At 51.8% G+C, this 72,089-nt stretch overlaps 3 protein-coding genes across 3 annotated transcripts; 2 read left to right on the forward strand and 1 right to left on the reverse strand.

Moving 5' to 3' along the window:
• Window positions 1-17,915: 17,915 nt before the first annotated feature.
• On the forward strand, window positions 17,916-21,719 carry LOC123765306 (golgin subfamily A member 6-like protein 22). Its single transcript, XM_069335413.1, has 2 exons — window positions 17,916-17,931; window positions 20,008-21,719. Exons 1-2 carry the CDS (start codon window positions 17,916-17,918, stop codon window positions 21,717-21,719), a joined length of 1,728 nt encoding a protein of 575 aa, XP_069191514.1.
• Window positions 21,720-28,321: 6,602 nt separating this feature from the next.
• Window positions 28,322-28,738, reverse strand: LOC123750705 (sperm acrosomal protein FSA-ACR.1-like). Its single transcript, XM_045732809.2, has one exon. It carries the CDS (start codon window positions 28,736-28,738, stop codon window positions 28,322-28,324), a length of 417 nt encoding a protein of 138 aa, XP_045588765.2.
• A 41,769-nt stretch (window positions 28,739-70,507) lies between these two features.
• On the forward strand, window positions 70,508-71,617 carry LOC123765305 (keratin-associated protein 16-1-like). The gene has a single exon (XM_045753856.2). It carries the CDS (start codon window positions 70,508-70,510, stop codon window positions 71,615-71,617), a length of 1,110 nt encoding a protein of 369 aa, XP_045609812.2.
• The last annotated feature ends 472 nt before the right edge of the window (window positions 71,618-72,089 follow it).

Here is a 72,089-nt window from a genome sequence, read left to right on the forward strand (position 1 = left end):
CAGATGCCACTACCCCGCCAGACGCCACAACCCCGCCAGACGCCACAACCCCGCCAGACGCCACAACCCCGCCAGACCTAAAAACCCCTCTAGACGCCCCAACCTCGCCAGAAGCCCCAACCTCGCCAGACACCACAACCCCGCCAGACACCACAACCCCGCCAGACGCCATAAACCCGCAAGACACCACAACCCCGCCAGACCCCACAACCCCGCCAGACGCCACAACCCCGCTCGACCCCACAACCCCGCCAGACGCCACAACCCTGTCAGACGCCACAACCCCGCCAGTCACCACAACCCCGCCAGACACCACAACCTTGCCAGACACCACAACCCCGCCAGACACCACAATCTCGCCAGACACCACAACCTTGCCAGACACCACAACCCCGCCAGACACCACAACCCTGTCAGACACCACAACCTTGCCAGACACCACAACCCCGCCAGACACCACAACCCTGTCAGACACCACAATCTCGCCAGACACCACAACCTTGCCAGACACCACAACCCCGCCAGACACCACAACCCCGCCAGACGCCACAACCCCGCCAGACGCCACAACCCTGTCAGACGCCACAACCTTGCCAGTCACCACAACCCCGCCAGACACCACAACCTTGCCAGTCACCACAACCCCGCCAGACACCACAACCTTGCCAGACACCACAACCCCGCCAGACACCACAACCCCGCCAGACACCACAACCCCGCCAGACGCCACAACCCTGTCAGACGCCACAACCCCGCCAGACATCACAACCCCGCCAGACCCCACAACCCCGCCAGACACCTCAACCCCGCCAGACACCTCAACCTAGTCAGACACCACAACCCCGCCAGACACCACAACCACGCCAGACGCCACAACCCTGTCAGACGCCACAACCTCGCTAGACGCCACAACCCCGCCAGACACCACAACCCCGCCAGACGCCCCAACCCCGCCAGACACCACAACCCCGCCAGACGCCACAACCCCGCCAGACGGCGCAACCTCGTCAGACGCCACAACCCCGTCAGACGCCACAACCCCGTCAGACGCCACAACCCCGCCACACGCCAAAACCCCGCCACACGCCAAAACCCCGCCAGACGCCGCAACCCCACCACGCGCCACAACCCCGCCAGACGCTACAACCCCGCCAGACGCCAGAACCCCGCCAGACCCCAAAACCCCGCTAGACGTCCCAAGCCCGCCAGACGCCTATACCCCGCCAGACGCCACAATCCTGCCAGACACCACAACCCCGCTAGGCGCCACAACCCCGACAGTCGCCACAACCCCGCCAGACACCACTACTCCACCAGACGCCACAACCCAGCCAGAGCTCCAACCCCGCCAGACGCCCAAACACCGCCAGACACCACAACCCCGCTAGACGCCTCAACCCCGCCAGACCCCAGAACCCTGCCAGACGTCCCAACCCTTCCAGACGCCACAACCCCGCCAGACGCAACAACCCTGCCAGATCCCACAACTCGGCAGACGCCACAACCCTGCCAGATGCCCCAACCCCGCCAGACGCCACAACCCCGCCAGATGCCACAACCTCGCCAGACACCACAACCCCGCCAGACGCCACAACCCCGCTAGACGCCCCAACCCCGCTAGACGCCACAACCCCGCTAAACGCCACAACCCCGCCAGACGCCATAACCCTGTCAGACGCCATAACCCCGCCAGACACCACAACCCTGCCAGACACCACAACCCCGCCAGACACCACAACCCCGCTAGACCTTACAACCCCGCCAGACGCCACAACCCTGTCAGACGCCACAACCCCGCCAGACACCACAACCCCGCCAGACACCACAACTCCGCCAGACACCACAACCCCGCCAGACGCCACAACCCTGTCAGACGCCACAACCTCGCTAGACGCCACAACCCCGCCAGACACCACAACCCCGCCAGACACCACAACCCCGCCAGACACCACAACCCCGCCAGACACCACAACTCCGCCAGACACCACAACCTCGCCAGACACCACAACTCCGCCAGACACCACAACCCCGCCAGACACCACAACCCCGCCAGACACCACAACTCCGCCAGACACCACAACCCCGCCAGACACCACAACCCCGCCAGACACCACAACCCCGCCAGACACCACAACCCCGCCAGACACCACAACCCCGCCAGACACCACAACCCCGCTAGACACCACAACCCCGCGAGGCACCACAACCCCGCAAGACACCACAACCCCGCCAGAGACCACAACCCCGCCAGACCCCACAACCCCGCCAGACGCCACAACCCCGCCAGGCGCCACAACCTTGCCAGACGCCCCAACCCCGCCAGACGCCCCAACCCCGCCAGACGCCACAACCCCGCCAGACGCCACAACCCCGCCAGATGCCACTACCCCGTCAGATGCCACAACCCCGCCAGACGCCACAACCCCGCCAGACGCCACAACCCCGCCAGACCTAAAAACCCCTCTAGACGCCCCAACCTCGCCAGAAGCCCCAACCCCGCCAGACGCCCCAACCCCGTAAGACCTCACAACCCCGCCAGACACCACAACCTCGCCAGACTCCACAACCCCGCCAGACCCCACAACCCCGCCAGACGCCACAACCCTGTCAGTCGCCACAACCCCGCCAGACACCACAACCCCGCCAGACCCCACAACCCCGCCAGACCCCACAACCCCGCCAGACGCCACAACCCTGCCAGACAACACAACCCGCAAGACACCACAACCCCGCCAGACCCCACAACCCCGCCAGACGCCACAACCCCGCTCGACCCCACAACCCCGCCAGACGCCACAACCCTGTCAGACGCCACAACCCCGCCAGTCACCACAACCCCGCCAGACACCACAACCTTGCCAGACACCACAACCCCGCCAGACACCACAATCTCGCCAGACACCACAACCCCGCCAGACGCCACAACCCTGTCAGACGCCACAACCCCGCCAGACACCACAACCCCGCCAGACGCCACAACCCTGTCAGACGCCACAACCCCGCCAGACATCACAACCCCGCCAGACCCCACAACCCCGCCAGACACCTCAACCCCGCCAGACACCTCAACCTAGTCAGACACCACAACCCCGCCAGACACCACAACCCTGCCAGACACCACAACCCCGCCAGACACCACAACCCCGCCAGACACCATAATCTCGCCAGACACCACAACCCCGCCAGACGCCACAACCTCGCTAGACGCCACAACCCCGCCAGACACCACAACCCCGCCAGACGCCCCAACCCCGCCAGACACCACAACCCCGCCAGACGCCACAACCCCGCCAGACGGCGCAACCTCGTCAGACGCCACAACCCCGTCAGACGCCACAACCCCGTCAGACGCCACAACCCCGCCACACGCCAAAACCCCGCCACACGCCAAAACCCCGCCAGACGCCGCAACCCCACCACGCGCCACAACCCCGCCAGACGCTACAACCCCGCCAGACGCCAGAACCCCGCCAGACCCCAAAACCCCGCTAGACGTCCCAAGCCCGCCAGACGCCAATACCCCGCCAGACGCCACAATCCTGCCAGACACCACAACCCCGCTAGGCGCCACAACCCCGACAGTCGCCACAACCCCGCCAGACACCACTACTCCACCAGACGCCACAACCCAGCCAGAGCTCCAACCCCGCCAGACGCCCAAACACCGCCAGACACCACAACCCCGCTAGACGCCTCAACCCCGCCAGACCCCAGAACCCTGCCAGACGTCCCAACCCTTCCAGACGCCACAACCCCGCCAGACGCAACAACCCTGCCAGATCCCACAACTCGGCAGACGCCACAACCCTGCCAGATGCCCCAACCCCGCCAGACGCCACAACCCCGCCAGATGCCACAACCTCGCCAGACACCACAACCCCGCCAGACGCCACAACCCCGCTAGACGCCCCAACCCCGCTAGACGCCACAACCCCGCTAAACGCCACAACCCCGCCAGACGCCACAATCCCGCTAGACGCCATAACTTCGCCAGAGGCCACAACCTCGCCAGACGCCATAACCCCACCAGATGCCACAACCCCGCCAGAAACCCCAACCCCGCCAGACGCCTCAACCACGCGACACCACAACCGCGTCAGACGCCACAACCTAGCCAGACATCACAACCCCACCAGACGCTACAACCCTCCAGACGCCCCAACCCCGCCAGACGCCACAACCCCCCCAGACGCCACAACCCCTCCAGACCCCACAACCTTGCCAGACACCACAACCCCGCCAGACGCCACAACCTAGCCAGACGCCATAACCCCGCCAGACACCACAACCCCGCCAGACGCCACTACCTCGATAGACACCACAACCTCGCCAGACACCACTACCCCGCCAGTCGCCACAACCCCGCCAGTCGCCACAACCCCACCCGGACGTCAAAACCCCGCCAGACGCCACAACCCCGCCAGACGCCACAACCCCCCAGACGCCACAACCCCTCCAGACCCCACAACCTCGCCAGACTCCACAACCCCGCCAGACGCCACAACCCCGCCAGACACCACAACCCCGCCAGACACCACAACCCCGCCAGACGCCACTACCTCGCCAGACCCCACAACCTCGCCAGACACCACAACCCCGCCCGTCGCCACAACCCCGCCAGTCGCTACAACCCCGCCAGACGCCACAACCCCGCCAGACGCCACAACCCCGCTAGACGCCCCAACCCCGCTAGACGCCACAACCCCCGCTAGAAGCCACATCCCCGCCAGACGCCACAACCCCGCTAGACGTCACAACTTCGACAGAGTCCCTAACTCCGCCAGACGCCTCAACCTCGCCAGGCGCCACAACCCCGCCAGACGTCCCAACCCCGCCAGACGCCACAACCCCGCCAGACGCCACAACCTCGCCAGACGCCACAACCCCGCCAGATGCCACAACCCCGCCAGATGCCACAAACCCGCCAGACACCACAACCCCGCCAGAAGCCACAACCCCGACAGACGCCACAAACCCGCCAGACGCCACAAACCCGCCAGACACCACAACCCCGCCAGACGCCACAACCTCGCCAGGCGCCACAACCCCGCCAGACACCACAACTCCGCCAGACGCCACAACCGCGCTAGACGCCACAACCCCGCCAGACACCACAACCCCGCCAGACACCACAACCCTGCCAGACACCACAACCCCGCCAGACGCCACAACCCTGTCAGACGCCACAACCCCGCTAGACGCCACAACCCCGCCAGACACCACAACCCCGCCAGACACCACAACCCCGCCAGACACCACAACCCCGCCAGTCACCACAACCCTGCCAGACACCACAACCCCACCAGACACCACAACCCCGCCAGACACCACAACCCTGCCAGACACCACAACCCCGCCAGACGCCACAACCCTGTCGGACGCCACAACCCCGCTAGACGCCACAACCCCGCCAGACACCACAACCCCGCCAGACACCACAACCCCGCCAGACACCACAACCCCGCCAGACACCACAACCCTGCCAGACACCACAACCCCGCCAGACGCCACAACCCTGTCAGACGCCACAACCTCGCTAGACGCCACAACCCCGCCAGACACCACAACCCCGCCAGACACCACAACCACGCCAGACACCACAACCCCGCCAGACACCACAACCCCGCCAGACACCACAACCCCGCCAGACACCACAACCCCGCCAGACACCACAACCCCGCCAGACACCACAACCCCGCCAGACACCACAACCCCGCCAGATGCCACAACCCTGTCAGACGCCACAACCTCGCTAGACACCACAACCCCGCCAGACACCACAACCCCGCCAGACGCCACAACCCCGCCAGACGCCACAACCCCGCCAGACGCCACAACCCCGCCAGACACCACAACCCCGCCAGACGCCACAACCCCGCCAGACGCCACAACCCCGCCAGACGCCACAACCCCGCCAGACGCCACAACCCCGCCAGACACCACAACCCCGCCAGACACCACAACCCCGCCAGACACCACAACCCCGCCAGACACCACAACCCCGCCAGACACCACAACCCCGCCAGACACCACAACCCCGCCAGACACCACAACCCCGCCAGACGCCACAACCCCGCCAGACACCAAAACCCTGCCAGACACCACAACCCCACCAGACACCACAACCCCGCCAGACACCACAACCCTGCCAGACACCACAACCCCGCCAGACGCCACAAACCTGTCGGACGCCACAACCCCGCTAGACGCCACAACCCCGCCAGACACCACAACCCCGCCAGACACCACAACCCCGCCAGACACCACAACCCCGCCAGACACCACAACCCTGCCAGACACCACAACCCCGCCAGACGCCACAACCCTGTCAGACGCCACAACCTCGCTAGACGCCACAACCCCGCCAGACACCACAACCCCGCCAGACACCACAACCACGCCAGACACCACAACCCCGCCAGACACCACAACCCCGCCAGACACCACAACCCCGCCAGACACCACAACCCCGCCAGACACCACAACCCCGCCAGACACCACAACCCCGCTAGACACCACAACCCCGCCAGACACCACAACCCCGCCAGATGCCACAACCCTGTCAGACGCCACAACCTCGCTAGACACCACAACCCCGCCAGACACCACAACCCCGCCAGACGCCACAACCCCGCCAGACGCCACAACCCCGCCAGACGCCACAACCCCGCCAGACACCACAACCCCGCCAGACGCCACAACCCCGCCAGACGCCACAACCCCGCCAGACGCCACAACCCCGCCAGACGCCACAACCCCGCCAGACACCACAACCCCGCCAGACACCACAACCCCGCCAGACACCACAACCCCGCCAGACACCACAACCCCGCCAGACACCACAACCCCGCCAGACACCACAACCCCGCCAGACGCCACAACCCCGCCAGACACCACAACCCCGCCAGACGCCACAACCCCGCCAGACGCCACAACCCCGCCAGACGCCACAACCCCGCCAGACACCACAACCCCGCCAGACGCCACAACCCCGCTAGACGCCACAACCCCGCCAGACACCACAACCCCGCCAGACACCACAACCCCGCCAGACACCACAACCCCGCTAGACACCACAACCCCGCGAGGCACCACAACCCCGCAAGACACCACAACCCCGCCAGAGACCACAACCCCGCCAGACCCCACAACCCCGCCAGACGCCACAACCCCGCCAGGCGCCACAACCTTGCCAGACGCCCCAACCCCGCCAGACGCCCCAACCCCGCCAGACGCCACAACCCCGCCAGACGCCACAACCCCGCCAGATGCCACTACCCCGTCAGATGCCACAACCCCGCCAGACGCCACAACCCCGCCAGACGCCACAACCCCGCCAGACCTAAAAACCCCTCTAGACGCCCCAACCTCGCCAGAAGCCCCAACCCCGCCAGACGCCCCAACCCCGTAAGACCTCACAACCCCGCCAGACACCACAACCTCGCCAGACTCCACAACCCCGCCAGACCCCACAACCCCGCCAGACGCCACAACCCTGTCAGTCGCCACAACCCCGCCAGACACCACAACCCCGCCAGACCCCACAACCCCGCCAGACCCCACAACCCCGCCAGACGCCACAACCCTGCCAGACAACACAACCCGCAAGACACCACAACCCCGCCAGACCCCACAACCCCGCCAGACGCCACAACCCCGCTCGACCCCACAACCCCGCCAGACGCCACAACCCTGTCAGACGCCACAACCCCGCCAGTCACCACAACCCCGCCAGACACCACAACCTTGCCAGACACCACAACCCCGCCAGACACCACAATCTCGCCAGACACCACAACCCCGCCAGACGCCACAACCCTGTCAGACGCCACAACCCCGCCAGACACCACAACCCCGCCAGACGCCACAACCCTGTCAGACGCCACAACCCCGCCAGACATCACAACCCCGCCAGACCCCACAACCCCGCCAGACACCTCAACCCCGCCAGACACCTCAACCTAGTCAGACACCACAACCCCGCCAGACACCACAACCCTGCCAGACACCACAACCCCGCCAGACACCACAACCCCGCCAGACACCATAATCTCGCCAGACACCACAACCCCGCCAGACGCCACAACCTCGCTAGACGCCACAACCCCGCCAGACACCACAACCCCGCCAGACGCCCCAACCCCGCCAGACACCACAACCCCGCCAGACGCCACAACCCCGCCAGACGGCGCAACCTCGTCAGACGCCACAACCCCGTCAGACGCCACAACCCCGTCAGACGCCACAACCCCGCCACACGCCAAAACCCCGCCACACGCCAAAACCCCGCCAGACGCCGCAACCCCACCACGCGCCACAACCCCGCCAGACGCTACAACCCCGCCAGACGCCAGAACCCCGCCAGACCCCAAAACCCCGCTAGACGTCCCAAGCCCGCCAGACGCCAATACCCCGCCAGACGCCACAATCCTGCCAGACACCACAACCCCGCTAGGCGCCACAACCCCGACAGTCGCCACAACCCCGCCAGACACCACTACTCCACCAGACGCCACAACCCAGCCAGAGCTCCAACCCCGCCGGACGCCCAAACACCGCCAGACACCACAACCCCGCTAGACGCCTCAACCCCGCCAGACCCCAGAACCCTGCCAGACGTCCCAACCCTTCCAGACGCCACAACCCCGCCAGACGCAACAACCCTGCCAGATCCCACAACTCGGCAGACGCCACAACCCTGCCAGATGCCCCAACCCCGCCAGACGCCACAACCCCGCCAGATGCCACAACCTCGCCAGACACCACAACCCCGCCAGACGCCACAACCCCGCTAGACGCCCCAACCCCGCTAGACGCCACAACCCCGCTAAACGCCACAACCCCGCCAGACGCCACAATCCCGCTAGACGCCATAACTTCGCCAGAGGCCACAACCTCGCCAGACGCCATAACCCCACCAGATGCCACAACCCCGCCAGAAACCCCAACCCCGCCAGACGCCTCAACCACGCGACACCACAACCGCGTCAGACGCCACAACCTAGCCAGACATCACAACCCCACCAGACGCTACAACCCTCCAGACGCCCCAACCCCGCCAGACGCCACAACCCCCCCAGACGCCACAACCCCTCCAGAACCCACAACCTTGCCAGACACCACAACCCCGCCAGACGCCACAACCTAGCCAGACGCCATAACCCCGCCAGACACCACAACCCCGCCAGACGCCACTACCTCGATAGACCCCACAACCTCGCCAGACACCACTACCCCGCCAGTCGCCACAACCCCGCCAGTCGCCACAACCCCACCCGGACGTCAAAACCCCGCCAGACGCCACAACCCCGCCAGACGCCACAACCCCCCAGACGCCACAACCCCTCCAGACCCCACAACCTCGCCAGACTCCACAACCCCGCCAGACGCCACAACCCCGCCAGACACCACAACCCCGCCAGACACCACAACCCCGCCAGACGCCACTACCTCGCCAGACCCCACAACCCCGCCAGACACCACAACCCCGCCCGTCGCCACAACCCCGCCAGTCGCTACAACCCCGCCAGACGCCACAACCCCGCCAGACGCCACAACCCCGCTAGACGCCCCAACCCCGCTAGACGCCACAACCCCCGCTAGAAGCCACATCCCCGCCAGACGCCACAACCCCGCTAGACGTCACAACTTCGACAGAGTCCCTAACTCCGCCAGACGCCTCATCCTCGCCAGGCGCCACAACCCCGCCAGACGTCCCAACCCCGCCAGACGCCACAACCCCGCCAGACGCCACAACCTCGCCAGACGCCACAACCCCGCCAGATGCCACAACCCCGCCAGATGCCACAAACCCGCCAGACACCACAACCCCGCCAGAAGCCACAACCCCGACAGACGCCACAAACCCGCCAGACGCCACAAACCCGCCAGACACCACAACCCCGCCAGACGCCACAACCTCGCCAGGCGCCACAACCCCGCCAGACACCACAACTCCGCCAGACGCCACAACCGCGCTAGACGCCACAACCCCGCCAGACACCACAACCCCGCCAGACACCACAACCCTGCCAGACACCACAACCCCGCCAGACGCCACAACCCTGTCAGACGCCACAACCCCGCTAGACGCCACAACCCCGCCAGACACCACAACCCCGCCAGACACCACAACCCCGCCAGACACCACAACCCCGCCAGTCACCACAACCCTGCCAGACACCACAACCCCACCAGACACCACAACCCCGCCAGACACCACAACCCTGCCAGACACCACAACCCCGCCAGACGCCACAACCCTGTCGGACGCCACAACCCCGCTAGACGCCACAACCCCGCCAGACACCACAACCCCGCCAGACACCACAACCCCGCCAGACACCACAACCCCGCCAGACACCACAACCCTGCCAGACACCACAACCCCGCCAGACGCCACAACCCTGTCAGACGCCACAACCTCGCTAGACGCCACAACCCCGCCAGACACCACAACCCCGCCAGACACCACAACCACGCCAGACACCACAACCCCGCCAGACACCACAACCCCGCCAGACACCACAACCCCGCCAGACACCACAACCCCGCCAGACACCACAACCCCGCCAGACACCACAACCCCGCCAGACACCACAACCCCGCCAGATGCCACAACCCTGTCAGACGCCACAACCTCGCTAGACACCACAACCCCGCCAGACACCACAACCCCGCCAGACGCCACAACCCCGCCAGACGCCACAACCCCGCCAGACGCCACAACCCCGCCAGACACCACAACCCCGCCAGACGCTACAACCCCGCCAGACGCCACAACCCCGCCAGACGCCACAACCCCGCCAGACGCCACAACCCCGCCAGACACCACAACCCCGCCAGACACCACAACCCCGCCAGACACCACAACCCCGCCAGACACCACAACCCCGCCAGACACCACAACCCCGCCAGACACCACAACCCCGCCAGACACCACAACCCCGCCAGACGCCACAACCCCGCCAGACACCACAACCCTGCCAGACACCACAACCCCACCAGACACCACAACCCCGCCAGACACCACAACCCTGCCAGACACCACAACCCCGCCAGACGCCACAACCCTGTCGGACGCCACAACCCCGCTAGACGCCACAACCCCGCCAGACACCACAACCCCGCCAGACACCACAACCCCGCCAGACACCACAACCCCGCCAGACACCACAACCCTGCCAGACACCACAACCCCGCCAGACGCCACAACCCTGTCAGACGCCACAACCTCGCTAGACGCCACAACCCCGCCAGACACCACAACCCCGCCAGACACCACAACCCCGCCAGACACCACAACCCCGCCAGACACCACAACCCCGCCAGACACCACAACCCCGCCAGACACCACAACCCCGCCAGACACCACAACCCCGCCAGACACCACAACCCCGCTAGACACCACAACCCCGCCAGACACCACAACCCCGCCAGATGCCACAACCCTGTCAGACGCCACAACCTCGCTAGACACCACAACCCCGCCAGACACCACAACCCCGCCAGACGCCACAACCCCGCCAGACGCCACAACCCCGCCAGACGCCACAACCCCGCCAGACACCACAACCCCGCCAGACGCCACAACCCCGCCAGACGCCACAACCCCGCCAGACGCCACAACCCCGCTAGACGCCACAACCCCGCCAGACACCACAACCCCGCCAGACACCACAACCCCGCCAGACACCACAACCCCGCCAGACACCACAACCCCGCCAGACACCACAACCCCGCCAGACACCACAACCCCGCCAGACGCCACAACCCCGCCAGACACCACAACCCCGCCAGACGCCACAACCCCGCCAGACGCCACAACCCCGCCAGACGCCACAACCCCGCCAGACACCACAACCCCGCCAGACGCCACAACCCCGCTAGACGCCACAACCCCGCCAGACACCACAACCCCGCCAGACGCCACAACCCCGCCAGACACCACAACCCCGCCAGACGCCACAACCCCGCCAGACACCACAACATACACAAACACAGTTAATAATATGGTACTGATATAAGAGGGGTTCTCCCCCACGCGGCCTTTCTTACCTTAGGAAGGTATTCATGGCCCCATTATGGGTAAGTGGAGCTGATTTACAACTCTCGGTTTTCATGTTTAATTTGGGGCTAAAAAATGTGGCATAGATTGGTTAACACAAGCCTAATGTATTATTTATACATGGAATACAATATATTTTGGGTATAAATATATACATAAACCGAGAGACTGTAAGCTCTGTAGTAAGCAGACATCAACGATGGTTCAGTCTCTCACATATCTAATTGTCCGCTTCACTAACTACCGTACACACTAAACAAGTCACAACCACGATTGTTGATTAGTCACAAACAAGTCACAACCATGATTGTTGATTAGTCACAAACAAGTCACAACCACGATTACACCAGTTGATTGACAGTTGAGAGGCGGGACGAAAGAGCCAAAGCTCAACCCCCGCAAGCACAAATAGGTGAGTACAACCACGAGGATAAACAACTGATGGTTCACTAATACAATGCACGAATATGGGAAGTAATGGAGGCAAGGGGTCACTTACCAGCACTGATCTAAGGGGAACTGTTCAGTACTGTCCAAGATAATAGTCAACACAAGCTCCTTGGACAATACTATGAGGGCAACACACACAAAATGGAACAGTATTTCCCAGATATGAAGATCAAAGAACTCCAATAATATTTGAATAACAAAAGTTCGATTCCCGGCTTGAACAAAAATGGTGGGGCGCATTTGCTATTTTCTAATGGGTCCTGCAAATTTACGTCTCCGTGGTGTAGTGGTAAGACACTCGCCTGGTGTTCCGCGAGCGCAATGTCATGGGTTCGTATCCTGGCCGGGGAGGATTTACTGGGCGCAAATCCTTAACTGTAGCCTCTGTTTAACGCAACAGTAAAATGTGTACTTGGATGTAACAACGATTCTTCGCGGCGGGGATCGTATTCCAGGGACCTGCCCGAAACGCTACGCGTACTAGTGGCTGTACAAGAATCTTGAGGTTATCTTGAGATGATTTCGGGGCTTTTAGTGTCCCCGCGGCCCTGTCCTCGACCAGGCCTCCACCCCCAGGAAGCAGCCCGTGACAGCTGACTAACACCCAGGTACCTATTTTACTGCTAGGTAACAGGGGCATAGGGTGACAGAAACTCTGCCCATTGTTTCTCGCCGGCGCCTGGGATCGAACCCAGGACCACAGGATCACAAGTCCAGCGTGCTGTCCGCTCGGCCGACCGGCTCCCTAATGTAACAACTCTTGTATATATCTAAAAAAAAATGCCTCTGTTCACCTAGCAGTAAATAGTGCAGCCAGGAGTTAGTGAGCAGGTGTGTTGCGTCCTGGGGACAGCAGCCAGGAGGTAGTCAGCAGGTGTGTTGCGTCCTGGGGACAGCAGCCAGGAGGTAGTGAGCAGGTGTGTTGCGTCCTGGGGACAGCAGCCAGGAGGTAGTCAGCAGGTTGTGTTGCGTCCTGGGGACAGCAGCCAGGAGTTAGTGAGCAGGTGTGTTGCGTCCTGGGGACAGCAGCCAGGAGGTAGTCAGCAGGTTGTGTTGCGTCCTGGGGACAGCAGCCAGGAGGTAGTCAGCAGGTTGTGTTGCGTCCTGGGGACAGCAGCCAGGAGGTAGTCAGCAGGTTGTGTTGCGTCCAGGGGACAGCTGCCAGGAGTTAGTGAGCAGGTTGTGTTGCGTCCTGGGGACAGCAGCCAGGAGGTAGTGAGCAGGCTGTGTTGCGTCCTGGGGACAGCAGCCAGGAGGTAGTGAGCAGGTTGTGTTGCGTCCTGGGGACAGCTGCCAGGAGGTAGTGAGCAGGTTGTGTTGCGTCCTGGGGACAGCTGCCAGGAGTTAGTGAGCAGGTTGTGTTGCGTCCTGGGGACAGCTGCCAGGAGGTAGTGAGCAGGTTGTGTTGCGTCCTGGGGACAGCAGCCAGGAGTCAGTGAGCAGGTTGTGTTGCGTCCTGGGGACAGCAGCCAGGAGTTAGTCAGCAGGTTGTGTTGCGTCCTGGGGACAGCAGCCAGGAGGTAGTCAGCAGGTTGTGTTGCGTCCTGGGGACAGCTGCCAGGAGGTAGTGAGCAGGTTGTGTTGCGTCCTGGGAACAGCAGCCAGGAGGTAGTGAGCAGGTTGTGTTGCGTCCTGGGGACAGCAGCCAGGAGTTAGTGAGCAGGTTGTGTTGCGTCCTGGGGACAGCAGCCAGGAGTTAGTGAGCACGTTGTGTTGCGTCCTGGGGACAGCTGCCAGGAGTTAGTGAGCAGGTTGTGTTGCGTCCTGGAGACAGCTGCCAGGAGGTAGTGAGCAGGTTGTGTTGCGTCCTGGGGACAGCAGCCAGGAGTTAGTGAGCAGGTTGTGTTGCGTCCTGGGGACAGCTGCCAGGAGGTAGTGAGCAGGTTGTGTTGCGTCCTGGGGACAGCAGCCAGGAGGTAGTGAGCAGGTTGTGTTGCGTCCTGGGGACAGCAGCCAGGAGTTAGTGAGCACGTTGTGTTGCGTCCTGGGGACAGCAGCCAGGAGTTAGTGAGCAGGTTGTGTTGCGTCCTGGGGACAGCAGCCAGGAGTTAGTGAGCAGGTTGTGTTGCGTCCTGGGGACAGCTGCCAGGAGGTAGTGAGCAGGTTGTGTTGCGTCCTGGGGACAGCAGCCAGGAGTTAGTCAGCAGGTTGTGTTGCGTCCTGGGGACAGCTGCCAGGAGTTAGTCAGCAGGTTGTGTTGCGTCCTGGGGACAGCAGCCAGGAGGTAGTCAGCAGGTTGTGTTGTGTCCAGGGGACAGCTGCCAGAAGTTAGTGAGCAGGTTGTGTTGCGTCCTGGGGACAGCTGCCAGGAGTTAGTCAGCAGGTTGTGTTGCGTCCTGGGGACAGCAGCCAGGAGGTAGTCAGCAGGTTGTGTTGCGTCCTGGGGACAGCAGCCAGGAGGTAGTGAGCAGGTTGTGTTGCGTCCAGGGGACAGCAGCCAGGAGGTAGTGAGCAGGTTGTGTTGCGTCCAGGGGTCAGCTGCCAGGAGTTAGTGAGCAGGTTGTGTTGCGTCCTGGGGACAGCAGCCAGGAGGTAGTGAGCAGGTTGTGTTGCGTCCTGGGGACAGCAGCCAGGAGGTAGTGAGCAGGTTGTGTTGCGTCCAGGGGTCAGCTGCCAGGAGGTAGTGAGCAGGTTGTGTTGCGTCCTGGGGACAGCAGCCAGGAGGTAGTGAGCAGGTTGTGTTGCGTCCAGGGGTCAGCTGCCAGGAGTTAGTGAGCAGGTTGTGTTGCGTCCTGGGGACAGCAGCCAGGAGGTAGTGAGCAGGTTGTGTTGCGTCCTGGGGACAGCTGCCAGGAGTTAGTGAGCAGGTTGTGTTGCGTCCTGGGGACAGCAGCCAGGAGGTAGTGAGCAGGTTGTGTTGCGTCCTGGGGACAGCAGCCAGGAGGTAGTGAGCAGGTTGTGTTGCGTCCTGGGGACAGCAGCCAGGAGGTAGTGAGCAGGTTGTGTTGCGTCCTGGGGACAGCTGCCAGGAGGTAGTGAGCAGGTTGTGTTGCGTCCTGGGGACAGCTGCCAGGAGGTAGTGAGCAGGTTGTGTTGCGTCCTGGGGACAGCTGCAACTCGCACCTGTGACAAAAAAGAAACACTTTTGGTTTACACGCTTCTGTAATCTTTCACATAAAAACTAAAATAAGGAATGAGGAAGATTCACCTTCGTGAATACCGGGAAAGTTGTTCTTAAAAAGTTGCATTTTTAATTCTGCCTCCTGGGGAAGGTCAGTACTTGAAGCTGACCTTGATATAGGCCTAACATCTACAGGCCAGGGAAAGTATGCCTTGCCCCCCCCCCCCGCCAAGTTTCTTGGAAAGTGCAGAATTGGCAACGCCGCATTTGTTGTTATGGTAGTAATGGGTTAAGTTATGAATGACGAGGCGCTTTGTAACGACGAGTCTCATTGGTCAGAACACCTCTCAATACTTTACATAACTCTCTGCCATTCACAGGAAAATATAATGTATATAAATTAATATATTTATATTTGTGACTAAGGGAGATGGCCCTACATAACTGAATTTACCTGAGGGCCACTAGTACTAGGGGCCTCGACGAAGACAGGAAGCCGGTGGCTTGTCAAAGGTCCTCCCCCATTATCCCTAAATGATCTTTTCCAGTTGAAATTTAAAATGAGCCCACAAGGTTCATTCTCAGATGTCTTTAGCCTCTTGGGATCATCCTTCAAGACGTTCTTTGTATCTCGGGTCCTTCCTACGGCGACTCGTCTAGCATTTTCTTTGTTCCAACTCTGCCTCCATGTTGGATATGTTCCAACTCTGTCTCCATGTTGGATATGTTCCAACTCTGTCTCCATGTTGGATATGTTCCAACTCTGCCTCCATGTTGGATATGTTCCAACTCTGTCTCCATGTTGGATATGTTCCAACTCTGCCTCCATGTTGGATATGTTCCAACTCTGCCTCCATGTTGGATATGATCCAACTCTGCCTCCATGTTGGATATGTTCCAACTCTGCCTCCATGTTGGATATGTTCCAACTCTGCCTTCATGTTGGATATGTTCCAACTCTGCCTCCATGTTGGATATGTTCCAACTCTGCCTCCATGTTGGATATGTTCCAACTCTGCCTCCATGTTGGATATGTTCCAACTCTGCCTCCATGTTGGATATGTTCCAACTCTGCCTCCATGTTGGATATGATCCAACTCTGCCTTCATGTTGGATATGTTCCAACTCTGCCTTCATGTTGGATATGTTCCAACTCTGCCTCCATGTTGGATATGTTCCAACTCTGTCTCCATGTTGGATATGTTCCAACTCTGCCTCCATGTTGGATATGTTCCAACTCTGCCTCCATGTTGGATATGTTCCAACTCTGCATCCATGTTGGATATGTTCCAACTCTGCCTCCATGTTGGATATGTTCCAACTCTGCCTCCATGTTGGATATGTTCCAACTCTGCCTCCATGTTGGATATGTTTTTTAACACACAAGAGTTTTTATATTCTTGTAAAGTTACTATCACGCTTATTGTTACTGGCAGGTCCTTAATCTTAATTTTTCCCGGAGTCCGACCCGCCAAATCGTTTAACAACCAGGTACCCATTAACTACTGGATGAACAGAGGCTATAGTTAAGGATTGGCGCCTAGTCAATCCTCCCCGGCCAGGATACGAACCCCGGCCAAATCGTTCGCGAAGCGCGGGGCAAATGTGTTACCACTGCGCCACAGGGACTGTTATATGTAGAAAATACATCAATACAGTGTTATTTTGGAGTTTGTTTTTTGCAATGTTTGTTGGATAATTCCTGCAGTAGTGATGATCAATAGTGATGGTCAGTAGTGATGATCAATAGTGATGGTCAGTAGTGATGATCAATAGTGATGGTCAGTAGTGATGGTCAATAGTGATGGTCAGTAGTGATGGTCAATAGTGATGGTCAGTAGTGATGATCAATAGTGATGGTCAGTAGTGATGATCAATAGTGATGGTCAGTAGTGATGATCAATAGTGATGGTCAGTAGTGATGGTCAATAGTGATGGTCAGTAGTGATGATCAATAGTGATGGTCAGTAGTGATGATCAATAGTGATGGTCAGTAGTGATGGTCAATAGTGATGGTCAGTAGTGATGATCAATAGTGATGGTCAGTAGTGATGGTCAGTAGTGATGGTCAGTAGTGATGGTCAGTAGTGATGATCAATAGTGATGGTCAGTAGTGATGATCAATAGTGATGGTCAGTAGTGATGGTCAGTAGTGATGGTCAATAGTGATGGTCAGTAGTGATGATCAATAGTGATGGTCAGTAGTGATGGTCAGTAGTGATGGTCAATAGTGATGGTCAGTAGTGATGGTCAGTAGTGATGGTCAGTAGTGATGGTCAGTAGTGATGGTCAGTAGTGATGGTCAGTAGTGATGGTCAGTAGTGATGGTCAATAGTGATGGTCAATAGTGATGGTCAGTAGTGATGGTCAGTAGTGATGGTCAATAGTGATGGTCAGTAGTGATGGTCAATAGTGATGGTCAATATGCTGGCTATTGTAGATTTGTGACAGCAGATTTAGTTCAGGGTCAATATCAAATATCATGTAGATGCAGTGGAGTCAAGATACAATAAAATAAGCGATTAAAAAACAGTAAAATACTAAATCTGGTGCAAATCTACTTGGAATAATTTTTACAAATTGCAGTATAATTTAGATCGATAATAAGTAATACTAAAAATAACAATTCTGCAACTGGAATAAAGGTAACAGCAAATAGCAGTACAGTGATACAATACAAATGATGAGACGAACAGTATAAAATAGTGGGAATAAAGAAGAAAACAAAATTAAAATTAAAAACGTTTTGAATGGAAAGGCAGAAGTATAGTAGACTTTGGTTGTTAGGTGACACTATGAGTTACACTCTGGGGCTGAGAGGTTGTGTGTTAGGGGAGACCCCAGGGATGAGAGGTTGTGTGTTAGGGGAGACCCCAGGGATGACACTATGAGTTACACTCTGGGGCTGAGAGGTTGTGTGTTAGGGGAGACCCCAGGGATGAGAGGTTGTGTGTTAGGGGAGACCCCAGGGATGAGAGGTTGTGTGTTAGGGGAGACCCCAGGGATGAGAGGTTGTGTGTTAGGGGACACCCCAGGGATGAGAGGTTGTGTGTTAGGGGAGACCCCAGGGATGAGAGGTTGTGTGTTAGGGGAGACCCCAGGGATGAGAGGTTGTGTGTTAGGGGAGACCCCAGGGATGAGAGGTTGTGTGTTAGGGGAGACCCCAGGGCTGAGAGGTTGTGTGTTAGGGGAGACCCCAGGGCTGAGAGGTTGTGTGTTAGGGGAGACCCCAGGGATGAGAGGTTGTGTGTTAGGGGAGACCCCAGGGATGAGAGGTTGTGTGTTAGGGGAGACCCCAGGGATGAGAGGTTGTGTGTTAGGGGAGACCCCAGGGCTGAGAGGTTGTGTGTTAGGGGAGACCCCAGGGATGAGAGGTTGTGTGTTAGGGGAGACCCCAGGGCTGAGAGGTTGTGTGTTAGGGGAGACCCCAGGGATGAGAGGTTGTGTGTTAGGGGACACCCCAGGGCTGAGAGGTTGTGTGTTAGGGGAGACCCCAGGGATGAGAGGTTGTGTGTTAGGGGAGACCCCAGGGATGAGAGGTTGTGTGTTAGGGGAGACCCCAGGGATGAGAGGTTGTGTGTTAGGGGAGACCCCAGGGATGAGAGGTTGTGTGTTAGGGGACACCCCAGGGATGAGAGGTTGTGTGTTAGGGGAGACCCCAGGGATGAGAGGTTGTGTGTTAGGGGAGACCCCAGGGCTGAGAGGTTGTGTGTTAGGGGAGACCCCAGGGATGAGAGGTTGTGTGTTAGGGGAGACCCCAGGGCTGAGAGGTTGTGTGTTAGGGGAGACCCCAGGGATGAGAGGTTGTGTGTTAGGGGAGACCCCAGGGATGAGAGGTTGTGTGTTAGGGGACACCCCAGGGCTGAGAGGTTGTGTGTTAGGGGAGACCCCAGGGATGAGAGGTTGTGTGTTAGGGGAGACCCCAGGGATGAGAGGTTGAGTGTTAGGGGAGACCCCAGGGATGAGAGGTTGTGTGTTAGGGGAGACCCCAGGGATGAGAGGTTGTGTGTTAGGGGACACCCCAGGGATGAGAGGTTGTGTGTTAGGGGAGACCCCAGGGATGAGAGGTTGTGTGTTAGGGGAGACCCCAGGGCTGAGAGGTTGTGTGTTAGGGGAGACCCCAGGGATGAGAGGTTGTGTGTTAGGGGAGACCCCAGGGCTGAGAGGTTGTGTGTTAGGGGAGACCCCAGGGATGAGAGGTTGTGTGTTAGGGGAGACCCCAGGGATGAGAGGTTGTGTGTTAGGGGAGACCCCAGGGATGAGAGGTTGTGTGTTAGGGGAGACCCCAGGGATGAGAGGTTGTGTGTTAGGGGAGACCCCAGGGATGAGAGGTTGTGTGTTAGGGGAGACCCCAGGGATGAGAGGTTGTGTGTTAGGGGAGACCCCAGGGATGGGCTTCACTTGGCATCTGGTGATATATAACCCACAGTCAGTGAGGAAAGATCTGAGGTGCATGAGGAAAGATCTGAGGTGCATGAGGATAGATCTGAGGTGCACGAGGAAAGATCTGAGGTGCATGAGGAAAGATCTGAGGTGCATGAGGAAAGATCTGAGGTGCATGAGGAAAGATCTGAGGTGCACGAGGATAGATCTGAGGTGCACGAGGATAGATCTGAGGTGCACGAGGATAGATCTGAGGTGCACGAGGATAGATCTGAGGTGCATGAGGAAAGATCTGAGGTGCACGAGGATAGATCTGAGGTGCATGAGGAAAGATCTGAGGTGCACGAGGAAAGATCTAAGGTGCATGAGGAAAGATCTGAGGTGCATGAGGAAAGATCTGAGGTGCATGAGGAAAGATCTGAGGTGCACGAGGATAGATCTGAGGTGCATGAGGAAAGATCTGAGGTGCACGAGGATAGATTTGAGGTGCATGAGGATAGATCTGAGGTGCATGAGGATAGATCTGAGGTGCATGAGGATAGATCTGAGGTGCATGAGGATAGATCTGAGGTGCATGAGGATAGATCTGAGGTGCATGAGGATAGATCTGAGGTGCATGAGGAAAGATCTGAGGTGCATGAGGAAAGATCTGAGGTGTATGAGGATAGATCTGAGGTGCATGAGGAAAGATCTGAGGTGCACGAGGATAGATCTGAGGTGCATGAGGAAAGATCTGAGGTGCATGAGGAAAGATCTGAGGTGTATGAGGATAGATCTGAGGTGCACGAGGATAGATCTGAGGTGCATGAGGAAAGATCTGAGGTGCATGAGGATAGATCTGAGGTGCATGAGGAAAGATCTGAGGTGCACGAGGATAGATCTGAGGTGCATGAGGAAAGATCTGAGGTGCACAAGGATAGATCTGAGGTGCATGAGGAAAGATCTGAGGTGCACGAGGATAGATCTGAGGTGCATGAGGAAAGATCTGAGGTGTATGAGGATAGATCTGAGGTGCACGAGGATAGATCTGAGGTGCATGAGGAAAGATCTGAGGTGCACGAGGATAGATCTGAGGTGCATGAGGAAAGATCTGAGGTGCATGAGGAAAGATCTGAGGTGCATGAGGAAAGATCTGAGGTGCAAGAGGAAAGATCTGAGGTGCATGAGGAAAGATCTGAGGTGCACGAGGAAAGATCTGAGGTGCACGAGGAAAGATCTGAGGTGCACGAGGAAAGATCTGAGGTGCATGAGGATAGATCTGAGGTGCACGAGGAAAGATCTGAGGTGCACGAGGAAAGATCTGAGGTGCACGAGGAAAGATCTGAGGTGCACGAGGAAAGATCTGAGGTGCATGAGGAAAGATCTGAGGTGCATGAGGAAAGATCTGAGGTGCATGAGGAAAGATCTGAGGTGCACGAGGAAAGATCTGAGGTGCACGAGGAAAGATCTGAGGTGCACGAGGAAAGATCTGAGGTGCATGAGGAAAGATCTGAGGTGCATGAGGATAGATCTGAGGTGCATGAGGAAAGATCTGAGGTGCATGAGGATAGATCTGAGGTGCATGAGGAAAGATCTGAGGTGCATGAGGAAAGATCTGAGGTGCACGAGGATAGATCTGAGGTGCATGAGGAAAGATCTGAGGTGCACGAGGAAAGATCTGAGGTGCACGAGGAAAGATCTGAGGTGCACGAGGAAAGATCTGAGGTGCGCCTCAGTGGTTACTTCATAGGTTTTCCTAGTGTCAGACTTCTTAGCTAGTATTTTACCACCTCGTTCAAAACAATGTTTAATTGTCCCATTGGAATTTTTACGGATTTGACGCAGTTTAAAGAAATTTTTTTGTCTGTTTCTGGTCAAACATTGATTCATATAAACAGAGTTTTAACAGACACTGCAACTCTAGTAAGGTCTGATTTGCGTGAATCTAGTTTCATACAAATTCTGTTATTTACTCGAGGTGATTTGGTACCCACTCTATATGCTGCTTTGATGTCACTTGCTTGGATTTCATACTTCATCTTATCACGCAATTCCCGGATCACGATGGTAGCACAGTCCTCTCCGCCAGTTTCTTGGGGGAAATTACGTGAGGAGATAATGACAGATTCAAGGACCTTTTGTTGGTCAAATTCGCCTTAAGTAACAATGTGTTGCTGCTGGAAGGTGTTGAAATGATTCTCAAACTTTTCCAACACTTCCTACAGTTTTCTAATGGTTTCTCCGGGTTGTAATTGTGTAACTGTGTCCTTAAGAGAGTTTACTTCCTGTTCAAGAAGGCCGACTATGGAAGACAGGTCTTAATTTTCCTTAAGTTTGGCTATAGCTTCGAGTTGCAGGCTCGTTATCAGGGTCAACTGCTCTTCGATTACCGTCACTTGGCCTTCAAGTATCTGGGCTAATAACCTGAACCATTGGTGTTCAGGGAAGTGCTTGAGGAGACAAGGGCCAGCAGCGTGTTTAAGGTGTTCCATGTGTTGATTATATTGTATCATGGCCCGAGTCGAACACGTCGATGATGCGTGCATCGTGATATAGATGCACATGTGTGTGTAACATCGTGATATAGATGCACATGTGTGTGTAACATCGTGATATAGATGCACATGTGCATGTAACATCGTGATATAGATGCACATGTGCATGTAACATCGTGATATAGATGCACATGTGCATGTAACATCGTGATATAGATGCACATGTGCATGTAACATCGTGATATAGATGCACATGTGCATGTAACATCGTGATATAGATGCACATGTGCATGTAACATCGTGATATAGATGCACATGTGCATGTAACATCGTGATATAGATGCACATGTGTATGTAACATCGTGATATAGATGCACATGTGTATGTAACATGAACAACTGTGTAACTAGCTTCAAACGATTGTACTCTGAGGGAGAACGCTATCAACATCAGAGCCCCGAGACCGTTCAACACTCTTCAACAAATATATATATATATATATATATATATATATATATATATATATATATATATATATATATATATATATATATATATATATATATATATACATCTTACGTTAACACAAAATAAGAGTGACACTGAAAATGTTTGCACTTAACACTACAACCTGCACACGAAGCATGAGGAGCCAAGCGTCGCGTCGAGGCTGCGCTGGAGAAGGTGCAACACAGGGCAACAAAAACAATTCCAGAGCTAAGTCACCTCTCGTATCAGGAACGGTTGAGGGCCACAGGTCTAACAACACTACATGACAGGGCGGATCTCATCGAAACCTTTAAAATAGTGAACAATTTGGACGATGTCGATCCGGACAATTTCTTGGAAAGTTCAGATGTAACACAAACAAGGAGCAACGGGTTCAAGCTCAACAAGCCACAATGGAGGATTGAGAACAGGAGAGGCTTTTTCACCCATAGGATTCTCCGTTAGTAGGGCAGTCATTGGTTCAGGAATATCCCTGCCCAATTCCGCCCCCCTCCCCCACCCCCACCCCAAAAAGAAAAATAACCCATGGAACAGCCTACCCGCCGAAGCCGTAAATCCCAAAACTCTGGTACCAATAAAGTACAGCTGGACAAGATCATCACGCCAAATGAGGGAACCTTCGACAAACCGCCGGCTTCCTGTCCTCGTCGAGGCCACTACTGTTAGTGGCTCTCAGGTAAACTATCACTTATGCAAGGATGCTTTCGGTAATTGGACGGACTCGATACATGTGCTATACCAGGTGTAGGACCCTGTCGGAAAATCCGACACCATTTAATATATCATACAGATAATAGCTGTGTTGTATAAACAAGTTACCCATAGAAAACGTAACTTGTAGTGGAATTACCGTTTAAAGAAAACGGGATATCATCACCACATACTATTATAATTCACCACCTATTATGGTGGGAATTATTCTTAAATACATTAGTCTTTGGACTTTACCATCATAAAACATCTCATATAAATTAACTTAATTATCAATATTAAAGTAGAGTAAATGTGACCCTTCTATCACTTTCTGAAATCTGGACAATGTAAGCCAGGCGTCAGTGAGGGAGGAAGGGGGTAGCCATTGTTGTGTCACATCCGAGACGCGTGGAGCAAATTCGGCTCCTATCATATCTGGACAATGTCGGCCAGGCGTCAATAGTATGGAGTGTTAGACGCAGCCATTGTTGAGACTAGACCAGAGGCTCACACGGGAGCAAATTCGGCTCCTGTTAATTTACTTGGACGTAGTGTTATGGAAACCAGAAGTGTACCATTATCAACACGCTGTCTACAAATCAAGTTAAGTGTTCTTTCCGAAACCCATTATCTATCATTAGTGGCCATTAATGTCATTATATAGGGTGATCCAGTTAGAGCACGACATAGCCTCAAACTAAAGGTAATTAAGCCAGGTCTTTATTGTTCCATGTATAGTGTTTTCTCTGATATAGCTTGTCATATATAGAACCTGGCTTCACAGTTAGCGCCCTTTTGACAGGTCAAGACGAGGAAGCAAGATTTTGTGCACCAGTTACTGGGTGATGGAAGCTACCTCAAAGAGGATAATTTGGTGTCTACACCCTAGTTATACCTGGTGTACTAACCTGCTGTACTATAAGATAAGGAACCTTTTCAATGTATGTAGTCTATTACTGTAGTTAGATTGGCTGCATATATATAAACTAATAAACCCCCCCTAATGTGTAGAGGATCGATTTGTGAGATTAAGAGATTATTGCAGAAATACAGTCCACTTATCATTATACAAATTGCTATCGAAGTATATAAATTAACGTAAATATAAATTCATATAAATTAAATAAATATAAATCTCACAGGTCGGTTCCCACAGACCCCACACATGTGCCATAACAGGTGTAGGACCCCACACATGTGCCATACCAGGTGTAGGACCCCACACATGTGCTATACAAGGTCTAGGACCCCACACATGTGCTATACAAGGGCTAGGACCCCACACATGTGCTATACAAGGTCTAGGACCCCACACATGTGTTATACCAGGTGTAGGACCCCACACATGTGCTACACCAGGTCTAGGACCCCACACATGTGCTATACCAGGTGTAGGACCCCATACATGTGCTATACCAGGTCTAGGACCCCACACATGTGTTATACCAGGTGTAGGACCCCACACATGTGCTATACCAGGTGTAGAACCCCACACATGTGCTATACCAGGTGTAGGACCCCACACATGTGCTATATCAGGTGTAGGACCCCACACATGTGCTATATCAGGTGTAGGACCCCACACATGTGCTACACCAGGTCTAGGACCCCACACATGTGCTATACCAGGTGTAGGACCCCATACATGTGCTATACCAGGTCTAGGACCCCACACATGTGTTATACCAGGTGTAGGACCCCACACATGTGCTATACCAGGTGTAGAACCCCACACATGTGCTATACCAGGTGTAGGACCCCACACATGTGCTATATCAGGTGTAGGACCCCACACATGTGCTATATCAGGTGTAGGACCCCACACATGTGCTATACCAGGTGTAGGACCCCACACATGTGCTATACCAGGTGTAGGACCCCACACATGTGCTATACCAGGTGTAGGACCCCACACATGTACTATACCAGGTCTAGGACCCCACACATGTGTTATACCAGGTGTAGGACCCCACACATGTGCTATACCAGGTGAAGGACCCCACACATGTGCTATACCAGGTCTAGAACCCCACACATGTGCTATACCAGGTCTAGAACCCCACACATGTGCTATACCAGGTGTAGGACCCCACACATGTGCTATACCAGGTCTAGAACCAAACACATGTGCTATATCAGGTCTAGGAATGCTTAAGGAATGAATGAATAATGAATAGGAATGAATAATTAAATTTTTATTTTTCCAAACTCAATCAAGCTAACAATACAAAAAGTAGTTTACATTTGGCCCATCACTACATACTAACATTTTGGACCACATAGTCACTCTAAGTACAGTGATTTAAAGAGGATGGGTTGAATAACATTTATGTGATCAAAAACGATTTATTAACTAAAGTAAATAACCTAATTTAACTTTAGTTTGATCCAGCGTCTGCAATATCAAGATTGGGTTAAAATCATTCAATTATGTATTTTATCACAAATTATCCGCAAATGGTGAAGTAACCTTGAATTATCTTCACCATTAATGTGAATTGCACAGAATTAAGGTCTTTTTGGCCACGAATTATTCTTATTGTTTTTATGACAAAATTTAATTATAACATTTCAAACTCAACCTTTGTGGGTCTCCCTTTGTGGGTCTCCCTTTGTGGGTCTCCCTTTGTGGGTCTCCCTTTGTGGGTCTCTCTTTGTGGGTCTCTCGTTGTGGGTCTCCCTTTGTGGGTCTCCCTTTGTGGGTCTCCCTTTGTGGGTCTCCCTTTGTGGGTCTCTCTTTGTGGGTCTCTCGTTGTGGGTCTCCCTTTGTGGGTCTCCCTTTGTGGGTCTCCCTTTGTGGGTCTCCCTTTGTGGGTCTCCCTTTGTGGGTCTCCCCTTGTGGGTCTCCCTTGTGGGTCTCTCTTGTGGGTCTCCCCTTGTGGGTCTCCCTTTGTGGGTCTCCCTTTGTGGGTCTCCCTTTGTGGGTCTCCCTTTGTGGGTCTCCCTTTGTGGGTCTCCCTTTGTGGGTCTCTCGTTGTGGGTCTCCCTTTGTGGGTCTCCCTTTGTGGGTCTCCCTTTGTGGGTCTCTCTTTGTGGGTCTCTCGTTGTGGGTCTCCCTTTGTGGGTCTCCCCTTGTGGGTCTCCCTTTGTGGGTCTCCCTTTGTGGGTCTCCCTTTGTGGGTCTCCCCTTGTGGGTCTCCCTTGTGGGTCTCTCTTGTGGGTCTCCCCTTGTGGGTCTCCCCTTGTGGGTCTCCCTTTGTGGGTCTCTCTTGTGGGTCTCCCTTTGTGGGTCTCCCTTTGTGGGTCTCCCTTTGTGGGTATCCCTTGTTGGTCTCCCTTTGTGGGTCTCCCTTTGTGGGTCTCCCTTTGTGGGTCTCCCTTTGTGGGTCTCCCTTTGTGGGTCTCTCTTGTGGGTCTCCCCTTGTGGGTCTCCCTTTGTGGGTCTCCCTTTGTGGGTCTCTCTTGTGGGTCTCTCTTGTGGGTCTCCCTTTGTGGGTCTCCCTTTGTGGGTCTCCCTTTGTGGGTCTCCCTTGTGAGTCTCCCTTTGTGGGTCTCCCTTTGTGGGCTTCCCTTTGTGGGCCTCCCTTTGTGGGTCTCCCTTTGTGGGTCTCTCTTTGTGGGTCTCTCGTTGTGGGTCTCCCTTTGTGGGTCTCCCCTTGTGGGTCTCCCTTTGTGGGTCTCCCTTTGTGGGTCTCCCCTTGTGGGTCTCCCTTGTGGGTCTCCCCTTGTGGGTCTCCCTTTGTGGGTCTCCCTTTGTGGGTCTCTCTTGTGGGTCTCCCTTTGTGGGTCTCCCTTTGTGGGTCTCCCTTTGTGGGTATCCCTTGTTGGTCTCCCTTTGTGGGTCTCCCTTTGTGGGTCTCCCTTTGTGGGTCTCTCTTGTGGGTCTCCCCTTGTGGGTCTCCCTTGTGGGTCTCCCTTTGTGGGTCTCCCATTGTGGGTCTCCCTTTGTGGGTCTCCCTTTGTGGGTCTCCCTTGTGAGTCTCCCTTTGTGGGTCTCCCTTTGTGGGCTTCCCTTTGTGGGCCTCCCTTTGTGGGTCTCCCTTTGTGGGTCTCCCTTTGTGGGCCTCCCTTTGTGGGTCTCCCTTTGTGGGCCTCCCTTTGTGGGTCTCCCTTTGTGGGTCTCTCTTGTGGGTCTCCCCTTGTGGGTCTCCCCTTGTGGGTCTCCCTTGTGGGTCTCCCTTTGTGGGCCTCCCTTTGTGGGTCTCCCTTTGTGGGTCTCCCTTTGTGGGTCTCCCTTGTGAGTCTCCCTTTGTGGGTCTCCCTTTGTGGGCTTCCCTTTGTGGGCCTCCCTTTGTGGGTCTCCCTTTGTGGGTCTCCCTTTGTGGGCCTCCCTTTGTGGGTCTCCCTTTGTGGGCCTCCCTTTGTGGGTCTCCCTTTGTGGGTCTCTCTTTGTGGGTCTCTCTTGTGGGTCTCCCTTGTGGGTCTCCCTTGTGGGTCTCCCTTTATGTTTCTGCCCTTGTGGTCCTGCCCTCGTGGTCCTGCCCCCATGGCTCAGAGTAGTGTGGGTAGCTTGGCCTCTCCCAATATCCTGGCTATTGGGTCAGGGTATTTGACAAGCGGTCGTGTATAACTTGGGTGTTCGTGTTGGTCATCATCACGGTGTGTTGGAGGCCAGGCTGGGGCACTACTGAAGAAGACGGGGGTTGGGGGGGTCTTTACACTGGTGTGGCAGCATGTTCCATTCATGTTCCCCGAGGGTAAGCTCCTTGTTGGCCCTCAAGCTCTTGCTGTGATGGCCACTGACTATCCCAAGCTCATCCTTCCAGTCCTCTCCCAGTCTCTTGTCACCTGTACGACAGTGGCGTCTACGATGGTGGCCGGGTTAGGACCTCTGCCTCTTTGTTTCTCACGTCGACACCATATGTTCTCCTCTCCGCTGGGGTCCTCCATGATGCCCCCCTCTCCGCTGGGGTCCACCATGATGCCCCCCTCTCCGCTGGGGTCCTCCATGATGCCCCCCTCTCCGCTGGGGTCCTCCATGATGCCCCCCTCTCCGCTGGGGTCCTCCATGATGCCCCCCTCTCCGCTGGGGTCCTCCATGATGCCCCCCTCTCCGCTGGGGTCCTCCATGATGCCCCCCTCTCCGCTGGGGTCCTCCATGATGCCCCCCTCTCCGCTGGAGTCCTCCATGATGCCCCCCTCTCCGCTGGGGTCCACCATGATGCTCCCCTCTCCGCTGGGGTCCACCATGATGCTCCCCCTCACCGCTGGGGTCCACCATGATGCTCCCCCTCACCGCTGGGGTCCTCCATGATGCTCTCCTCTCCGCTGGGGTCCACCATGATGCCCCCCTCTCCACTGGGGTCCACCATGATGCCCCCCTCTCCGCTGGGGTCCACCATGATGCTCCGCCTCTCCGCTGGGGTCCACCATAAAGTCTCGACGGCGGCATCGCTGCTACTCTCTCCCTCCATGACAAATCTAGTCGACAGACGTTGCTTAAATATTACGACCCTGAGAATGTTAACGGCCGGGAAGTTAGTGATGACCTCCACCTCCATCAGCACCCGGTGCGCCAGCCTTACTCTCGCGATATTCCAGGCCTCGCTCCTCTCCTCAGCGTGGGAGAGGTCCCAGTGTTGGAGGGGTCCCAGTGTTGGAGAGGTCCGAGTGATGGAGAGGTCGCAGTGTTGGACGGGTCGCAGTGTTGGAGGGGTCCCAGTGTTGGAGGGGTCCCAGTGTTGGAGAAGTCCCAGTGTTGGAGAGGTCCTAGTGTTGGAGAAGTCCCAGTGTTGGAGAGGTCCCAGTGTTGGAGAGGTCCCAGCGTTGGAGAGGTCCCAGTGTTGGAGAGGTCCCAGCGTTGGAGAGGTCCCAGTGTTGGAGAAGTCCCAGTGTTGGAGAGGTCCCAGTGCTGGAGAGGTCGCAGTGTTGGACGGGTCGCAGTGTTGGAGGGGTCCCAGTGTTGGAGGGGTCCCAGTGTTGGAGAGGTCCCAGTGTTGGAGGGGTCCCAATGTTGGAGAGGTCCCAGTGTTGGAGAGGTCCCAGTGTTGGAGAAGTCCCAGTGTTGGAGAGGTCCCAGTGTTGGAGAGGTCCCAGTGTTGGAGAGGTCCCAGTGTTGGAGGGGTCCCAGTGTTGGAGAGGTCCCAGTGTTGGAGAGGTCCCAGTGTTGGAGAGGTCGCAGCGTTGGAGAGGTCCCAGTGTTGGAGAGGTCCCAGTGTTGGAGAGGTCTCAGTGTTGGAGAGGTCTCAGTGTTGGAGAGGTCCCAGTGTTGGAGAGGTCCCAGTGTTGGAGAGGTCCCAGTGTTGGAGAGGTCCCAGTGTTGGAGAGGTCCCAGCGTTGGAGAGGTCCCAGCGTTGGAGAGGTCCCAGTGTTGGAGAGGTCATAGTGTTGGAGAGGTCCCAGTGTTGGAGAGGTCCCAGTGTTGGAGAGGTCCCAGTGTTGGAGAGGTCCCAGTGTTGGAGAGGTCCCAGTGTTGGAGAGGTCCCAGTGTTGGAGAGGTCCCAGTGTTGGAGAGGTCCCAGTGTTGGAGAGGTCCCAGTATTGGAGAGGTCCCAGTGTTGGAGAGGTCCCAATGTTGGAGAGGTCCCAGTGTTGGAGAGGTCCCAGTGTTGGAGAGGTCCCAGTGTTGGAGAGGTCCCAGTGTTGGAGAGGTCCCTGTGATGGAGAGGTCCCAGTGTTGGAGAGGTCCCAGTGTTGAAGAGGTCCCAGTGATGGAGAGGTCCCAGTGTTGAAGAGGTCCCAGTGATTGAGAGGTCCCAGTGTTGGAGAGGTCCCAGTGTTGAAGAGGTCCCAGTGATTGAGAGGTCCCAGTGTTGAAGAGGTCCCAGTGATTGAGAGGTCCCAGTGTTGAAGAGGTCCCAGTGATTGAGAGGTCCCAGTGCGGGTACAACAGAAGTTTGAATTGAATTGTAGTTTGGGATTATTGTTATTCCGTGGCACAGATTTCCATGATGATATTCGATATATTTTAGAGCGCAGGGACAGTCGTCCCTCTCATGGTAAACGCACTCGGCCTCTCTGAGTTATAAAGTTTACTTTGGGTTGTAAACTTGACTTTTGTGCTGCCTCCTCACATCCCTTAACAATGGTGTCGAATGTTCTGACCAAGAGTATAGTCCCGTCCCATACCAGTGTAATACTTGCTTAAACTTAGTGTATGGTGCTACAGTCTGTCACAGGGAGGTGGTGTTTTGCCTTCGTGTGGCGATTCTGGGCTACCTTGTGTAGGTTCCGGGGATCAACGGCCCCGCGGCCCGGTGTCCGACAAGGCCTCCCTGTTGGTCCTCTGGTCAACCAGGCTGTTGGACACGGCTTCTCGCAGTCTGACGTATGAATTACAGTCTGGTTGATTCATATTATTTGGAGTTGTTTGTCGAGTTTTTTCTGTGGTGATGCAATTTATCCGGCTGGAAATGGGGCTGTTAGAGTGCAACAATATTCCACTCCAGTGAGCACTAGTGTCTTGAAACGTATCATCATTGGTACAGCATCTCTTGTTTGGAAGGTTCTTGCTTTCGCTTTGATGTCCAAATGGCTTGGAAAGGATGGGGAAGGTAGAGGGATGGGGAGGTGAAATTTCTGGAAGAGGATGCGGGTATAGAGAGAGAAGAGGTTTGAAAGTTCCGTGGCCTGTTCACCATGGGTTGGGGTATGTGTGTGTCGTTTGTTTGGGTATGTTGTATGTTGGGTATGTCAGTACATTGGCTGGGTGGCTAGTGTTTGTGTCTAGCTGGTATCTGAGGGGCCCTTAGAGCCGCTGGAGCTGGCTGCAACAGATTAATCTTAGCAACATCAGGGTGGTTACTCTTCTGGTAGCACAGAAAAGGTTTGTTGTCGTTTATTTTTGTTTATTTATTTATTTTTTATTATATTTATTTATTTATTTTAGTTATTTATTTGTTTATCTTTTTTCAATTATTAGGTATAAATCGAGTCCGGGATGGGCCACTTATCTGGGTCGTCTGGCAGATCACTTAGGATTTGAGGTCTTAGGAAGGCCTGATCATGGATGTGTCTGATCACTAATTGTTGGAGAGTGATTCTTGTGGTTGTGTGTGATGGTTCATGGATCTCGTAGTCACTGGTGGTGTTTACTGCTTCGTGGGGTTCTTCGGGGTCTGGGATATACATGTGCTTCATGCTTCATGCGGTACAGCTACCTTCTGGCCAGGTAGCTGAGCCTGGTGTTCATTGGCATAATGTTGAGAGTCTCATGGATTTGGTCTATTCTTACCCTGTCCATCAGCGACAGGCCTGCCACGAAGCGAAGTGCTGTATTTTGGACCCGCAGGATCTTCAGCATGTTGGATTTGTTGGTAAGGTTCAGGGGGACGTAAGGGTACTCCAGGCTAGGCCTTATGATCATTCTGTAAAGATGGGGAGGAGAAGAGATTGATGTGGGATGGGGCCTGCCTGAATCGGAAGAGCCTCAACGGGGATCCCCTAGCCATCGTTGTCTTCTGGGAGACGTACTGGATGGAGTTGAAGTTGTATCCGAGCACTGTGTTGGAGTTTGAGATGGCTATAGGTTCACCCCTGATCCCTATCCCACCCTCATCTTAGATTGAGAAGGCCATACTTCTGGCCTTCATAGAAGGACATAAGACAGTGCTTATTTGGATCTTGTCTGGGTTAGTGGTGATTCTCCAATTTCTTTCCCAGTTAGCAGTCCTGGCTAGTTTTACTTTCGCCTTATGGATTACAGTCGCGTATATGGCTGTTTTGGTTAGATGTTATTACGTGTGTTACGTCGTCCGCAAATTGGACGATAATGGTGTCCTTGTACTCTGGTTGGGGCAGGTTATTTACGAAAATATTGAAGAGTACCGGGCTCAGGCACGACCCTTGGGGGACTCCAGCTGTTGGGGTAAAGGCTGCTGCCGCTTTCGCCTTGAAGCTGGGAGTAACTTTCCTGTTCTTTAGGAAATTTTTGATCAGCTTGAGGAGGGTCCAGTTTTGGGCTGGCAAGTCTGCTAATTTGTACACCAGGTCATTGTGCCATAGGCTGTCGAAGGCCTTGTGTACGTCTTTCGTCGCATTCAGGGCTACCTGTTTTTGCTGGTGAATTGAGCTTACAGCATCGTAGAGGATGTTTATTGCGTGCTGGGTTGACCGTTGTGCTCGAAAGCCAAACTGCTTTTCTGTGAAGAGGTTGTTGTACTCCATATAGTTGTTGAGACAGTTGGACATGATTTTTTCAAAGAACTTGCCTATTGTGTCTAAGAAGGAGATTGGACGGTAGTTGCCAGGCTGGTGGGGTCTTTCTTGGGTTTGGGAATGAATATCATCTTGGCCGATTTGAAAGCTACGGGAATGTGACCAGATGCCAGCATGGCATTGAATAAGTTGAGTAGGGACTGCGAAGATTGCCTGGAAGGAATTTGATCTGCTTTGGTCCCTGATGGTCCTGAAGCCTTATCTCGGATGCATTTAATGACTCCTTTCATCTCTACCATTGTTATGGGTCTTGTTAGAGGGTGGTCGTTTTGGAGGGTTGTCAGGTCTGTCAAGGGGGTGCTGAGTGGGGAGGCGGCGTTATCTGTGGTCCATTGGTTGACACGGTTGAAGTAAATGTTGTTGAAGGCTCTGCTGTTTGAAGCCGTGAGTGTCTTTTTCCATACTATGCCCATGAGGTCAGCCTGTTCTTGTGAGTCTTCTATTTTTGCTTGTTGTTCCTCGGCATCTTCGTCTAGGAATGTGTGTACGAGGTGGGTGAGGCTCGAGGTGGGTGAGGCTCGAGGTGGGTGAGGCTCGAGGTGGGTGAGGCTCGGGTTAACTGATCCCAAGAGCTGTCTGATCTTGTGCCAGAAGGTTCCTGGCTCCCGTTTGTATTGGTTGGCTTATCTCACAAGGGTTCCCCAAATGTGGCTCTTGTGAATCAGCGTTAGGTCTATAGTTTCCCTTCTGAGTGTTTGTAGCGCCAACGCTGGCGGCTGGTCTGTTTGGTAGTGGCTTTCGCAGGCTCGTTGATACTCATTAATTTTACCTCTGATTTCTTGGGTCGTTTAATATTAGTGGTAAGCCCTTGTGGTGGTTCTTTCACAGGAGGCCTCAGTTACGAGCTGGATGCGAGTGTGGATGGTGTTTACGGCTTGGTCAATTGCTTGGGTGGGGAGGTTGTCGAACTCACTGACGGGGTCGTCAGCGAGGAAGGTGTGATAAGCCCGGGCTCCCTTGATTTCCAGCCTGGGTCTGGGAGGTGCCACAAACCGGAAGGGGTTAGTTTGGAGGATGGTGATCACAGGGATGTGGTCCGACCCCACATTCTTGCCTGGGGTCACTCTGTAGTGGAACAGGTCACAATCTTTGTTTGTCAGCACTATGTCAGGGGTGCCCCTCACATTGCCAGCAAAGAATGTCTTGAAGTGGGGCCCTTGGAAGGAGAGGTCCCTGTTTTGCATTAGATTGAAGAGCTGTCTGCCTTTGAGGTCTGCTCTAGCAAGAGCGTTGAATAAGACCTGGTGGTGAGCGACCAGGTCTCCTACAATTATAGTTGGGAAGTTGCTGTCGAGCAGCCTGTTGAGTGGGATAGAAGGGAGGTAGGCGAGTTTAGGGGGTAGATAAGCAGTGCAGACGATTAGGGGGCCGTGTGAGGTGGCGAATTCTATCAAGGAAGTGGTCATCTTCTATGGGGATGGGTCTGTAGGAGAGCCCTCTTTTTACTAGGATTGCCACCCCACTGTACATCCTCCTGCTGATTTCCTTAATGGAAAATCCCCTAAGAGAGATGTCCTGGTCCTGTCTGGTTGCTGTTTCAATGAGAAGGATAATGTCTGGGTTAAATCTGGCTACCTCCAGGGTGAGGAGGCATCTGTTGTTGAAGTAATGTCTGATATTCACTTGAATGATTGTGATCCCCATTATTGGGTGCGTGCAGTATGTGTTTGTTTGGCTCGAGTGCCAGTGTTGTTAACTTCGGTTTGGCTTCTGATGTGTGTGAAGGTGAAGGAGAGGTCTTTTGGGCCAGGGATCACGTTTTCGGCTCCGTTAGAGGGTTGTTTGGGGATTTCCGCACGTTGCTGTGCAATTGGGGGGGTCTTCGTTGCTGCTACTGTCTTCTACGTTCACGTCTGTAGTGCTGAAGTCACTTCCAGATGGAGTATTATGGAGGTCACCTGCCTTTATCCTTTCCTCAGGGGAGGAGCTTCGGCTATGAGTGTTGGCCCTGCGCCTCTTGGAATTACGGTGTGTAAAGCGCTGCATGTGTCCAGAGTTTCTTATGGCAAGGTTGCGTGTGATGGCTCTGACTACCATATGGGGTAGGTCTACTGCAGAAATTCTGGATCTGGGTTATGCCAGGTTACCGGGGTAAAGGGGCCGAGGTGATTCTGGGAGTTTGGTGTCTCGTGGGCGCTGGCTGTGGCCTGGGGGCGGATAGAACTTAGGAGGGGGGTTGTTGGGTTGTGCTTGGGCCTGGTTGGCGGCTGTCGTGCTGTTAGTAGACAGATATGCGAGCGAGTCCTCGAACATGTGGACAGAGGACAGGCCATTGCCCTTCCTGAGTGAGTTCCAGAATCCCAGGAGCTTCACCGGGTTGTTTGGAAATATGATTTGGGCAAATGCTAAGAGTTCCGCTCCTAAGCTGGGCTTAGGATCGGGGTTTGTTGCGAGGGGGTTAGGTGTTGAGGCCTGTTGTGGTTGGCTCTGGGTTTGTCCTGGTATAAAGGTGGGGTCAGTCGTATGGTGGTTGCTTTGGTGTCCCCCATGGGCAGCCAACTGGGCCTGCAACCCTGGGAATTGGGGTTGCAGGCCCCAATTCCCAGGTTGTGACCCCAACCCTTGTTGTTGGTTGGGGTCACCCCAGGCGTGACATGCCTCACCTGTCACAGGAAAAAACATGTTTTTTTTTTTTAAACAGGGCTATCTGTTGGACATAGGAGAACACACGCTGTAATCTCCGACAGTTCTTATCCAATTGCTTTGAAATTTTAACACAACGTTATTTTTGAATACACACGTGTTTTTATATACCTACTATATAGATGCCACACCTGTGAGAGGTAAAAACATGTTTTTTTTTTAAATAGTGCCATCTGTTGCATGCAATAGGAACACACTCTATACTAAATATGTTACGATTCCATTTCATTGTTTCCAATTGCATTGATAAATCGAATTTTTCGTAGATTTCAATTTATTTGCATTTTGATTTAATTGTTTTGTGTGACACTCCGTTGGAATTGATCTGTGTTGTTTACCATACCGTTCTTTTCGTAAGTATAAGTATAGATGCCACCCCCTGTGACAGGTAAAAACATTCTTTTTTTAAGAAACAGCACATAAGAGCAACACACGCTATACTAAATATGTTACGATTCCATTTCAATGTTTCTGATAGCCTTGACATATTGAATTTTCATTGATTTTGATTTATTTTAATTTTGATTTAATTATTTTGTGTGACATTGCGTTGGAATTGAGCTGTGTTGTTTACCAAACCATTCATTTCGTGAGTATAGTTTATTTTTTTATTTAGTCATTTTTTTCATTTTGTTTTATTAACTGTTTTTCCTATATTTCAGTGATGAGAACATCAGATCATTGGATGTTCCCAATTTTCTGATGGGAACATCAATTCATTTGGGAATGCATCGGACGAGGGAGTGGGGAATGGTGGGGAGAACAAGGGGATGAGGGAGTCAGGGATGGTGGGGACGAGGGGACAGGGGAATGGAGAATGGTGAGGGGAACAAGGGGACAGGGGAGTGGGGAATGGTGGGGATTCTGAGGGGACGGGGGGGGGGAATGGTGGGGAGGACTGGGAGACTTGGGAAGGATGCTGTGGCTCAACAACGCGTGGCCGGGTACAGTTAGTATATATATATATATATATATATATATATATATATATATATATATATATATATATATATATATATATATATATATATATATATATATATATATATATATATATCCTGTCTCCCGACAAAACCAAGTATCGTAATATATGAACTGTGCTTCTGGACATCTGAGAGACCCGTTCTGGGGTCTGGAGATGGTAGACGGGTAGGATAAGGACACAGGAAACCTTGAACAAGAGTTGGGATACAAGGCCAGGACATGGTAGTACCAGGCACTGAGCCTATACCACATTGTCAGTGACTGTGAGAGTGTCACCTGAGCAGCCATGTACTCACCTAGTTGTGCTTGTGGGGGTTGAGCTCTGGCTCTTTGGTCCCGCCTCTATACCGTCACTCAACTGGTGTACAGATTCCTGAGCCTACTGGGCTCTATAATATCATTTGAAACTGTGTATGGAGTCAGCCTCCACCACATCACTGCCTAATGCATTCCACCTGTTAACTACTCTGACACTGAAAAAATTATATCTAATGTCTCTGTGGCTCATTTGGGTCCTCAGCTTCCACCTGTGTCCCCTTGCTGTGATGACGTGTTTTGGTGTGCAGGAAACCCTCTTGGAGGAGGTGTAGTCGGGACACACATGACTCTACACCTTGTCGACACTTCTCGTGTAACGCCAGCGTCTCCCGACACAACTGATATGTGCCTAAACACCAGGAAACATGTGCCTTAATACGATTATTAGTGTTCCGGAAGAACTATAGACCTGGCGGTGCTGGTCACCCGAGAGGTCACCGGAGGTCACCACCCTCCACCCGGCTCCTCGCCTCCATCCGGTTCCTCGCCCCCAGCCTGCTCCTCGCCCCCAGCCGGTCCACCAGCAGTAACGGGTAAGTGTTATCATAGTTTTCTTCCTGTATCACATGTGTCATGATGGCTGGGTGTTAGGAAAGTCGATGGTGTTACTCTCATTATAACACGTCACATCTAGCGACCTTCCTCCCATACCTGGTGGTCACAGCATCCAGGAGTGGCGTTAGTTCTACGTCGAATCAACGCCACATCAACGCTGATGACGTTGATGTGGCGTTGTTCATGGAGACTGTGGCCAGTGGGCAGCGCACTACATCAATGTTGACCAAACCACACACTAGAAAGTGAAGAGACGGACCAGGACGTTTCAGTCCGTTCTGGACCATTATCAAGTCGATAATGGTCCAGGACGGACCGAAACGTCGTCGTCCCTTCACTTTCTAGTGTGTGGTTCGCTCAACATTTTTCAGCCACGTTATTGTGACTCCTCGTCTGCACTACATCAATGACCTAGTTTGCCTGTGCTTCAGGTAACTTAACTAGTTGCTGCCACCACTCTGCTGGGGGGCTCAGGTAGGGCCAAGGTGAGCACACACACACCTGTGTATTGAGCCCTAGTTAGTTGTACATTATGTTGGACTAATCTGTCTAATTGAGCTCTTTTGATAATCACTGTAAATTACTTTTGAAAAGTTATTTTTAAATCTCCGGCTTTTGAGTAATTATTTTATCCTTTATTGCCTGTACTTAACAGTTAGAAGTAGAACTTCGACTATTTTGTTACGTAAACACTAATCCTAGCCGCTATATATCAATCCATGATTACTCATTCATGGATATGAAGGAGGATTAATGAGGTATTCTTTGGAGTAATTAATGATCACAGAAGATGTTCAGGGCTCTGGCTGTCTGGCCCAATAACATGGCCACTACAACTGATCCACTGATTCTCATAAATATTAAACAATAAATTTATTAAACGGATCTTATCCAAGTCTAGAAATCCATGAGGCAATGGTGGATAACACGTTCTAAGGTGTTGTAGGAGAGATGTGCAGCAAGGAACCTTACCGGGTTATTGTTGTGATCCACAGATGGTGGTGGCTGGTAATGTTGTGATCCACAGGTGGTGGCTGGTAATGTTGTGATCCACAGATGGTGGTGGTAATGTTGTGATCCACAGATGGTGGTGGTAATGTTGTGATCCACAGATGGTGGTGGTAATGTTGTGATCCACAGGTGGTGGCTGGTAATGTTGTGATCCACAGGTGGTGGCTGGTAATGGTGTGATCCACAGATGGTGGTGGTAATGGTGTGATCCACAGGTGGTGGTGGTAATGGTGTGATCCACAGAAGGTGGTGGTAATGGTGTGATCCACAGGTGGTGGTGGTAATGGTGTGATCCACAGATGGTGGTGGTAATGTTGTGATCCACAGGTGGTGGTGGTAATGGTGTGATCCACAGGTGGTGGCTGGTAATGTTGTGATCCACAGATGGTGGTGGTAATGTTGTGATCCACAGATGGTGGTGGTGGCAATGTTGTGATCCACAGATGGTGGTGGTAATGTTGTGATCCACAGATGGTGGTGGTAATGTTGTGATCCACAGGTGGTGGCTGGTAATGGTGTGATCCACAGGTGGTGGCTGGTAATGTTGTGATCCACAGATGGTGGTGGTAATGTTGTGATCCACAGGTGGTGGCTGGTAATGTTGTGATCCACAGATGGTGGTGGTAATGTTGTGATCCACAGATGGTGGTGGTAGGGTTGTGATCCACAGGTGGTGGTGGTAATGTTGTGATCCACAGGTGGTGGCTGGTAATGTTGTGATCCACAGGTGGTGGCTGGTAATGTTGTGATCCACAGATGGTGGTGGTAATGTTGTGATCCACAGATGGTGGTGGTAATGTTGTGATCCACAGGTGGTGGTGGTAATGTTGTGATCCACAGGTGGTGGTGGTAATGTTGTGATCCACAGATGGTGGTGGTAATGGTGTGATCCACAGATGGTGGTGGTAATGGTGTGATCCACAGGTGGTGGTGGTAATGGTGTGATCCACAGGTGGTGGTGGTAATGGTGTGATCCACAGAAGGTGGTGGTAATGGTGTGATCCACAGAAGGTGGTGGTAATGGTGTGATCCACAGGTGGTGGTGGTAATGGTGTGATCCACAGGTGGTGGTGGTAATGGTGTGATCCACAGGTGGTGGCTGGTAATGGTGTGATCCACAGATGGTGGTGGTAATGGTGTGATCCACAGGTGGTGGTGGTAATGGTGTGATCCACAGAAGGTGGTGGTAATGGTGTGATCCACAGGTGGTGGTGGTAATGGTGTGATCCACAGGTGGTGGTGGTAATGGTGTGATCCACAGGTGGTGGCTGGTAATGTTGTGATCCACAGATGGTGGTGGTAATGTTGTGATCCACAGATGGTGGTGGTGGCAATGTTGTGATCCACAGATGGTGGTGGTAATGTTGTGATCCACAGATGGTGGTGGTAATGGTGTGATCCACAGGTGGTGGCTGGTAATGTTGTGATCCACAGATGGTGGCTGGCAATGTTGTAATCCACAGATGGTGGTGGTAATGGTGTGATCCACAGGTGGTGGTGGTAATGGTGTGATCCACAGGTGGTGGTGGTAATGTTGTGATCCACAGATGGTGGCTGGCAATGTTGTAATCCACAGATGGTGGTGGTAATGGTGTGATCCACAGGTGGTGGTGGTAATGGTGTGATCCACAGATGGTGGTGGTAATGTTGTGATCCACAGATGGTGGCTGGTAATGTTGTGATCCACAGATGGTGGCTGGCAATGTTGTAATCCACAGATGGTGGTGGTAATGTTGTGATCCACAGGTGGTGGTGGCAATGTTGTGATCCACAGATGGTGGTGGTAATGTTGTGATCCACAGATGGTGGTGGTAATGTTGTGATCCACAGGTGGTGGTGGCAATGTTGTGATCCACAGGTGGTGGTGGCAATGTTGTGATCCACAGATGGTGGTGGTAATGTTGTGATCCACAGATGGTGGTGGCAATGTTGTGATCCACAGATGGTGGTGGTGGCAATGTTGTTATCCACAGATGGTGGTGGTAATGTTGTGATCCACAGATGGTGGTGGTGGCAATGTTGTGATCCACAGATGGTGGTGGTAATGGTGTGATCCACAGATGGTGGTGGTAATGTTGTGATCCACAGATGGTGGTGGTGGCAATGTTGTGATCCACAGATGGTGGTGGTAATGGTGTGATCCACAGGTGGTGGTGGTAATGTTGTGATCCACAGATGGTGGTGGTAATGTTGTGATCCACAGGTGGTGGTGGTATTGTTGTGATCCACGGATGGTGACCTAATAATGTTGTGATCCACAGATGGTGGTGGTAATGTTGTGATCCACAGGTGGTGGTTGTATTGTTGTGATCCACAGATGGTGACCTGATAATGTTGTGATCCACAGATGGTAATACACACAATAGTACCTGTACTCTGCCTATTCACACGTCTCCTCTTATTCATCTGTCTACCAGGGACGTGAGGTTTAGCTCCAGTAGTCATTCCTCGTAGCTCATACCTCTCTGTTCTGGCACTAGTCTTGTGGTATATCTCTAAATATTCACTACCTTTGTCTTGTGTTTAAGTAGATATGGACTTCTGGCTGGCGCTGCATACTCCAGGATTGGTCTGACATAAGTGGTATACAAGGTGCTGAATGATTCCTTACACAAGTTTCAGGAACTTATGTGGGTGTTTGCTTTTCTGTTTGTGAATGTATATTTGTATGTATGGGTGTGGGTTTATATGTTTGTGTGTCATGTATATGTATGTGTATATTTGAGTGTATGTGTTCGTGTGCATATATGTGTAGTTACCTATGTATAGTTACAGGATGAGAGCTACGCAAATCAAAGTCACTTTATTGCTGGGTCACTTTATTGCTGGGTCACTTTATTGCTGGGTCACTTTATTGCTGGGTCACTTTATTGCTGGGTCACTTTATTGCTGGGTCACTTTATTGTTGGGTCACTTTATTGCTGGGTCACTTTATTGCTGGGTCACTTTATTGCTGGGTCACTTTATTTATTGTCACTTTAGTCAAAGTCACAAAGTCACTTTATTTATCGTCACTTTATTATTTATGAATAATAATTCACTTTATTATTCCTAAATAAGGCGAGTGCAGTGTTTTCAACCCGAACTTACACTCACACAAAAGATTACTATGAGAGTGAAATATGAATACCGGGATACAGTCTTTTCAGATGTGACAGGAAACATAGACTTCAGGGTGGGGTCAGTCTGTACATCAAAGACACTCACCTGCACAGAGCTCCTGAACACCACAAACTTCAGGGTGGGGTCAGTCTGTACATCAAAGACACTCACCTGCACAGAGCTCCTGAACACCACAAACTTCAGGGTGGGGTCAGCCTGTACATCAAAGACACTCACCTGCACAGAGCTCCTGAACACCACAAACTTCAGGGTGGGGTCAGTCTGTACATCAAAGACACTCACCTGCACAGAGCTCCTGAACACCACAAACTTCAGGGTGGGGTCAGTCTGTACATCAAAGACACTCACCTGCACAGAGCTCCTGAACACCACAAACGATATGGAGGAAGTGGAAATTGAATTACTAAATGTGGTTATTGTCCTTGTATATAAGTCGTCAGAGACAAATCCTCAGCACTTTAAAGATCTACTAATGAAAATAGAACACTGCTTGGAAAACTTTACAAATCCAGCCACAGACATCAACTTGCGTGGGGGACTTCACCCTACGGCATCTGTAATAGAAGAACGTAGTTAATACATCAATACATCAACATCAAATCATCTATCAATGTGCGAGAGAATACCGGGAAGTAGCCTAAACGAGCAGCCACACATACATGACCCTCTACGGATGTGCGGCAGATGTGCACTAAACCAGAAAATAATAGACCCAACTAGAAAAGGTAACACACTAGACCTTGTTGACCAGACCACACACTAGAAATTGAAGAGACGACGACGTTTCGGTCCGTCCTGGACCATTCTCAAGTCGATTGTGACTTGATCACAATCGACTTGAGAATGGTCCAGGACGGACCGAAACGTCGTCGTCCCTTCAATTTCTAGTGTGTGGTCTGGTCAACATACTTCAGCCACGTTATTGTGACTCATCGCCTGCACACTAGACCTTATTTTCACAAATAGCGATGAACTGAACAGGAACATAATGATTACTAATACCTGTTACTCAGATCACAATTTAATTGAAGTTCAGACAAGCATGGGGCAGGAGACCGGCGCAGCCAGTCCCGAATTCTAGAGAAGGAGAATTCAGCAAATTTAATTGTAATAATAAACAGATTAACTGGGAACCAATTAACCAAGACCTCACAGATATAAGCTGGGAAGAAGGGCTAGACAATGTTGACATTAACATTAACATTAACTTTCTGCCTCGAGAAAGTAAACTCGCTGGCACTTGAAATATGCTCAACTCGCGCAACTCTATGAACAATAAAGAAGAGATGAAGACTACAGCGAGAACGACGTTCTCTCTATAGACGAAGAAAACGAATCGCGGAACAACTTGAACGCTCCGCCCTCTCTCAAGAACGACAAAGTAAGCTATGTCGAGAAATAGAAACAATTGAACTAAACACTAGAAAGTGAAGGGTCGACGACGTTTCGGTCCGTCCTGGACCATTCTCAAGTCGATTGAGAAAGTACAAGTCCAATTCACAATCGACATGAGAATGGTCCAGGACGGACCGAAACGTCGTCGTCCCCTCACCTTCTAGTGTGTGGTCTGGTCAACATACTTCAGCCCCGTTACTATGACTCATCGCCTCCAATTGAACTAAAGCTACAAGAATCATACAAAATCCAGGACTGGCAGAGAGAGAAAAAGGCCATAAGTGAAATAGATAGAACATTTTCACTAATAGATAGAACATTTTCGTGGACATTTTCAAGAGGAAACTAGATTTGTTCCTCCAAGGAGTGCCGGACCAACCGGGCTGTGGTGGGTATGTGGGCCTGCGGGCCGCTCCAAGCAACAGCCTGGTGGACCAAACTCTCACAAGTCGAGCCTGCCCTCGGGCCGGGCTTGGGGAGTAGAAGAACTCCCAGAACCCCATCAACCAGGTATCAACCAGGTATTGAGACCCTGCGGAAGGGAGATGGAACTTTCCCAGATGACAAAGGAATGAGCGAAATACTGAGGCAAGAGTACGACTCCGTTTTCAGTGAGCCACTAAACACACTGAGGATTGATAATCCAAACGAATGTGATACCAACATCAAATCATCTATCAGATGTCACCTTAACTCCACTTGATTTTGAAGTAGCCATAGGCAATATGCCTATGCATCAGGCCCTGATTCCTGAAACTCATCAAGAACTATAAAAAAAACGTTATCGCAGGCCCTAAACATGTTTTGGAGACAAAGCTTTGATTTTGGTGTCATCCCTGACACACTAAAAATAGCAGAAATAACACCACCCCATAAAGGAGGGAATAAAGCAGAGGCAACAAATTGATAGGCAGATAGCACTAACTTCACACATCATAGAAAAGAGTACTTATTACTTTGAAAGATTAATAAGAAGTCTGATCACAAAAGAAATGGAATCACAGCGTCTACATAACTCAGAAGAACATGGTTTCAGAACAGGGTGATCGTGAATATCACAATTGGCGGACCATTAGGACATGATGGCCTTAGATGCCATGAAAGACACAACAAAACGCTGACGTAATATTCACAGATATCGTAAAATCCTTCGATTAATGTGACCATGGTGTTATTGCGCACAAAAGGAATCACTGAAAAATTAGGAACATGTATGTACAGTTTCATAACTTAACAAAACCCAATGTGTAATAGTCAACAAAATAAAATCTGGACCATCAACCATTAAGACCTCAGTCCCTCAGGGTAATGTACCTGCTCCAGTACTCTTTCTCGTTCTCATATCGGACATAGACAAGGACACAATCTATAGTACTGTTTCATCCCTTGCAGATGACACTAGGATTTTTTATGAGAGTAGACAACATAGAGGACATAGCAAACCTCGAAACTGGTGTAAAATCAGGTCTTTTTATGGGCTACAGAAAGTAATATGGTATTTAATGAAGATAAGTTCCAGCTCCTGCGCTATGGAAAAGTGAAAATATGAAAACAGAAACCACGTACAAAACCCAGTCAAGTCATAACATAGAACGTAAAAGCAACTATAAAGGATTTGGGTGTAATCGTGACAGAAGACCTTACCTTCTAAGAAAACAAGGAAGTACCCGTTACAATTGCAAGAAAAATTACAAGTTGTATAACAAGAACTTTTTAAACAAGACATGCAGTACCAATGATGATACCTTGAAAGACGCTAGTGCTCTTTAGAGTGGAGTACTGCTGCACAATGACAGCACCTTTCAAAACTGGAGAAATTGCTGACCTGGAGAGCGTGCAGAGATCCTTTTTTGCTAGAATCCACTCAGTATTCCATCTAAATTACTTGGACCGACTAAAATGCCTAAATCTGTATTCTCTTAAGCGCAGGCGGGAGAAATACATAAAAATTTACACATGGAAAATATTAAATGGGCTGGTCCCAAACCTGCACACAGAAATAATACCACATGAGACCAGGAGGCATGGCAGGATGTGCAGAATACCCCCGTTGAAGAGCAGAGGTGCAATAGGTACTCTGAGTGAGAACTCCATCAACATCAGAGGCCCGAGACTGTTCAACACGCTTCCCCTACACATAACAGGCATAACTGACCGACCTCTCACATTGTTTAAGAGAGAACTCGATATACACCTCCAAAGAATCACTCAGGCTGTGACTCATATGCAAGGCTGTGAGCAGCCACGTCCAACAGTCTGGTTGAACAGATCGTCAACCAGGAGGCCTGGTCAGAGACCGGGCCGCGGGGACCTTGAACTCCGGAACCACCGCAGGTAAGGTATGTATGTGTATATATATGCGTATGTATGTATACTCATCTTGATGTGCTGGCAGGGTCGAGCAAGGTTCTTAGCTCCGCTTCCCGAACGTTCGTAGATTAATGCAATGAATCATTTCTCACGCGTTTATCATGTTTAAATTTAAAATTTTGAGTCGAATTTACTTCAACGACTTGTGCATCTAACCTTTTGCATTTACTGACAACTCTGACACTGAGAAAGTTCTTCCTGAGGTCTCTCTCACTCTTTTGCGTCTCCAGTTCCTATGTATGTCCCTTCCTTCTGGTGTCCCTAGCCTTGAGCAACGATGCTTTGTCTACTTTGTTATTTTCTCTTAGAATCTTAGATGTTGTTATCATGTCCCATATATCTGTCCTTTCCTCCAGTGTGGTAAGGTCCAGTTCTCTCAGTCTTTCCTCATAGCTCAAATCCCTCAACTCAGGAACGCGTCTCGTTGCACATCTTTGGACCTTTCTAATGTCTCCATGTGCTTTGTCAGGTAAGGGTTCCATGCTGGGGCTGCATATTCAAGAGTGGATCTCACCTTCGCTGTATATATGGCCAGGAAAGCTCCTTTGTTCAAGTTTCTGAAGGACACGCGGATGTTGGCCAGTATGTCATATGCCGCTGTTGTTATTCTGCTAATGTGGACTTCTGGCGTCAGATTTTGGGTTATGTCCACTCCCAGGTCTTTCTTCTTTTTGACTGAAGAATTTGTCTTCCCTTAATAATACACTGCTATACTGGTCTTCACACTCTTGTTCCAAACCTCATAACTTTGCATTTGGCTTGGTTAAATTCTAGCAGCCATTTTTCAGACCACTTCTGCAGTGTGTCTAAATCCTCTTGCAACGCCTCACAATCTGACCATGATCTGGCTCTTCTCATTAGTTTTGCATCATCTACAAACATTGATATGAAGGAGCCAAATTCCTCTGTCATGCCACTGACATATATTAGAAATAACCCTTGCTCTAGAAGCGACTCTTATGGTACTCCAGTTATAAATTCTCTCCACTCTGATATCTCTGCTCTCAGTGTGACCCTTTGTTTCCTTCCTGAGAGATGCTCTCTGACCCACCTTAGGGCTCTTCCAGATATGCCAGCCTGCTTTTCCAGTTTGAGTAGGAGTTTTTCATGCGGGACCAAATCAAATGCCTTCCGTCAGTCAAGGAATATGCAGTCTGCCCAGCCCTCTCTCTCTTTCTCTCTCTCTCTCGCTTAATTTCTGTCATCATGTTGGAGAACTCCAGCAAGTTTGTCAAGCAAGATTTTCCTTTACTAGAACCATACTGGCGCTTTGAGACAAAATTGATCTGTTCTAAATGTTCTAGCCTACTTCAGATCTGTCTCTCTAGCAACTTGTATGGAATACTTGTTATTGATACGGGTCTGTAATTTAACGGTTTTTGTCTCCCACTTCTAGCAGATTGGCGCCACATTAACCATTTTCCAGTTGTCAGGAAGTTCTCCCGTTTTTAGAGAGGAATTAAATATTAAGGCAAGTGGCCTGCACAATGCTTCAGCTGCCTCTTTTAGTATCCATGGGGATATTTTGTCTGGTCCCACGGCTTTTGTCACATCCAGTTCCTGCTGTTAGTTCTTTACTTCTTCTGTTGTTACTGTTATTTCAGTGAGGCTTTCCTGTGGAATTCCCCGTTCAATTTCGACTTTAAGCTCTACTGGCAAATCAGGTTCCAGCTTGAATACTTCTTGAAAGCTTTTGTTAAGTTCCTCACATACCTCCTCATCATTTTCTGTGTGTCCTCCATTTTGTCAAGACAGATCACGGGCTCGTTCACAGTCATCTCCCTCCTGATATGACTATAGAACAGTTGTGGCTGGGACTTAGCCTTGTATGCAATGTCATCCTCGTACTGCTTCTCTGTCACTCTCCTAGTTTCTATGTACTCATTTCTGGCAACTTTTGTATGGGTCGTGGTTTTCTTCTGTTCTGTTCTGTGTTCTCTATATTTCTTCCATTCTCTCTTCCTTCCAGACACTGGCTGTTGAACCATGGGGGTAATGCTAGTCTTGCTTCCCTTAACCCTTAGCGGTGGTATAAATCTTTCTTGAGCTTCTTTGAGTTCGTCTGTTACTTAGTCCATCATGTCCTGAGTTGTTCTCTTCCCCCATTCTATTCCGCTCCAGGAATTCTCTGACTTCCTGGTGTTCTCCTCACCTGTATGCCAGCCTGACATTCTCCTCTTGTTATATCTTATGTTCTTCAGTGTCACAATGTATTCCAAGATTAGAACACAGTGGTTACTGGCTCCTAATGGCATTTCATAGTCAATGTTTTCAATGTCTATCTCATTCTGTGTGGAGACCAGATCTTGCCTAGCAAGTTGGTCTCCACCCCTTCTTGTTTGTGTGGAGACCAGATCTTGCCTAGCTAGTTGGTCTCCACCCCTTCTTGTTTGTGTGGAGACCAGATCTTGCCTAGCTAGTTGGTCTCCACCCCTTCTTGTTACCTTCCTGACATGTTGTATCAGGAAATTCCTCTCTACTACTTCCACAAGTTTTGGTCTCCCTGTTTCATCTTCTCTTCTCTTGGGTACATTTTTTCTCATAGGATTTGGCCATGGTTGAAGTCTCCCATTACCAGGAGTTTTGCTTTCAGTCTATTGGCTGTGTCTGTAACTCCTTGGAGGTGATAGTGGGTGTGTGTTTGTACTTACCTAAGTGTAATTACATAATGAGAGCTACGCTCTTGGTGTCCAGTCTTCCCAGTACTCTTTGTCATATAACGTTTTGAAACTACTGACGGTTTTGGCCTCCAGCACCTTCTCACTTAGTTTGTTCCAGCCGTCTACCACTCTGTTTGCAAAAGAAAACTTTCAAATATTTTTTCGGTTCCTTTATTTCCTAAGCTTGAATCTGTATCCTCATGTTCGTGAAGTTGCTGGTTTCAGGAATTCCTCTTTGTCAACGTGGTCCATTCCTGTTAATATTTTGTAAGTGGTGATCATATCACCTCTTTTTCTTTTATCTTCTAGTTTTGGCATGTATAACGCCTCTAGTCTCTCATAACTCTTGCTTGTTAGTTCCGGGAGCCATTTTATTTTGTAGCATGCCTTTGCACCTTTTCTAGTTTTTCATGTGCTTCTTGAGATTTGGGAACCATACAATTGTTACATATTCCAATTGTTGTCTCACAAAAGTCATGAACAGTTTCTTTAGCATTTCACCATCCATATAATTAAAAGCAAGTCTGAAGTTGGAAAGCGACGCAAACGTTCCTCTCACAATGTTCTTTATGTGTTCCTCTGGCGACAGCTTACTGTCCAAAACCACTCCTAGGTCTCCTTCTTTATTAGAGTTCTGTAATTCCTTTCCACACAGTCTGTAAGTTTTGTGTGGTCTATTTTCTCCGATTCCACATTTCATAACATGGCATTTATTCACATTGAATTTCATTTGCCACTTGATGCTCAAAGCACTTATTTTATTTAGATAAATTTCAAGGGCTTTACAATCGTCTGCGTCTCCTATCTTCCCCAGTATCTTAGCATCATCCACAAACATGTTCATAGAATTCTGTATTCCTTCTGGTAGATCGTTTATGTAGACGATGAACATTACTGGTGCAAGAACTGAACCCTGTGGTTCAGTAAGTAACACTCCGCTAGTAACACTCCTCCAGTCAGATACATTGTGTCTGATTACTGCCCTCATCTGTCTGTTAGTTAGAAAATTGGTCACCCATGTCAGAAATCTCCCTGTCACCCCTCCAGCATGTTTCAGTTTCCAGAACAGCCTCTTGTGAGGGACTCTGCCAAAAGTCTTTTTTAGGTCCCGATAGACACAGTCAACCCAACCACATCTTTTCTGTAGTATCTCTGTGGCTCTATCATAAAAGTTAAGTAAGTTTGTTACACAGGATCTTCCTGTTCGAAAACCATACTGTTTGTCTGTTATTATGTCATTACTCTCTAGGTGTTCAATACATTTGGCGTTAACTATTGTTTCTAGTGTTTTGATTACCACGCTTGTTAATGATTCGGGTTTATACTTTAAAGGTTCCTCTCGACTACCATTTTTATAGACTGGTATTATGTTTGTCTTTTTCCATATATCTGCTAAGATTCCTGTACACAAGGATGTCTGGAATATTAATTGGAGTGGAATGCTCAGCTCAGTTGCACATTCCCGCAGCACCCACGGTGAAACTCCATCAGGCCCAACTGCTTTATTTCTTCCTAGACCCGTGAGAAATTTTCCCACTTCGTCTTGAGATACCTCTATGTATTCTATGGCGTGTTCTGGAAGTGGTATTTGGTCCAGCTCTCTGAAATCCTCATTTTGTACGAACACACTTTGGAACTGTTCATTTAGTGTTTCGAAAATTTCTTTTTCATTTTCAGTAGACCTGTTCCCCGTTCTCAATCTCTGGATTTTATCTTTTACATGCAGTTTGCTTTTAATGAATTTATAGAAAAGGTCTGGATCTGCTTTACATTTGTCCACTATACCTTTCTCAAAGTTCCTTTCTGCCTAACTTCTCAGTGTTATGTGATTGTTTCTTGCTTGCTTGTAATGGTGGTATGTTTGCGGGTTAGGCCTCTTCTGATATTGAACCCATTTTCTTGTCTTTTCCTCTCTGGCCCTCTCACAATTTTTGTTGAACAAATTCTGTTTTCTGGTCCCGAATCCCCGTTTTGGTGTGATTGTTTGTGTTCCTTCATCGTATATTCCACAAAATTTGGCATACATCTCATTTACTTTCTTGCTAGCATCAAGTTTGTGCAATTAAACTCATTAAAGAATTGTCTAAGTTCCCCATAGTGTCCTCTCTTGAAATTGAGTTTATCAACTGTTTCAATGTCCCCATTCTCTTCCAGATTATATGGCAAAGCATATTTAATGTCCAACAGGACAAGCTCACTCTATCCCAAGCGAGGAAGGTACTGGATGTCAAATAACTCTTCTACTTTCCTGGTGAATCCAGGACTGTATTGGACGATCCAGTACAGGCGGAACATCTCCTTCTCTCATTCTTGTGGCCTGCTTGACATGTTGATACACATATGTCTCCAAGATGAGGTTTACAAATCTGCCTGTCCAAATGTCCTCTGTTATCTGGCCTCGTAGGTCTCCCAGTCTATTGCCTTAACGTTCAAGTCCCTCAGTACCAACAATCGGGATTTATCTTTGTCAGCTCTTACCAAAATCTCTCTCTTGACTATTATAAGGACCTCTTGTTTGTCATCTAGTTTCTTAGTCCACTATGGGGGGTCACCATAGCCTGTGCTACTTGGAACCTTTTGTTCCAAGCAGCTGAATCAACAACAACAACAACAAGTAGTTGCTCCCGTGTCCTCGTGGTGCCTGCTGGTGGGCGGAAGCCATTTACCAACATCAATTTATTATCGTGAGTCCAGACCTGCAATGCCTATATGTCAACTTCTCGAGGGTTTTCGGTTATTAGATCTTTTACTTCTAGGTGTGACGGGTGAGGTTGGTGGGGTGTGCATAGTGAGGTGTGGTGGGTGTATAGTGGGGTGTAGTGGGTGTGGTGGGGGTACAGTGGGGTGTGGTGGGTGTGGTGGGGGTACAGTGGGGTGTGGTGGGTGTGGTGGAGGTACAGTGGGGTGTGGTGGGTGTGGTGGGGGTACAGTGGGGTGTGGTGGGTGGGGGGTGTGCAAAATGAGTTGTGACGGGGGAAGCCAGGTGTAGGAGGACGCCAACAGATGTCTGGTGTATAACACCTGTACTCAACCAAGAACACATGTTCCAGGTCTCTCCCACTCTACCACCCTCCCACTGCACCACCCTCCCACTCTAAAACCCTCCCACTCCACCACCCTCCCACTCTACCACCCTCCCACTCCACCACCCTCCCACTCTACCACCCTCCCACTCTACCACCCTCCCACTCTACCACCCTCCCACTCTACCACCCTCCCACTCTACCACCCTCCCACTCCACCACCCTCCCACTCCACCACCCTCCCACTCTACCACCCTCCCACTCCACCACCCTCCCACTCTACCACCCTCCCACTCTACCACCCTCCCACTCTACCACCCTCCCACTCTACCACCCTCCCACTCCACCACCCTCCCACTCCACCACCCTCCCACTCTACCACCCTCCCACTCTACCACCCTCCCACTCTACCACCCTCCCACTCTACCACCCTCCCACTCTACCACCCTCCCACTCTACCACCCTCCCACTCCACCACCCTCCCACTCCACCACCCTCCCACTCCACCACCCTCCCACTCCACCACCCTCCCACTCTACCACCCTCCCACTCTACCACCCTCCCACTCTACCACCCTCCCACTCTACCACCCTCCCACTCCACCACCCTCCCACTCTACCACCCTCCCACTCTACCACCCTCCCACTCTACCACCCTCCCACTCTACCACCCTCCCACTCCACCACCCTCCCACTCTACCACCCTCCCACTCTACCACCCTCCCACTCTACCACCCTCCCACTCTACCACCCTCCCACTCCACCACCCTCCCACTCACCACCCTCCCACTCTACCACCCTCCCACTCTACCACCCTCCCACTCTACCACCCTCCCACTCTACCACCCTCCCACTCCACCACCCTCCCACTCTACCACCCTCCCACTCTACCACCCTCCCACTCTACCACCCTCCCACTCTACCACCCTCCCACTCCACCACCCTCCCACTCTACCACCCTCCCACTCTACCACCCTCCCACTCCACCACCCTCCCACTCTACCACCCTCCCACTCTACCACCCTCCCACTCTACCACCCTCCCACTCTACCACCCTCCCACTCCACCATCTTCCCACTCTACCACCCTCTCACTCTACCACCCTCCCACTACACCTCACTTCCACTCTACCACCCTCCCATTCTACCACCCTCCCACTCTACCACCCTCCCACTCTACCACCCTTCCACTCTACCACCCTTCCATTCTACCACCCTCCCACTCTACCACCCTTCCACTCTACCACCTTCCCACTCTACCACCCTCCCACTCTACCACCCTCCCACTCTACCACCCTCCCACTCTACCACCCTCCCACTCTACCACCCTCCCACTCCACCACCCTCCCACTCCACCACCCTCCCACTGCACCTCCCTCCCACTCTACCACCCTCCCACTCTACCAACCTCCCACTCTACCAACCTCCCACTCTACCACCCTCCCACTCTACCACACTCCCACTCTACCACCCTCCCACTCTACCAACCTCCCACTCTACCACCCTCCCACTCTACCACCCTCCCACTCTACCACCCTCCCACTCTACCAACCTCCCACTCTACCACCCTCCCACTCCACCACCCTCCCACTCCACCACCCTCCCACTCCACCATCCTCCCACTGCACCTCCCTCCCACTCTACCACCCTCCCACTCTACCAACCTCCCACTCTACCAACCTCCCACTCTACCACCCTCCCACTCTACCACACTCCCACTCTACCACCCTCCCACTCCACCAACCTCCCACTCTACCACCCTCCCACTGCACCTCCCTCCCACTCCACCACCCTCCCACTCTACCACCCTCCCACTCTACCTCCCTCCCACTCTACCTCCCTCCCACTCTACCTCCCTCCCACTCTACCTCCCTCCCACTCTACCACCCTCCCACTCTACCACCCTCCCACTCCACCACCCTCCCACTCCACCATCCTCCCACTGCACCTCCCTCCCACTCTACCACCCTCCCACTCCACCAACCTCCCACTCTACCACCCTCCCACTCTACCACCCTCCCACTCTACCACACTCCCACTCTACCACCCTCCCACTCTACCAACCTCCCACTCTACCAACCTCCCACTGCACCTCCCTCCCACTCCACCACCCTCCCACTCTACCACCCTCCCACTCTACCTCCCTCCCACTCTACCTCCCTCCCACTCTACCTCCCTCCCACTCTACCTCCCTCCCACTCTACCACCCTCCCACTCTACCACCCTCCCACTCTCCCACTCTACCTCCCTCCCACTCTACCTCCCTCCCACTCTACCACCCTCCCACTCTACCTCCCTCCCACTCTACCTCCCTCCCACTCTACCACTCTACCACCCTCCCACTCTACCACCCTCCCACTCTACCACCCTCCCACTCTCCCACTCTACCTCCCTCCCACTCTACCTCCCTCCCACTCTACCACCCTCCCACTCTACCTCCCTCCCACTCTACCTCCCTCTCACTCTACCACTCTACCACCCTCCCACTCTACCACCCTCCCACTCTACCTCCCTCCCACTCTACCACTCTACCACCCTCCCACTCTACCACCCTCCCACTCTACCACCCTCCCACTCTACCACCCTCCCACTCTACCTCCCTCCCACTCTACCTCCCTCCCACTCTACCACCCTCCCACTCTACCTCCCTCCCACTCTACCTCCCTCTCACTCTACCACTCTACTACCCTCCCACTCTACCACCCTCCCACTCTACCACCCTCCCACTCTATCACCCTCCCACTCTACCACCCTCCCACTCTACCTCCCTCCCACTCTACCACTCTACCACCCTCCCACTCTACCACCCTCCCACTCAACCCTCCACCACTCCAGACTACCCTCCACCACCCCACTCTACCCTCCAAGGCTCGGGCAAGCGGGGGTGGACCCCAAGGATTTCATGAACTCTGTCATATAAGTTCGCTATATTCCGACGCATAAGTGTATATTAGTGTATATTACAGTGTTATGCGTCATTTGGCGTTGGGTAGGGTTTGGTGTTTAGGTTCTGTTGGCGAGTATATGTTGTTATAGTACGTGGGTGACGCATTTACAACTTTGTGGTTCGAACAAAAGTCGTTATTGAACTACCCGTCCTCGACTCAAGTCCATTACATTCAGCGGTCGACCCCACAGACGCATTCATAAATTTTAACATGCTGTTCATTCAAAACGGGAATTTTCTCAAGTATAAATTAATATTATAAGATATTAGCATATTGTGTATAAATAGGCATAGGTTAGGTTAGGTGTTTAGGTTCTGTTGGCGATTATTTGTATTTGTAGTACGTGGGTGAAGCATTTACAGCGTTGTGATTCGAACAAAATTCGTCAGTGAAGCACTTGTTCCGGAAGTGTTCGGACGTCATCAGTTGTGAGTCGTGTATAGCAGCCCGTCCTCCAAACAAAGATCCAAAAGTGGTTCCAAGCACCCGCCAAACCCCCTGTTTATGAATGAAAAGCGGTTTACACACGACTCACAACTGCTAACGTTCGAACATATCCGGAACAAGTGCTTCACTGACGAATTTTGATCGAATCACAACGCTATAAATGCTTCACCCACGTACTACAAATACAAATAATCGCCAACAGAACCTAAACACCTAACCTATCCTATGCCTATATATGCACAATATGCTAATATGTTATAATATTAATTTATACTTGAGAAAATTCCCGTTTTGAATGAACAGCATGTTAAAATTTATGAATGCGTCTGTGGGGTTGACCGCTGGATGTAATGGACTTGAGTCGAGGACGGGTTGTGTATAGACCGTTTTCCATTCATAAACAGCGGGGGTTTAGGGGGTGGATGGAATGAGTTTTGGGTCTTTGTTTGGAGGACGGCTGGCACCTTGCGACTTACCAGCCCGTGGCCAGATTCACGAAAGCACTTACGCAAGCACTTACGAACGTGTACATTTTTCCTCAATCTTTGACGGCTTTATTTACATTTATTAAACAGTTTACAAGCATGAAAACTTACCAATCAACTGAATCAACTGTTGTTATTGTTATAAACAGCCTCCTTGTACTTCGGAGCTCATTAACTGTTTAGTAATTATAAACAAAGCCGCCAAAGATTGAGTAAAGATGTACAGGTTCGTAAGTGCTTGCGTAAGTGTTTTCGTGAATCTGGCCCCCCCCCCGTCCTCCAAACAAAGACCCAAAAGTGAATCCATGCATCCTCAACCCCTCCCCCCCCCCCCCGCCATCCTGTTTATGAATGAAAAACGGGCTACACACGACTTACAACTGATGACGTCCGAACACTTCCGGAACAAGTGCTTCACTAACGAATTTAATTCGAACCACAACGCTGTAAATGCTTCACCCACTTACGATAACTACAAATAATCGCCAACAGAACCTAAACATCTAACCTAACCTATGCTTATATATACACAATATGCTAATTTATTATAATATTAATTTATACTTGAGAAAATGCCCGTTTTGAATGAACAGCATGTCAAATTTTATGAATGCGTCTGTGGGGTCAGCTGCTGGATGGAATGGACTTGAGTCGAGGACGGGTTGACTACAAGTACTATTAATCGCCAACGGAACCTTAACACTTATCCTAACCTAACCAGTGCCTAAAATACCCTGGCCTGGTCGTGACCTGAAGATGGGCTCGGGCAGAGCTTGGAGAAGCATAGCCTAAGGACGTGTAGGCGTGCACAGCGGGCGTGCACGCGTGGCCACCTGGTGCCAGGGAGCGGTGTCGTGCGTGGCTCGTGCCAGTATATTGCAGCCACAAGTACTGACCCCCCCCCCTCAGGGCGGCCTTGAGCCACTCGTGCAGGAATATTGGATTTCATTGCATATTGCAAATTTTACTCCCTGAATGATGACGCCTTTGTTTAGTAGCGCGAGACCCGGCGCGAGGCCCAGCGCGAGGGCTGGCCTGACGCCTAGAGCGAGGCCCGCCGCGAGGGCTAGCGCGACGCCGAGCGCGAGGGCTGGCGCGAGTGTCGGCGCGAGTTTCGGCGCGAGGGTCGGTGCGAGGCCGGGCGTGAGGGCCGCTTCACGCTGCTCGTCTGGAGGATGGCACTAAATGCAGAGACATAATTAAGCGCACGAGAGAGTGGATGAGCTAAATAAGTAGATAAGTAATAACCATTTTCTCGCCCTTGACACCTGCAGGCTGGTAAACATGTATACTAGACACCAGGACGAGCCACAGTGCGCGCCGGGCTCCCGCCTCTCAACCTTAACCGACTGTGGTGCAGCCATTTAGAGCCGTGTCTCAAATTCCACCTCCATCACTCCACTTTTATGAGCATTCCATCTGCCAACTCTCCTGACACTGACGAAGGTCTTCATAATGTATGTGGCTCACATGGGTGCTTTGTCTCCTTCTGTGTTCTCCTGTACGTGTACCTTTTTGTGGTTCGTGAAAAATACGTTCCTGTAGAACATTATTGTAGTAGGAATCGGTGATGTACTGTTGAAATAGGGAGCGGTTGACGTAGGCATTGACATCATTCCGCTTCTACCTATCAAGACTCTCACTCTCAGTATTAAGGCACATTTCTGTGTTAGTGCACTGTGAAAGTCGCAATTCCTTTCCGAGACTATTACATCTATGAAAGGTAGTCTGCCTCCGCTCTCAATCTCCTAAGTGAACCTTAGCATTGAACGTCGTTCGAATGCATCCTTAATCCGCAGCAAATGATCAATACCAGGTACCAGGAGAAATATGTCGTCTACATATATATATATATACACTAAACACGCGGCTTTAAGACCTCGCCAAGAAGGACATTTCCTTCGACGGGACCCTTGTCAAAATCAGCAAATAGGACACCAAAGGGGACACCCCCCTTTGACACCCCAAAGGGGACACCCCCCTTTGACACCCCAAAGGGGACACCCCCCTTTGACACCCCAAAGGGGACACCCCCCTTTGACACCCCAAAGGGGACACCCCCCTTTGACACCCCAAAGGGGACACCCCCCTTTGACACCCCAAAGGGGACACCCCCCTTTGACACCCCCAAAGGGAGCCAGTCGGCCGAGCGGACAGCACGCGGGACTTGTGATCCTGTGGTCCTGGGTTCGATCCCAGGCGCCGGCGAGAAACAATGGGCAGAGTTTCTTTCACCCTATGCCCCAGTTACCTAGCAGTAAATTAGGTACCTGGGTGTTAGTCAGCTCTCATGGGCTGCTTCCTGGGGGTGGAGGCCTGGTCTAGGACCGGGCCGCGGGGACACTAAAAAAAAAAAAGCCCCGAAATCATCTCAAGATAACCTCAAGAATCTCAAGATAACCCCAGAGTGACGCCGTCTACTCGCCCATCCTGACCCAGGACGAGAGCCTCTATGGTCCGTGCTTCGAGTAGCCTCCAAGGTGTGCCTTGGAATCTGTCAACGGGAGTACAAGAACCCGTTACCCTGAATAATACATCGAATTCTGATGTATAATTTCCCTAAGGGCAAAAACTGCTGTACTAAAACTGGCGACGGTTCGCGAAATTGACGTGGTATCGCGTATTCTGTTCCTGGGGTCGCGGGTTGGTTAGGTTAAGGGCAATTTAGGACGATAGTTTAGTGAGGTTGGGGGACGCTCCGGAGAACGGGCCCGGTACAATCAGGAACCCGATAAACTCTGTCCATCGTCATTCCAATAGTCTCCACGGGCACGTTGATGACATTGTCTCCTCCACGGGCACGTTGATGACATAGTCTCCTCCACGGGCACGTTGATGACATAGTCTCCTCCACGGGCACGTTGATGACATAGTCTCCTCCACGGGCACGTTGATGACATAGTCTCCTCCACAGCCACGTTGATGACATAGTCTCCTCCACGGGCACGTTGATGACATAGTCTCCTCCACAGGGGTACGTTGATGACAGTCTCCTCCACGGGCACGTTGATGACATAGTCTCCTCCACGGCACGTTGATGACATAGTCTCCTCCACGGGCACGTTGATGACATAGTCTCCTCCACGGGCACGTTGATGACATAGTCTCCTCCACGGGCACGTTGATGACATTGTCTCCTCCACGGGCACGTTGATGACATTGTCTCCTCCACGGGCACGTTGATGACATAGCCTTCTCCACGGGCACGTTGATGACATACCCTCCTCCACGGGCATGTTGATGATATAGTCTCCTCCACGGGCACGTTGATGACATACCCTCCTCCACGGGCACGTTGATGACATAATCACCTCCACGGGGCAGGTTGATGACATAGTCTCCTCCACGGGGACGTTGATGACATAGCCTTCTCCACGGGCACGTTGATGACATAGTCTCCTCCACGGGGCAGGTTGATGACATAGTCTCCTCTACGGGCACGTTGATGACATAGTCTCCTCCACGGGGCAGGTTGATGACATAGTCTCCTCCACGGGCACGTTGATGACATAGTCTCCTCCACGGGGTACGTTGATGACATAGTCTCCTCCACGGGCACGTTGATGACATAGTCTCCTCCACGGGGCAGGTTGATGACATAGTCTCCTCCACGGGCACGTTGATGACATAGTCTCCTCCACGGGGTACGTTGATGACATAGTCTCCTCCACGGGGTACGTTGATGACATAGTCTCCTCCACGGGCACGTTGATGACATAGTCTCCTCCACGGGCACGTTGATGACATAGTCTCCTCCACGGGCACGTTGATGACATAGTCTCCTCCACGGGCACGTTGATGACATAGTCTCCTCCACGGGCATGTTGATGATATAGTCTCCTCCACGGGCATGTTGATGACATAGTCTCCTCCACAGGCACGTTGATGACATAGCCTTCTCCACGGGCACGTTGATGACATAATCACCTCCACGGGGTACGTTGATGACATAGTCTCCTCCACGGGCACGTTGATGACATAGTCTCCTCCACGGGCACGTTGATGACATAGTCTCCTCCACAGGCACGTTGATGACATAGTCTCCTCCACGGGCACGTTGATGACATAGTCTCCTCCACGGGCACGTTGATGACATAGTCTCCTCCACAGGCACGTTGATGACATAGTCTCCTCCACGGGCACGTTGATGACATAGTCTCCTCCACGGGCACGTTGATGACATAGTCTCCTCCACGGGCACGTTGATGACATAGTCTCCTCCACCGGAACGTTGATGACCAGGGACTCTGCCAACGTCAAGGGGCGCTCTCACCCCTGATGCCCCTCTCCCCCCCACCGCAATAACTCAACATATTCCCTCGTGACAAATATGGACTTAGTAGAGAGTTGAGTCACTTAGGCAGTCAGTACCTGGGTTGTTGATGGGTCCAAGTGGGCTCCCATCCCTGTGGGCCTTGACAGCCCTCAAAGCTGGATATATTTATATATATATATATATATATATATATATATATATATATATATATATATATATATATATATATAAGTATATATATATATATATATATATATATATATATATATATATATATAATAAATATATATATAAATATATATAAGAGCAAGCCTGTGAAGACGTCTCCAGTAGAGGGACAACTAGCAGGAAGCATCAGTGGACAGCTAGTGAGAGGCAGCAGGCAGTAGAGGCACCTACAGAGGGGTGAGGGAGACAGCAGGCAGTAGAGGCACCTACAGAGAGGTGAGGGAGACAGCAGGCAGTAGAGGCACCTACAGAGGGGTGAGGGAGGCAGCAGGCAGTAGAGGCACCTACAGAGAGGTGAGGGAGACAGCAGGCAGTAGGGGCACCTACAGAGAAGTGAGGGAGACAGCAGGCAGTAGAGGCACCTACAGAGAGGTGAGGGAGGCAGCAGGCAGTAGAGGCACCTACAGAGAGGTGAGGGAGGCAGCAGGCAGTAGAGGCACCTACAGAGAGGTGAGGGAGACAGCAGGCAGTAGAGGCACCTACAGAGAGGTGAGGGAGGCAGCAGGCAGTAGAGGCACCTACAGAGAGGTGAGGGAGACAGCAGGCAGTAGAGGCACCTACAGAGAGGTGAGGGAGACAGCAGGCAGTAGAGGCACCTACAGAGAGGTGAGGGAGACAGCAGGCAGTAGAGGCACCTACAGAGAGGTGAGGGAGACAGCAGGCAGTAGAGGCACCTACAGAGGGGTGAGGGAGACAGCAGGCAGTAGAGGCACCTACAGAGAGGTGAGGGAGGCAGCAGGCAGTAGAGGCACCTACAGAGAGGTGAGGGAGGCAGCAGGCAGTAGAGGCACCTACAGAGAGGTGAGGGAAACAGCAGGCAGTAGAGGCACCTACAGAGAGGTGAGGGAAACAGCAGGCAGTAGAGGCACCTACAGAGAGGTGAGGGAAACAGCAGGCAGTAGAGGCACCTACAGAGAGGCGAGGGAAACAGCAGGCAGTAGAGGCACCTACAGAGGGGTGAGGGAGACAGCAGGCAGTAGAGGCACCTACAGAGGGGTGAGGGAGACAGCAGGCAGTAGAGGCACCTACAGAGGGGTGAGGGAGACAGCAGGCAGTAGAGGCACCTACAGAGGGGTGAGGGAGGCAGCAGGCAGTAGAGGCACCTACAGAGGGGTGAGGGAGGCAGCAGGCAGTAGAGGCACCTACAGAGAGGCGAGGGAGACAGCAATAAGAAGATAGTTAAGGCCCCTGTCAACACTACCGGGAACTGGCCCATTACTTCCCCAGTAACGACCAACGAGGGCAATTCGACTCCACTCAAGACCAGTAACTAGATAGAAATTTAGTGTCACATTTTTCTGGGAAGTGAGTGTACTCACCTAGTTGTGATTGCGGGGGTTAAGCTCTGGCTCTTTGGCCCCGCCTCTCAACTGTCAATCAACTGGTGTACAGGTTCCTGAGCCTACTGGGCTCTATCATATTTACACTTGAAACTGTGTATGGAGTCAGCCTCCACCACATCACTTCCTAATGCAATCCATTTATTAACTACTCTGACGCTGAAAAAAAAGTTCTAACGTCTCTGTGGCTTATCTGGATACTAAGTTTCCACCTGTGTCCCCTTGTTCGTGTCCCACCCATGCTGAAGAGTTTGTCTTTGTCCACCCTGTCAATTCCCTTGAGAATTTTGTAGGTGGTTATCATGTCTCCCCGTTACTCTTCTGTTTTCCAGGGATGTGAGGTTCAGCTCCTTTAGCCTTTCCTCGTAGCTCATTCCTCTCAGTTCCGGAACGAGCCTGGTGGCATACCGCTGAATCTTCTCTAACTTTGTCTTGTGTTTAACTAGGTATGGACTCCAGGCTGGAGCTGCATACTCCAGGATTGGTCTTACATAAGTGGTATACAGGGTACTGAACGATTCCTTACACAAGTTTCTAAAGGCAGTTCTTATGTTGGCCAGTCTAGCATATGTCGCTGGTGATATTCTTTTGATGTGGGCCTCTGGGGACAGGTTCGGTGTGATATCAACCCCCAGATCTTTCTCTCTATTTGACTCTTGCAGGATTTCACCTCTCAGATGATACCTTGTGTTCAGCCTCCTGCTCCCTTCGCCTAATTTCATTACCTTACACTTTTCTGAGTTGAACTTTAGCAGCCATTTTCTAGACCATTCCTCCAGCTTGTCCAGGTCATCCTGTAGTCTCTGTCTATCTTCACCCGTCTGATTCTTCCGTCTTGATTCTTCTTATAATTTTTGTATCATCAGCAAACATTGAGAGGAACGAGTCTATACCCTCCAGAAGGTCATTTACATATATTAGAAACAAGAAGGGTCCAAGTACAGAGCCCTGAGGGACTCCGCTGGGGACATCTCGCCTCTCTGATGTCTCCCCCCTCACTGTTACTCGCTGTTTCCTGTTGCTTAAGTACTCCCTTATCCACTGGAGCTGTTGCTGGTCTGTTGCTGGTCTGTCGCTGGTCTGTTGTTTGTCTGTTGCTGGTCTGTCGCTGGTCTGTTGTTCGTCTGTTGCTGGTCTGTCGCTGGTCTGTTGCTGGTCTGTTGCTGGTCTGTTGCTGGTTGTTGCTGGTCTGTTGCTGGTCTGTTGCTGGTCTGTTGCTGGTGTGTTGCTGGTCTGTTGCTGGTGTGTTGCTGGTGTGTTGCTGGTGTGTTGCTGGTCTGTTGCTGGTCTGTTGCTGGTCTGTTGCTGGTCTGTTGCTCGCCTGTTGCTCGCCTGTTGCTGGTCTGTTGCTCGCCTGTTGCTGGTCTGTTGCTGGTCTGTTGCTGGTCTGTTGCTGGTCTGTTGCTGGTCTGTTGCTGGTCTGTTGTTGGTCTGTTGCTGGTCTGTTGCTCAAGCTTGCACGCAGTTGCCCACACCGTCTTATTGTGCTGATCTTCATTATAAACATAATCTCTTTTCTTTTTTCTATTGTCAATCCCACAAAGTATTTTATATATCCCTACCATGTCTTCCCTCTCTCCCTGTTTCCTAGTGACGTTAGGCATAGCTTTTAAATTCAGTCTTTCTTTATACCATCCCTGGTGAGTATGGAACGAACCTCGCAGTAAACATTCGTAGCTTTTTAAATTTCTGTTTAAAGCCGGGGCTCCACGATGGGGCCTCATACTCTTCTCTTTTCCAGGGATGTAAAGTTCAGCTCCTTTAGCCTTTCCTCGTAATCCTCTCAGTTCCGGGACGAGCCTGGTGGCATACCGCTGAATCTTCTCTAAGTTTGTCTTGTGTTTAACTAGGTATGGACTCCAGGCTGGAGCTGCATACTCCAGGATTGGTCTTACATAAGTGGTATACAGGGTCCTGAACGATTCCTTACACGATTCCTAAGACTGGTCTAAATCTAAATTGATCCTTATCTAAATAATGAGGCTCCTGAATGATCTTCTAACGTTCCTGTTCCTGCTAACTTCCTCCTGCCCTCCCCCCCTGAGGAGCGCACCACCTTTAGCATTTTAGTAACCATGTTCACCAACGTACATTTATTGACGTAATGGACAGATAGTACTATTGGTACTATTCCCTTTATAGGGACCGGACAAAATAAGCTAAAAACGAAACTTAAATATTCCTAGGCCTAATATAGCATATATATGTACTATATTACGCCTCAGTGTATATTAGCCCTAGAATGATTAAGTTAGGTTTCAAAAACAACATTATTACAAAACCTTTATCGGAATGTCTGAATTCAATGGTACCAAATTCTACTTTCTAACTGTCCAATACGTCAATATATGTAAGATAGTCCACATCGGTACTGTACATACTATCTAAAGAGGGAGATGGGCTGGTACAGGTAGTCCTGATGGACCTTAAACAATGGTTATTTTGCACTATCAGACTCAATCCATGAAATGGCTATTTTCTGATCGGTGTGCAGGCGAGGAGTCACAATAACGTGGCTGAAGTATGTTGACCAGACCACACACTAGAAGGTGACGGAACGACGACGTTTCGGTCCGTCCTGGACCATTCTCAAGTCGATTGTCACTTGCCAATCGACATGAGAATGGTCCAGGACGGACCGAAACGTCGTCGTCTTGTGACCTTCTGATCGGTGAGTTACACTTGGTATTATCATAGCCACTTCTCACCAGACTGCCGCCCACCAGTGAGGGTTATATCTGTATGGCTCGTCTAGGACCGGTCCAATGTACAATCTACGATGCTTAGTTCCCCCCGTCATAGTCTTATATTTAGTACAGGTGTGTGGTGGTGTTCACGCCCATGTGGGCGGGTGTGTGGTGGTGTTGACACCCATGTGGGCGGGTGTGTGGTGGTGTTGACACCCATGTGGGCGGGTGTGTGGTGGTGTTGACACCCATGTGGGCGGGTGTGTGGTGGTGTTCACACCCATGTGGGCGGGTGTGTGGTTGTGTTGACACCCATGTGGGCGGGTGTGTGGTAGGTTCACACCCATGTGGGCGGGTGTGTGGTGGTGTTCACACCCATGTGGGCGGGTGTGTGGTAGTGTTCACACCCATGTGGGCGGGTGTGTGGTGGTGTTCACACCCATGTGGGCGGGTGTGTGGTGGTGTTCACACCCATGTGGGGCGGGTGTGTGGTGGTGTTCACACCCATGTGGGCGGGTGTGTGGTTGTGTTGACACCCATGTGGGCGGGTGTGTGGTGGTGCTCACACCCATGTGGGCGGGTGTGTGGTGGTGCTCACACCCATGTGGGCGGGTGTGTGGTTGTGTTGACACCCATGTGGGCGGGTGTGTGGTGGTGCTCACACCCATGTGGGCAGGTGTGTGGTGGTGTTCACATCCATGTTGGGCGGGTGTGTGGTGGTGTTGACACCCATGTGGGCGGGTGTGTGGTGGTGTTGACACCCATGTGGGCGGGTGTGTGGTAGTGTTGACACCCATGTGGGCGGGTGTGTGGTGGTGTTCACATCCATGTTGGGCGGGTGTGTGGTGGTGTTGACACCCATGTGGGCGGGTGTGTGGTAGTGTTCACACCCATGTGGGCGGGTGTGTGGTAGGTTCACACCCATGTGGGCGGGTGTGTGGTGGTGTTCACACCCATGTGGGCGGGTGTGTGGTGGTGTTCACACCCATGTGGGCGGGTGTGTGGTGGTGTTCACACCCATGTGGGCGGGTGTGTGGTGGTGTTCACACCCATGTGGGCGGGTGTGTGGTGGTGTTCACACCCACACGGGCGTATAGTGAGAGGTGTGGACCGGACCCCCACACCCCACACAAAGTACACCTGGTATCAATTCACCCTCACAAACCATATAACTCGCACCCGAACATTCTAACCATAACACCTCCATACAGAACACGTTGTTCTTCGACACAGTTCTTCATACACGATGTTCATTACACAGGCCTCACGTGTCTCAGAGCCTCTGGTTACCTCGGAATAACTACAGCACTGAACTATGTTACAAGCGACACTAACAATTCATAACACAATCTCATTTAAAGCAGTGTATTGATCCCACCAAATTAACTGTGAACTGTCACTAACCATTGCTTGAGGAACTGTCACTAACCATTGCTTGAGGAACTGTCACTAACCATTGCTTGAGGAACTGTCACTAACCATTGCTTGAGGAACTGTCACTAACCATTGCTTGAGGAACTGTCACTAACCATTGCTTGAGGAACTGTCACTAAACATTGCTTGAGGAACTGTCACTAAACATTGCTTGAGGAACTACGCAATTACAGCCACCTGTTTCAACCACTCGACAATGTTGGATTGTTACTGATGAAGATTGTTAATATCTTCGATTGTTCACTGCCCTTCAGTTGTTCATTGTCATTGTTGATTGTCGTTGACTGCTGTACTCGGGTACTGGGAGCTAGAGTATTTAAAGCACCAATTAGGAGCGTGCATTATGTAGGGCTGAGGTAGTTAGTATCAAATATGTATGTATCGATTCTGACGAGCCAGAAGCGTGTTAAATTGGTGACCTTCGAACACCTCGCCTGAATTATTTATGGCCAGCCCCAACACCTGCGAACACCACGTGTGTATAGTTCAGGGCTGACCCCAACACCTTCGAACACCACGTGTGTATAGTTCAGGGCTGACCCCAACACCTGCGAACACCACGTGTGTATAGTTCAGGGCTGACCCCAACACCTTCGAACACCACGTGCGTATAGTTCAGGGCTAACCCCAACACCTGCGAACACCACGTGTGTATAGTTCAGGGCTGACCCCAACACCTTCGAACACCACGTGTGTATAGTTCAGGGCTAACCCCAACACCTGCGAACACCACGTGTGTATAGTTCAGGGCTGACCCCAACACCTTCGAACACCATGTGTGTATAGTTCAGGGCTGACCCCAACACCTGCGAACACCACGTGTGTTTAGTTCAGGGCTGACCCCAACACCTTCGAACACCACGTGTGTATAGTTCAGGGCTGACCCCAACACCTGCGAACACCACGTGTGTTTAGTTCAGGGCTGACCCCAAGACTTTCGAACACCACATGTGTATAGTTCAGGGCTGACCCCAACACCTTCGAACACCACGTGTGTATAGTTCAGGGCTGACCCCAACACCTGCGAACACCACGTGTGTATAGTTCAGGGCTGACCCCAACACCTGCGAACACCACGTGTATAGTTCAGGGCTGACCCCAACACCTGCGAACACCACGTGTATAGTTCAGGGCTGACCCCAACACCTGCGAACACCACGTGTGTATAGTTCAGGGCTGACCCCAACACCTTCGAACACCACGTGTGTATAGTTCAGGGCTGACCCCAACACCTTCGATTCATTAGCATGTTGAACTTTGCTGTGGTAAGTGGTGCCTGTCAGTCAGTTTATCGACGAAGTGTCAGAATAGATTTCGATTAGTGAAAGTCAAGCTATTTCAGTTTTTCTATTACCAATTATATATTTCTTTTATGTGTATAGGTCAATAATTGTGTATAGTGTATAGTGATGTAGGAGCCATCATGCTGGTTATACAAGAGTGCTGTATGCCTGCCTGAAGACCATTATCCTGGATGTTCACTCTGAGAGTCACACCACTCCGGCCCCACGAGTGCGATAGACACTCTATGCCCCATGATATGAACATAGTGGATATAGAGCTTAATAAAGCAAGATTCGTTGTGCACCTATAGTGCTCTGGGGCCAGATTCACGAAGCAGTTACGCAAGTACTTACGAACGTGTACATCTTTCCTCAATCTTTGACAGCTTTGGTTACGTTTATTAAACACTTTAGAAGCATGAAAACTTCCCAATCAACTTTTGTTATTGTTATAAACAGCCTCCTGGTGCTTCGGAGCTCATTAAATGTTTAATAATTGTAAACAAAGCCCTCAAAGATTGAGGAAAGATGTTCACGTTCGTAAGTACTTGCGTAACCTGCTTCGTGAATCTGGCCCCTGGGGCACGAATGTCACCCCCACGATAGTGAGAGTGACAACTGATATAGCGTGGGCGAAGAGCACTAATTCCAGCCAGGCAGCGGTTAGTCCCTTCTGGAATCTTTCCTTATTACGGCTGCTCATAGCATGGTGGATAGAGCGTCTGTCTCCCACTCGTAGGATCGGGAGTTCGAGTCACCTAGTGCCCAGGTGAATATTTTATAAAATAATACACAGAGATAAATCCCACTTAACGTGAAGTATCGACGAGAAAATCCGCAAGGATTCGAACCTAGGCGCTGGGCATTTCCTGACACACGCCGCAGATAACCATGTCGCTGGCCTAGGTGGCTGGGGCGTGTACCTGCATGGGGAACTCCCAGTGCGTAAGTTCGAATCCTCATGACGGCTTCTACGGATTTTCTCAATAATAAATATAATGTATAATATATAATCACTGAGGCTGTGGTTCACAGTTCATCTCAACACTCTTTGAAATGTTTAGTAGTTAATCATTATTGCACACGACCATATTAATCATTAATCCTTAGGACACTGGTTATGAGTAATGAATGTCATCAACACGTGATATATATATATCCAGGACGTATCGATAATAAGTTTGTAATTAATCAAAATCACATTCGTCACATCACATTAATCAAAAGCAACAATATTGATCGGATTACTCGCTATTGTAATCAATCCCTCGCCTGTCACCAATGTTTCTGTTGCCTACACATGAATACATTTAAACCTTGACGAGAATAAATTGGCAGCTTAATGACCCAGGACATGAAATATATAAATTAATACATTCATCAAATTATAAGACTAATCAACCTTACCTCTTTAATTAATATATAATTTCTTTGTCTCTGTAATTGCTATACAGTCGTAATGGTTTGGCGCTTTCCCCTCACAGTTCCATCCATTCCATCTCCGTAATTGTCCTGCTTTATAGCTCTAGTAATATTCTCATAAGGAAAACATACACAAAATATCCCAAACGTTTTAGGCTATGCTGATCAACTTTTCAATTCCAAATCCTAAACGAATCACGAGCTGCTATCGTCGGGCCTGAGTGCACGAATTGTCAACCTCGCGAGGCAGCACCCTTACTCGTCGTCACTTCCTTTCTGGCTGACCTGGAGTGCGGACGCTCTTCCGCGGCTCCTGAACCTGGAGAACATTTTTTTTTATTAATACATGAGGTACATCTGCATTAGCGCAGCTACCCTAGACTATATGAAATGGAGTACAGTGTGTCAAAAAAAGCTAACTAGGTGATGCTAAAAAATCCCCATCACTCAGGATGGTTAGTCATACAGAGGCATGTGATAAGCAGTCTGCACTGGCAAACTCCGGATGCATTTTGAGGATATCATCAACGCAAGATTGAATAAGGTAGCAGTGGTAATACAAGTCCCCATCTCGCAGGATGGTTAGTCATACAGGGCCATATGTTTAGTAGCCGGCTCTGGCAAATTTTGGGTACACTATAAGGATATCTTCAAAAATACGAGAGTGAATAAAGTAATTGCAGAGCTCCAGGTACCTCATGCCAACTGGTCTGAAAGGTTTAATAACTGGGCATTCAGTGATGTAGTGCGGGAGATCGTGCCGTGGAGAACATATCTTGGGTTCTGTGATAAAACTCCACGGTATAATGTCACCAGATTTCACTAAGTTTCACTGATTTGGGTGATTGCGTCCCGTTGCCTCTTGAGTGGTCCAAGGTGTGACTGCGCTGCTGACGACGAAATTGGAAGCAATCATTTGCTAGGTTTAAACCTATTTGCCTTCTTGCATTCTATTCTAAGAGAACCTCTTTAACGCTGTCAGTCTTCTCTCCGCTAACTGGCTGAAACATCAAATCGGGCTGTACACTCTGGGGCTTCCTGACAGTCATTCCTCACAAACAGCTGAGTCAATCCCTCTCACAGTCACTATTAACAAGTTATCAGTGAGCAGAGGTCCCAGTAGTGCATCAATGGTGAGGCAGCAGGTGAGTGAGGTCACAGTAGTGACCCATGTTGAGGCAGCAGGTGAATGAGGTCACAGTAGTGACCCATGTTGAGGCAGCGGGTGAATGAGGTCACAGTAGTGACCCATGTTGAAGCAGCAGGTGAATGAGGTCACAGTAGTGACCCATGTTGAGGCAGCGGGTGAATGAGGTCACAGTAGTGACCCATGTTGAGGCAGCAGGTGAATGAGGTCACAGTAGTGACCCACGTTGAGGCAGCAGGTGAATGAGGTCACAGTAGTGACCCATGTTGAAGCAGCAGGTGAATGAGGTCACAGTAGTGACCCATGTTGAGGCAGCAGGTGAATGAGGTCACAGTAGTGACCCACGTTGAGGCAGCAGGTGAATGAGGTCACAGTAGTGACCCATGTTGAGGCAGCAGGTGAATGATGTCACAGTAGTGACCCATGTTGAGGCAGCAGGTGAATGAGGTCACACAGTACACGGGTCGGACCAGGTGACGTCAAGGGTGCCAGGTCTGACTGCTATGCGTCACGCATCTTCACAACGACGACGTATTCACTTGACGTCAATATTTAGTTGGACTTTCCCTCGAAGTCACGAAGAAATAAAAAGTAATGGACTTGACTTGGACGGACTCACCGTTAGAGAGGAGGGAGGGAATTATCAGGAGAAAGCATTAAGCCATTACGACTATATAGCTCTGGGAAGGGACGGGGGAAGGAATGTTGGCCATCCACCTTGACGGTCGGGTATTGAACGCCGACCTGCAAGAAACGAACCCGTCGCTCTACCGTCCAGCCCAAGTGGTTGGGAGTGTTATGGTGGACTAAAGAACAGGTATAATTCCGCCAGAAAGAACTAGACGCAATGAAGGCATCAGAGCCAGACTTATTCACACACGCATGCCTGCTGAAGGAGCCAACATCAGTACTTGGAAGTCGTTGATCAAGATCTTCAACACAACAAAGGAGACTGGAAATATGAAAAAAAAAACAATCATAGTTCCTCTTTTATTAAGAAATAGGTCTGCCAGGAGGCACTGAATTCTTGACCAGTGGCAGGGACGTGTTTACCCTGCGCTAAACAAGAGTAAGTAGTCATGGGGTGAATATTGGAGCTCCTGGAGAGGATAAACTTGAAAGAGTTTTGTTTTTTATCAAGATCACTAAACTATGACAGAACAGGAATGGGTAGGCCGCATCTTCTTGGAAGGTAAAACATAAAAATTTCTTTCTCACACAGTGACATGAGAGACACGCTCTCTGAAAACAATGTCTGATTTGCAGTTGAAACCTCGGTTCCAGAGGTTGAGTTCGCCTTGGAGGGATAAGATCATAGAAATAAATACTAAAGTACGTTTTTCAAGACAATATTCACAGCCTATATAAGGCCAATAAGAGAACACGCACCTCGTCAAACATGAGAGCATTCATGAAGAGTTTACACAATCATTTGGCAATAACGTGATATCTCTGAGAACATCTTGGGACCAGGGATAACACTTGGGAGCAGGGATAACACTTGGGACCAGGGATAACACGCGTGTCTGGGGCCACCCAGGACGCAGGTTCTATCTCAGTCCTACTCCAAAGATTTTCTCATAGTTTGTAAAGGAGTTACGAGAAGGAATTATCAGGAGAAACCGCCAAGCTGTTACGACTATACAGCATTAAGAAGAGGCCAGGATAAGGATTTGGGATGGCACGGAGGTGAGTTACGAGAACTAAACAACATTAAGGGATCTGAATCATTGTTAAAGGACTAGAGAGGATATGATCACAACACTTCACAGAGGGGAAATTGCCAAAGTGGGCGAGGACGGCCTCTCTAATAGAGAGAAAATAGGACAAAAGGTAATAGATGAAAGGTGGTGTAGACGCCGTCGAGTCAGGCCCACTAACATACTGGTACTGGCAGTTATCCCGGCGGAATGTCGTATAAAAAATACATTCCACAACCTCAAGATCAGCTGTCAAAACATTCTGAACCTCGACAAAGTTATAAAAACACCGCACTATGTCAGCCAGCTGCCGTGTCAGCCAGCTGCCGTGTCAGCCAGCTGCCGTGTCAGCCAGCTGCCGTGTCACCCCGCTGCCGTGTCAGCCCGCTGCCGTGTCAGCCAGCTGCCGTGTCACCCCGCTGCCGTGTCACCCCGCTGCCGTGTCAGCCAGCTGCCGTGTCACCCCGCTGTCGTGTCAGCCAGCTGCCGTGTCACCCCGCTGCCGTGTCACCCCGCTGCCATGTCAGCCCGCTGCCGTGTCAGCCCGCTGCCGTGTCAGCCAGCTGCCGTGTCAGCCAGCTGCCGTGTCAGCCAGCTGCCGTGTCAGCCCGCTGCCGTGTCAGCCAGCTGCCGTGTCAGCCAGCTGCCGTGTCAGCCCGCTGCCGTGTCAGCCCGCTGCCGTGTCAGCCCGCTGCCGTGTCACCCCGCTGTCGTGTCAGCCAGCTGCCGTGTCAGCCCGCTGCCATGTCAGCCCGCTGCCGTGTCAGCCAGCTGCCGTGTCAGCCAGCTGCCGTGTCAGCCAGCTGCCGTGTCAGCCAGCTGCCGTGTCAGCCCGCTGCCGTGTCAGCCCGCTGCCGTGTCAGCCAGCTGCCGTGTCAGCCAGCTGCCGTGTCAGCCCGCTGCCGTGTCAGCCCGCTGCCGTGTCACCCCGCTGTCGTGTCAGCCAGCTGCCGTGTCACCCCGCTGCCGTGTCACCCCGCTGCCGTGTCACCCCGCTGCCGTGTCAGCCCGCTGCCATGTCAGCCAGCTGCCGTGTCAGCCAGCTGCCGTGTCAGCCAGCTGCCGTGTCAGCCCGCTGCCGTGTCAGCCCGCTGCCGTGTCAGCCAGCTGCCGTGTCAGCCAGCTGCCGTGTCAGCCCGCTGCCGTGTCAGCCCGCTGCCGTGTCAGCCCGCTGTCGTGTCAGCCCGCTGCCGTGTCAGCCCGCTGTCGTGTCAGCCCGCTGCCGTGTCAGCCAGCTGCCGGGTCAGCCCGCTGCCGTGTCAGCCCGCTGTCGTGTCAGCCCGCTGTCGTGTCAGCCAGCTGCCGTGTCAGCCCGCTGTCGTGTCAGCCCGCTGCCGTGTCAGCCCGCTGTCGTGTCAGCCAGCTGCCGTGTCACTGTTTATATACCTCGGGGTCTCCAGCACTGATGAGTATGCCGGCGGTGTGTGAGTATGCCGGTGGTGTGTGAGTATGAGTGGTGTGGCCAACCCCACTCATACTGTGACCCCTACTCATGGCTCTCCATTAGGAAAAGAGATGAGGATTCCAGTGTCTGCCACCAGAGGGGGAGATCGTCCCGTTCTGCTCTCGCCAGTTGCTGGTGTGCCCAACTAGCAGCTTCTTGTTGACGTGCTGGTTGGCTGCGGCTTTGTGTGATTGGGGGCCCCATTACCACTGTGTTGCGGGCTCAGTCTGTTGGACTGGAGTTTTCCGGCAAGGTGGACTACCCTACAGTGGAGCTGACGCTGTGTGATGTGCTGGGTCTGGATGTGGCTGTCGTGTGTGGGGTGGAGCTGTTAACTACCCATCGAGCGGTGGTAAAGTTGGCTGCTGAAGAGGAAGGATAACTGGGTGTTTCTGTGCCAGTTTGAAGGTCGGACATTCCAATTGCTGGGGGCC

The sequence above is a fragment of the Procambarus clarkii genome, chromosome 33, assembly GCF_040958095.1.
Source record: "Procambarus clarkii isolate CNS0578487 chromosome 33, FALCON_Pclarkii_2.0, whole genome shotgun sequence".
Classification (NCBI taxonomy): domain Eukaryota; kingdom Metazoa; phylum Arthropoda; class Malacostraca; order Decapoda; family Cambaridae; genus Procambarus; species Procambarus clarkii.

Coding starts and splice junctions, on each gene's coding strand:
- LOC123750705 (XM_045732809.2), bottom strand. CDS start 28,738: ATGGTGGACCCCAGCGGAGAGGGGGGCATCATGGAGGACTCCAGCGGA.
- LOC123765305 (XM_045753856.2), top strand. CDS start 70,508: ATGTCAGCCAGCTGCCGTGTCAGCCAGCTGCCGTGTCAGCCAGCTGCC.